Source organism: Dermacentor silvarum, unplaced genomic scaffold, assembly GCF_013339745.2.
Source record: "Dermacentor silvarum isolate Dsil-2018 unplaced genomic scaffold, BIME_Dsil_1.4 Seq13, whole genome shotgun sequence".
Lineage (NCBI taxonomy): Eukaryota > Metazoa > Arthropoda > Arachnida > Ixodida > Ixodidae > Dermacentor > Dermacentor silvarum.
Genome location: NW_023605698.1, coordinates 1 through 60,001, shown reverse-complemented (window position 1 = coordinate 60,001; position 60,001 = coordinate 1). Strand labels below are relative to the sequence as shown.

At 45.0% G+C, this 60,001-nt stretch overlaps 2 protein-coding genes across 4 annotated transcripts; one reads left to right on the top strand and one right to left on the bottom strand.

The window, feature by feature from the left end:
- Positions 1–708: 708 nt before the first annotated feature.
- On the bottom strand, positions 709–35,096 carry LOC119434563 (IQ motif and SEC7 domain-containing protein 1). Of its 3 annotated transcripts, none has more exons than XM_037701703.2 (9): positions 34,680–35,096; positions 29,757–29,933; positions 26,573–26,999; positions 19,707–19,931; positions 11,557–11,811; positions 9,818–10,210; positions 4,496–4,621; positions 1,198–1,297; positions 709–1,046 (listed from the first exon to the last, which is right to left on the bottom strand). In XM_037701703.2, the coding sequence occupies exons 1-9, from the start codon at positions 34,907–34,909 to the stop codon at positions 724–726; spliced, it is 2,256 nt and encodes a 751-aa protein (XP_037557631.1). In that variant the 5' UTR covers positions 34,910–35,096; the 3' UTR covers positions 709–723. The 3 variants fall into 3 exon arrangements, with proteins under 3 accessions (XP_037557631.1, XP_049515488.1, XP_049515487.1); XM_049659531.1 differs by lacking the exon at positions 34,680–35,096 and adding an exon at positions 33,210–33,770; XM_049659530.1 differs by lacking the exon at positions 34,680–35,096 and adding an exon at positions 32,918–33,078.
- A 167-nt stretch (positions 35,097–35,263) lies between these two features.
- LOC119434564 (WASH complex subunit 1) lies at positions 35,264–51,884 on the top strand. Its single transcript, XM_037701706.2, has 6 exons — positions 35,264–35,757; positions 36,416–36,708; positions 39,259–39,476; positions 43,988–44,261; positions 46,815–46,962; positions 50,680–51,884. Exons 1-6 carry the CDS (start codon positions 35,524–35,526, stop codon positions 50,887–50,889), a joined length of 1,377 nt encoding a protein of 458 aa, XP_037557634.1. The 5' UTR covers positions 35,264–35,523; the 3' UTR covers positions 50,890–51,884.
- Positions 51,885–60,001: the final 8,117 nt, after the last annotated feature.

Here is a 60,001-nt window from a genome sequence, read left to right as displayed (position 1 = left end):
CAATGTAAAAGCAGGCCACCACAACATTCCTCCCCCGTGTCGTTTCGTGTGTGGTGAATCAGCTTTACATTTCTAGCTGTGACAATTCTGCACACTGTCTCTGCAATGTGACCAAATGGCACGGCACATTCAATGGTGTGTTCATTCAAATGTAGGCCGATAGCTCCTTTTTTAATTCAAAAATGAATTACAAAACTCCTAGGTTGGCTTAGATTTGAGAAATTGTTAGGAACAGTTGGAGCTGGAAAAATGGCATGGAGCTAATGTCAGTGCCAAAAGACAGCACTGTAGCCATTACTATCCACTGCCACAGCCGAACAGTGCTACAGCATATTGTTAGAGCTCACTGTAACAATACAACCTTTTGACTGCAATGAATGTGTGCAGTGCGGGCACAGTCATTGCTTTTTCAGAGCTCGCTTTTGTTGAGACACTGGCATGTGGCATCAGTACATTGATAATAAATGTGATTTGCTTTTTGTGGCAGTTGTTTACTGCTATCTTGGTAGGCTTGGATTGGAGGAAATTTTTTATTTTATTTTTCTGACCTTCAGAATTTGCAGAGTTGGCTCAGAATTGAGGCCGGCCTAGATTCTATTAGATACGGTACATAGAAGAAGACAATAAAGATCATGCTAGTGCCCAAACGCATACTGTACTTTTCATGTGAATGTGAGCTCTCTGCAACATGTACAACACTGACACTGGCCATGTCTATCGCAATTATGTTCTCTGCAAACTGGATATCTGTGGAGTGGACACTTGGCACTCAAAGAGAGCATGTATGCAGAGCTGACGTTCAACAAGCAACACACACACGTGAAACTGATAACTAGGCCTACACTCAAACCTGAGATCAGGAGGCATGCAGAGCCCTACAGCCACGTTTGCGAAATCGTTGCAAACTGAATGAAGCCTGCTTGCCTCAAGAATGGACTCCCTCAGGTCGTCAACAAACTTGCACCGGTCGTGCTCATTCCGAGCATTCAGGGTCATCAATGCCCTGTCGTCCACTCGCTGGGTCAGGCTGATCCCATGCGGGTAATCTGCAGGCAAAGGGGTTAAGCACAGCTAACAAAACACTGAAGCCTTACTACGCGTCTTGGAGCAACGCCTTGCCACTTGCGGTCCACAACACGTACACAGGGGAAATGGGAGGTGCCAACTGCACAAGGTCACGCTGAAGGTTGTACTCACAGGGTGCCTCGAAAAGGGCCACGTTCATGCCGCACAGGGGCAGTGACTGTCGGAAGGCATACTGGACACTGTTTTTCTTCTTGCTGAATATTTTAGTCACCTGGGCAGAGGAGACGTCTTGTCACAGTCCTGGCTATCTTTTGCATGACCCTGCCTGCCACACGCACAACTCAAGCTATACATAGATGGTCAGTGGGAAAATAAAGCTAAACTTGCAAAACGTTAAATCACACACCGAATAAAATATGTACAGTGGAATCTTGTTGATACATACAATCTTCACAGGAACCGGAAAATAAAACGCATAATCTGAAAATCGTATTATCCGAAATACATTGCTCCTGTAAAGCACTGCTCAGTAAGACATTGCTGGGAAAAGAAAAAAAAAAAAAACGCATTTATCCCGAAAAACGTATTATGCAAATTCGTATCAAAGATTCCACAGTAAGGCTTTTATTTGCTATGGTCACATGATCTTCAAGTAATCTTGGGAGTTATTTACAGATACCAACACTAGAAAAGTTCTGCCAATTCCTACATTGTAAGCTCCGTTCTAAAAAATTCATAACCGCCCCAAGCGAAAAATTTTGGGACTTGTTATGGTCAGCTCACAGCAGGTGTGCACAGAAAAAATGCCTTTCGGGAAAATAGTGTGGTAGGATGAAGCATGACAAGTTTGAATGTGTGCTTCGCTAAGGCCTGCCCTTCATGCAATTTAAAAGAGTAAGAATCTCCAGAGCACGCTGTCTAGCAACTACAATGTTTACTTCTCACTGTGTCTTCATGGTGACAAGCAAGGAGAATCTGAAGGACCTAAAGAAAACAAAAAGGACATGTCCTATGTGTCAGTGGACAAAATTAAGCCTATTTCTTTCTGTAGACTATGCTAACCAACATTTTCTTTAAACATAACAAAGTTCTAAGAAGCAACAAAGCTTATTCATATGTTAAATTTGGCATAAGTGTAAAATCAAGCCTATTGCTTTCTGCACCACCCCCCAATGCTAACCAAAATATTTTCTTTACACATAACCAATGCCTCCTTTACTAGATGGCTGCCGCGTCACTGGCTTTCCCATTGGGGCAGCGGTTCCCTTACAATAATAATAATAATAATAATAATAATAATAATAATAATAATAATAATAATAATAATAATAATAATTTTATCCCTACTGCACTTGAGAATTAATCGTATTTAGTGAAAAACTTCACAAATGAGATATAGACAGTTTTATCGGCGAGGAGGAACATGGCCTTGAACCAGCGCGCTACGTCGTTCTCCGCCTTGCACTGGTATGTGCGGATCGCCGTTTCTCCCAGTGGTAGCTTGCAACGGTAGCGATGGTATTACAAATTAGTACGATTTTATTGTGTTCTGTCTGTGATTGCTGCGATGTCAGATGACTCAGGGTTAATGGGCTACTACTGTGCTGTATTCGGTTGCAAACATAACTTTTGGAAGCGACATGAAGTGCACCTTCAGCCATGGCAACTTCGTGGACTCCGCCACCGCGGTTACAGACAAACGTCCGCTTAGGATTGCCAGCATAAACAGAAAGGACTTGATACCGTCAGCTTCGTCACGTGTATGTTCTGGAAATTTTCTTTCCATTGAGCACACTGCGACGAACATGACACCATGATCAAAATCGGATATGAACGGAAGGCGCGTATTCGAGTCGGTCAACTAGTCGAATGGACGAAGTCAACAATTTCTTCGTGCCCGCACATTAAAGTTTATCTGTTCAAATGTGTTCCAAGATTATCATGCTTGGAAACCAAAGTTCTGGTAGAAGTTGGCCGAGGACGTATTACAGTTAAACCTGCTTATAACGAACCTCCATATAACGAATTCCTGGATATAACAAAGTTTTTCTATTTCCCGCCATGACTCCATAGAAGCACATGTATTTGAGACCTCTACGTAACGAAGTGGCAGCGGGAGACCCCCTCGAAATAACTAATTTTCCCTGCCGACAACTTAGAGATTTCGCCCCAAATTTTGTCATTTTCGCACGAGCAGCAACCGGAAGCACCTTCTCCGCCACGACGGAATGCAAAGCGGCGGCGTCACGCTTGGCGCGCTCGAATTGGCGTGCGAGTGTGCGCGAGGCGGGTCTGCATCCTTTGACCGGGCAATCTTACCGCCGCGGGCGCGACCTTTCCCCCTTCCTTCATTCAAACCTGATCCCGCCGCTTGCTGCAGCTGGCCTAGCCCGCCGAGCCGGTACTCTCCTTTTCCAGTTGACGCTGCTGAAGGAAAAAAAAACTTTTTTTTTCAACGCGCTGGCAGCGCTACTCTTTGGTTGATGAGGATGAGTGCTTCGACGAAGAAACGCAAGATATTGACTCTTCAGGACAAAATAGTTACGGAAAACGGGTGCGCGTTACAGAATCGAGTAAATATGGTAAGAGTTTCTTTTTCGAATTTTCGTGCCGAACCTGTATATAACGAAATCCTCTTTATAACGAAGTTTTTGTGGAATTTGCCAATTTCGTTATATCCAGGTTTAACTGTATTACGATTCTGAATCTCGCTGGCAAGCTGTCTGGCCGATGTTTTGCATTGCGCGCTGTATTACTTCAGAGAATAAAATAGCTGTTGCAGAGAGTAGTTTGTTAGTTTTTCAGCTTTCCTAACACAGAGCAGTGCCTGAGAAAGGGCACCTCGCTGACTTACACGAGTGCGCATATAACTGCACTCGTGAGGAAACTCGTGCAGGAAAGCTACCAAGACTTATTTCCTCAATGCTTCATTAGTTACCTTCATTGGGATGCAAGCTGGTGCGTCACACGGCATGGTACACGGAGACATGTGTGATTGTGGTCACCTGAGTGACATCTTAATAGAAGGTAAAGGCTAGACATGCAATGATAACACAATGCTCGTATATTAAGTGTTGACAACGTTCAGACTTGACTTGCTTACTATGTATTTCGATCACGGGTAGAGTTGTGGCAGTGCTTTAGGGCCTGGCCCCGTTTGATATTGCGGCTATATCGAAGCCCAACGCTTAGTAACGACACGCTAATAACTTTCCCAATCATAAAAACTTGTTCTCAGGCAAACCTCTCAGGCAAATGTGAAGAATTGCAACTCGTCGTCAGCGCACATCCGCTGTACACCTTCCAGCTTGATCCCACATACCAGCATGGCGGTGTAATACGCCGGACGATACACAGCGCTGTGATCGCAAAAATGGCAGTGCACTCGATGAAACAGTCTATAGCTGCCAACTTTTTTTGAGCAGAAGATATCAGTGAACATGTCAAAGTGCATGCCAGCCACACTCACCAGCAAAAGGTCATTGAAGAGAAACACTTCGCGCTGATGAACACCGGGGCGCTCTTTCTTATGAACATCATAGACCTCGTAGAGACGACAGTAGCACACCAGACGACGATGGGCAAGAGCCAAGTTCTGCACACAAAGCCACCACCATCCGTTGAAGCATAGCCAGAACAGTTGGGCTTGAGGACAAGTGCGACAGCTTACATACCCGCCAACCTAGCAACATGAAAATTTGAGAAACCGCTGCTGCGCAAAGATTCCACCCCCCCCCCCCCCCCAAAAAAAATGTTTTTCCACCATGTGAAACGCTTACATTACAGGCGCACGTGGTACACAATCCATACTTGTCACTTTTCCACGAAGTGACAAAGCACGGAAACTCAGTCGTGTATGATATTAGAAATACTTGCTTGTACTTTTTGGCTTCTGAAAGTGCCATCGATCGTTTCCAACTAAACTCGACGACCTGACAAGGCCAACTGAAACCTAGGAACACACGATCATTTAATGACTGGATTGCTAAAAACAAGCGAACCAGCCTGTAACGAGCCAATCTGGAAAATCCAATATGGCGGTGCCCGTCATTTACTCGCATTCATGGTAGTGCCGGCGGCCGCTACTTCGATTCAAGGTGCATGCTGGTGACTAACTGCTTCCGCGCTGCTTTCCCACATGGTTATAGTACAGAGCGTAATAGGATTGCCGTGCTGTGCTGTGGCAGCCACTCTCCGGGAGATTTGGCAGGTATGAGCTTATATACAATGAAAGGTGTTTTATATGTGACTGCATGCGTCAAGAGGCTGCGTTCCGAGCTTTTCTCTTCCAAGAGAATGTGCTACGCTTCAAATGCTGGTTTACAGAAAGAATGTGCTGCGAGATTTCCATTACTGCATACCAGTGTTGTACACGTTCCTCTAAAACGGGAAGGAAAGCTCGTTCCTCCTTCCTTCCCAATCTTGGAACGAGTTCACATTACACTTCTAACATTGGAATACGTCGTTACATTAACGTTACATTTGATTTTTAAAAATTAAAATATGGTGTTGAATAATCCCGCGGCAAAATAAAGTGAGCAATCTAAAACTCACATCAAACTACCTATATTATATGAAGTTGAACATCGCCGGTGGCAGATTATCTGGAGATAAAAAGAATCCAAAGAAATGCTCCTAAACGAATTCTTTTGCAGGCAGCACCGGACATACTCCAGATTTGTCTAACCTGCAACTTTGGTGCTCATCTAATACAAGTACAACACATACGGCACTTTCTACTTCGGTCTTCAAATGCGCAGTCAGGATACTGTGCTTCAGATCTGCAAATAGAAAGTTGCTCCCATGCACCAATATCCTCCCGAGACCCGGACACAACTTGACATAATCGCTCTTCAAGGTGGTTTTTATTGCCTACTGTTATGTCATGAACTTGAAAAACAATTTTTTAAATTTGAATACCACAGATAGATGCCAAAAGCTCCGTCTCCATGTACATGAAAAAAAAATGACTATCTCCGTTATCTCCTCATGTTAGCTGTGGTAAAAACTACATTTCATTGTTTAAACGCTGCGGTGAAGATGGAACTACGTGTAGTACATTGCCATATTGCTGCCGCGTCCAGTATTTTCACGCAATCTCGGTGACTTCGAAACACGCCTCAAAGTCTTTCGGCCGTTTGGGATGACAGAGAGGTCTAGACCAATTTATTGTCAAATTTCTTGAACGCGGATGACAAGAATATGAGTAAACCACTTCTTTAGAGTGACACATGCACCGTACTTCACACCCAGAGAGAATATTTCAAGGGAGAGAAAGAAAGGGTTAAGGAATGGGCACTTGAAGACTATAGCATCTAAATTCTGGTGCAGAATCTTGAGGTACTAGCCGCAGTTTCTTTTTCTTGTCTAACTTACAATGAATGCTCAAATTTACACTTAGGGCACCATGACTGTACTTATAGGCAGAGAAGGAATGAAGCAGTACCCCACCACCTAAGTGTTATTCTTGTCAAAAATTCCAACCCCAGACAATTTTCACTTCCTCGCACAATCTCTCTCCCTCACACACACACACACATGCACACACCATGTGCATGTATCCACACAAACAAACAAAACTCCAGCCAACCAACAAAAACAGGGACACAGCAGGATGTGTGCCTGCCCTCTGTCCACAAACCATGGAACGCCATGTAGCACATGTCTAGCTCCAACTGAAAATGTTATAGCTGACAAATGTGGCACCACTGAAAGTCACACTGCAAGTGAACCGAGTTCTGCAATCATACCAGTTGCTAAACTCCCAATAAGCCCCATGTTTCAATATGCAGAGAGTAATTGGCGAACAATGCACATTGCCTGCTGATTATTTTTTCACCCATGCACAACAAAACTAAATATCAAGTGACACTTTTGAGCACAACAATAAAATAAGACCCTGGAATACACTGTAATCAAAGCCAAATAGGCAGTACTTTCAATTGGCACCTTTTAAAGGTCTTCTCACTGGGTTTGGCCATTTTTAACAAACAAGCTTAGCATATACATTCTGCACAGCCAATCGTGTCTGCAAAGTATTACGGCACTGCGAAAACCTCTGAAATTTCAAAGCAAAGGCTGCGCTCCTTCACTCTCGAGGCAGCGAGCTGTCAGCTAAAGAACCCCCCCAAGGCCACATGCACACATTCTTCTTCGCAATGCCTGTTTCGTCATGCACCATGACCAATCATCCAATGCAGAAGGCACAATGCCACAAGAAAAGAGGTGGGGCTTTTGCTACAGTACACTGCTCGGCTCCAGTGCAGGAGAAGGCACGGAAGGAACAACACTGGGGAGAACTGCTAGAGGCAGAGACAGGGAGTGTCTCCCATTGGCAGTGACGCTCCCCTTCTGGTGGCATGATAACAAGACAGCTAATCTCCTCCAATAATGAACAGATTTGAAAAATTAGTTCGGCGGAACTCTTCCGAGACGGCACTCTACAGCTTTCAGTGTATATAACCATAATTTGCAATGGGGCCTGGTGAGGGGCCCTTTAATGTAAAGAATTCTTTGTTGTACATCAAGCACTTTGCAGTAGGCAGGCTGTTCCTGTCGTGCCTCATACCAGGCCTCTTCGATAAACAAGTTTACGTCTCCTATGGTCGGATTGAACCAGGGTCCCCTAGCAGAAGAGCCCCCAAGATTTATCCCATAGGCCACAGATGCATCTATACTTCTCTTATGCGAATGGCAACTAGTGCTTCGAGACGACTGGAGTGTCCGTGACGTTGCATAGCAACAATTTTCCTAAAAAAGCGACAGCACATGAGTACCTGGGCCCGAGAATAACCGTCAATCTTACGACTATCCTTTATGTGCGTCACATAACAAGTTGCTTAAAAAAGCAAGAGCGCACTCTTGTGGCAGCTGACACTTGAGACATCGTGACACTGCACCACCTTCGGGATTGGCCCACTTTCTCCAGACCTTCCCTTGTGGCAGCTCGAGCTTTGAGACTCAATGGGACACTTGCATTGCCTTCGAAATCAGCCATGGTTGTAAAGAAACAGGCTGTAACGCTTTTTCGATGGAGTAATACAGTCGAGCTCACTTATAACGAACCTGAGCGTCACACGGCGTCCGTTCGTTATATCCTGAAGTTCGTAGTAAGTGGACCACAGCTAAATAATAATAATAATAATAATAATAATAATAATAATAATAATAATAATAATAATAATAATAATAATAAAGTGCTAAACATTAATTTTTTTCTTTTTGCAAAAAAGTCCGTGATGCTCGTCTGTTTCTACAGTGCACATCCGATGAGGGTGGTAAAATATTTAAAGCGGAAGCATGTTCTTCGCCGAGGTGCTTGGCATAGACAAGTTGCCTGAGACCCTCGATGTAGCCCATTGCTACAGGCGCGCTTATGAGTGCCGACTCTGAAGTTTCATCGTAATCCCTTCATCCGCGTCACTCTCGGCCCGTACTTCACGAACGATGACTCGTCTGTGCACGGTTTCACAATGTCAGTGTCTTCACCAGCAGGAATAAAATCATCCCAGCCAATGTCATGGCCCCTCATGTCGGAGTTGACGACGCGCTGCCACAAATCGCTGCCGGACTGAACCTCTTCGGAAGCATCAGGCTCGCCATCAGATACTAAGTCGACGAAGCCAGCCTTGCGGAAACAGTTCTGCATGCAAGCGGGCGTCACCTCTGCCCAGGCCGCCTTCACCATCTCAACGGCTGAATACAGTTAAACTCGAAGCAGCAAGTTGGCGGCCGGGCGGTCAACAGTGATGAGCAAGCGCTCCACAATGCGGCGCCAATATGAAGCCTTAAAGGCATGTATTATGCCTAAATCAAGCGGCTGCACTTTCGAAGTCGTTTTGGGCGGCAGGAAAAGTTGAGTCACTGCCATCATGAGAAGTTAGAACGTGGTGCGCTGAGCATTTAAGCACAAATAGCACGCGCCTGCCTTGCCTCTACATGTTGCGGTCAAACCCGCCCAGCCACTCTGCAAATAAATCACGCGTCACCCATGCCTTCGCATTGTGCCTGTAGCGCAGGGGCACATAGTTCCGAAAACAACGCAGCTACCCCCGAAGCCTTGCTGCCTGGCGGGCACGGTTGCTCGGGCGGCACGGAGACAGTGCGTGTTGGCTGGGAGAGGGTGTGCCTGCGGGGTGACGGTAGCTTGCTTGAGAGGGGCACGAAACAGGTAGTTCAGCTGCGAGGAGGCTCAGGAAAACAGTCGGCGCGCACGAAGGTGTCGGAAGCCGTCGTTATATCTCGCATCACGGCACCGGGTTTACGCTGTCAGTTTGCTGTAACTGATCGGCAGAGCTCAAAGACGTTCGTTGTACGTGCGACTTTGTGCCATTGAAATAATGTATATTTTGATGGTCGCGCGAGTTTTGTTCATTTTAAGCGCAAGTTCGTCTTAAGTGGGGACGTTATATGTGGGCTCGACTGTATCGAAGCCATCTATGCAGTTGCAGTCACTGCCTTGCTGCTGTAATGACACGCCCAGTTGCTTGCATTACACAATCATGCTGGTCCATTTGGTAATACTCTGCAGAACGACAAAACGGAGTTGGATAGCCAGCTACCTGAAAAATGCTTCATACAGCGTAGATTATCACGGTGCAAGGGACCTGTATATTTTTTCTGTCAAATTAGCCATTTCAAGCCCAATTTAGTAGGCTATGGGTGATGACGAGTGTTATCTTGTCACTAGCTGGTGTGGCACGTCAGTCAAAACTCCCCACAGAAAGAAAGTACCCACGCATACCCATATCACAAAACAGAGTTCGGTAACTGGTATGAAGGATCAACCCACCGGTCGCTTTCCAACAATGGACTGCTGCACCTTGAGCACCTGGCTGACATGATCGGAACCAGGCCGGAATGGGTGCACCTTGATGCGCTCATAGATGCCTGCCAGCATGTCCCGGTCCAGGTCCCGGCCTTCGTCCACCCCTCGCAGGTTACGGACGTAGTCTTCCAGCTTCATGCGCTTGTCGGCTTTCACCGAGGGCGTGTGTAAGTCAGTGTTCAGTAGCACCACTGAGAAGGCCAGGACAAAGAGAGTATCGGGACTGGCCAGCTTGGCCACAACATCCGGGTTGCAGCGTGCGTACCGCTGGCTGAACACCTCGACTAGCCGCTCAATCTTCTGGGCCTCCCCTGGTAACAAGAAGTGGCTCTGGAAACGCCGGAGGGCCAGGTCCACCTGTGGCAATGGTCAGTACAGACAATTCCTTCACTTTAACTCATACAAAAAGATCACAGCATAAAAGCAATGCTAACCTTGCACATACACAAACTTAAAACCTAAAGAAAATATTATGGCGACAAGCAACCACGTAGACCAGTAAAGTCTCAGGCTCTCGCGGGAGAGGAAAAAAACCGACACCCGATCTCTTAGCGTAGCATTTTCAATTTGTCTCGGAACGGTAGCGCCCGTGCAGGTGCGTGCCAGCCGCTCGTGCCTCGTGCAGACGCGAGCGTCAACGTAATTATCATGCGACGCCGATGCTGCTGCCGCTACAATATAAAAGAAATCAGTATTTCCACATAATACTGTATACAGTGGAACCTCGTTAATACGATCTTCACGGTAACCGGAAAATAAAGTATCTTCCGAAAATCGTATCATCCAACATATTATCCAAACAAATTGTATTATCGGGAAAAGAAAAAGAAAAAACGTATTATCCCGAAAAACGTATTACACAGAATTGTATCAACGAGGTTTCACTGTATACTATATAATACTAAGGAAAAGCCAAGTGATACAATAGTTTTTCGTGTTAGTTATTATTACTGACTGGCATGTCAAGAACCTGAAAAACCCATAATTTTCTCAAATACCACCGCTTGGTACACAAAGCAGCATTTCAATGTACGTGGAAAGTCAGTCTCCACTAGTACATAGTAAAAGTCCCCTTTTTTACACCTATATACAAAGTGATGAAGATGCAAGAACACGCGGTGGATTACGTCCATGCTGCATCCTGGACTGCAACATCAACTCATGAAACTGAATACATACAACAAGGGCCCTTTTCCTCATACGTGACAGTACAACAAACTCGTACCAATCGGCAGTGATTTTTTTGAAGACTGGTGGCAACAATTAAACCACTGACATAAGGATCTGCTTCAAATCTGGGGTGAACCAATTTTTTAATTGGTTCTCACTTTATTTTAAAAAGATATTAAAGACAATATCCATTTTAGTGAGCAACAGATCTCAAGGGTGTCTCAGGCTCTCAAATTGCTAAGCATAAGCAGCAATGCAGAATTTGTCAAAGCTTGAAATTTTAATAATAGAGCTTTGACAAGGCAGGGATGCAAGTTACACTCGTTTTTGTTTTTATAATTTTCCCTAAATTTAATTATCTCTTAAAAAGAAAAAGTGGTTTAATCCTCACATATACAGCTGGAACAAAGAATGTTGTACTCGTGGTCTGTTACCCGTAACGCATGTGCACTTGAACATAACTTTTAACGAAACCTTCCACTACACACTTAGAAGCTTCGAGTTGCGTACTAGATGATGGCAAAGGCACTTGCCTGCATTCCGGCGAAGTCCAGCTCTTCGACAAAGCACTCAAGCACACGGGCATTGAACGGACCCTGCAGGTCACCCAGGTACTCGCCAATGCGCATCTTGCTCAGGCCCTTGCGCGAGATGAGGAATCTGGCTACGGCTCGAGGGCAGGGGTCCAGGAAGCCGCGCTCCACCAGATAACGGATGCCCTTTTCAGGCCGCTTATTGAACAGGTTCAGCCCCACCCGGTACTGGCGCTTGCGCTGCGCCTCGCTCCCCTGGGAATGAGCAGCATGAGATGGGAATTGAATCTGCTGCAACCAGATAGTGCAGGGGAGCCAGAGTTTCACTCATCAAACTTCGCCTATCAATGCTTTCTCAAGGTGAGAATACTTGTTTTATGGTTGGCAACTTAAACTGGCCCCTACAAGTAAGGAGATGCACAAATCACACAAGCCACAAACAATGTTTAAGTCAACCATTATACAGGTGGTCTGTGTTGATTCACAGCTCTGGGTCACATGGCACAATTTCTCAGGGTTCCTGACGTCTTCCCGATGACACAAACGGCGAAATTGGCAATTTCCTTTGTTATATTGAAATTCTGCCTTTTATGCAAAACAAGTACAATCACCGATAGATTTTAACAGTGAAGCTGTTTAGCTGAAGGTAGTCCGGTGGTGTACGCCCGAAATGTGAGCCGATCCTGGAGGTAGTGCAGAAAGGGTCCAAGCGCAATGGCACACACCCCTGTGAACTAGTGAAGCTGTTTAAGCTCGAGGATGGTCCGTTGAGTGTATGCCGCAAAACCTCCGCCTGGCGATGAGGTCACCATGCATCGCCTAGCAATGCTTCGCGCCAGCTGCGTAAGCCGTGAGGTCATCCCACGCGCCGCATCGCTTCGCCTTAGCTTTGCAGAGCAATGACGTCACCGCACCATGCGGAGTGGTTGCCGCGGCTGTGCAGAGGCGGAGCTAGGTCGTGACGTCACTGCGCCGACCCACGGGATATATAGCTCCGCGTCGCCGCCGCGGCCACACAAAACCCCGCCGTCTCTGCACCGAGCACATCGCCGCGAAGATGGGGCGGCCGAAAAAGAGTCACTCCCGTAGAGGAGGAAGCACAGCGCGAAAGCCGCCGCGTTGTTACTCGAGAGCGAGTGAGAAGACTTCGCTGCGATCCTGAATATCGCACCGCCAAAACGTTGGCGATTCGCAGAATATCTGGAGTTACGAGCCCATGAAACCGAGCAAAAGCGTTCCGAGCGTTCAGAAGCGTCCCGATACTTTAGTGACCCTAGTGTTTGTTGCTCCTTGGGCTGTCGATGATTCCGGGGTGATCTTGCGCAAAACCGTGACCGAGTCTTGAAGCATAACCTCGCAAAAACTTGCCTGAACCGAGATAAAGCTAAGTGAACCAGCTTCGCTGTTTGCCGTCTTCCCACCACTAGTGTGAAGCTGCCCCCATTTTTGTTTCTTAGAAAGAAGGGGCCACAAGGTTTCCCGAATTAACGGGCAAACGCAAAAATCAAATTTCAATGTGAAATTCATTTTGTTGAATTTGAGTCGGTGACGAAAGATACACAATTTCATGCAGTGCCGACATCGGTGGAACAAAGCAAAGCCAGCCACGCTTTTGCCTCTACTCTGCTCCCGCAGCCAGTCACGAAAAGAGTCACGAAAACTCACGAAACTTAGACAATCACGAAAAGAGTCGGCAGCAGGGAGCGAATGCTTCGGCCGCCTTTCGCTTCAAACACTCGCATTTCCAAAATCTCCAGTTAAATTAAAAATGAAATTCTGGGGTTTGAAGTACCAATACCATGATATGATTATAAGGCACCCCATAGTGGGAGACTATGGGTTAAATTTGACCACCTGGGGTTCTTTAATGTGCCCCCAAAGTACGATACAGCATAGACCACTTATAACGTAACCGCTTATATTGCAGGACCGGATATAATACAGTCTTTTCAGGCTCCAGTTAATTTTCCCATAGCACTATGTATACGCGTATCGCTTATAGTACAGTTGCGCGACACGAAATACCGGTTACAGTGCGGCTGCCTCGAAGTTCGGCAGTCAACCTAGACGGCAAATGCCCCCCTCAAGCCACAAATATCGTATTTACTCGAATCTAACGCGCACTTTTTTTCCGATAAAACAGGTCCAGAAATTGCGTGCGCGTTAGAATCGAGTACAACCCTAAATCTGCGTTACCATATAGCCGTCAGCATTTCAAAATGGCCGCCTCGCACGCACGTCGAGCCTAGCTACTCTCGAGCCTAGCTACCGTAGCTTCCTCCATGTGCTGCTGACACGTGCTTAGGCAATAGTCTACCGTCAGTCTTCACGTTCTGTGTCTGTTCTATCAGCATGAAGTACAAAGTTCATCATGATGCCGCATTTAAAAGGAAAGTGATCATGTGTGCGGAGATGGACGGAAATCGGGCCGCATCACGGGCGTTCGGAAAATCCGAAACTTGCGTTCGGGACTGGCACAAACAGAAGGAGAGGATTTTCGCCAGCAAAGCAATGCGTAACGGTTTCAGTGGACTGAAGCAGGACGTAATCTGCGACGATCCACTTCGGCGATACGATCGCTTTGGCCCTATCTTGAAAGCAATATGCGATGGGGAAAGTCCGCCGCGCGCCGTATTTTCGCCACTATAGGTCGCATCGAAGTGAGAGGCATGATAGCACGAAGGTCGATTCGCTCGCCGTGTTTCGTCACTCGAGCGTTTTGACAGTTCGTTTACGCGGTCAAGAAGCGAGATGTGTTCATGTTTGCTGGTGCGCGCACGACACCGTGCTTGTTAATTTATTTAGTAAGCGAATATGGAACCTAGAGCACGGTGACAGCGACGGTAGAAATGCGCCTGGAGTGTCCATTATCGCAATAAAATAGTTGTTTAGGTTATAGTGCGGTACCGCTTATAGTGCGGATATTCGCGACTCCGGCGACTTACGTTATAAGCGGTCTACACTGTACACAGGTGTTTTTGCATTTCGCCCCCATCAAAATGCAGCCGCCGCGGCTAGGATTCGATTTCGCAACCTCGGGCTTAACAGTGCAGAATCTCCAGTACTAAACAAGCGGGAGGACAGAGCACATGATGCCCATGCCTGCTCGGCAGGCCCACTTTTTGTGCACGCAGCAGATTTACGTCACACCTGGGCTCTGCAGGTCGCCTCAACCGGAGGCCACCTAGAGGCCAAGGCCTTCAGATCTAGTGTCTGAAATTGTTAATCAAGTTTTTTCCTCCTCTCTAAACAGGGCACGCAGGCCATGGCTGCTGACAGCCATGCGCAGCCACGGCGGTGCTAGAAAAGGAGACTAGGTGACAACCTGCCCCCACTTCTTCTCCCCCTTCCCTCATGCATGCTTGATCGCATAGACCACTCGAGCTAGGTCCCCCCACCCCCCCTCCTTTTTTTTGCCCGCGCAGGAAGACAAGTCATAAAGGAACCATCCTTCGCGGCTCACCCTCTAACGCTTTCACTCACACCCAAAAGATAAGTGGTGCCGGGAGCGATAATATTTTATTGCACTTGAAGTTTATACGGAACATCACGTTGCTCTGCTTCTCATAGCGTTGTGCAGCGTGCGATTTGTGAGGCGAGATAAGTTAGCAAGCAGCCATTTGTAATTCAGACAATTTGACCACCTGTGTATGGTGAAGTTTCCATTTCTTGCCTCTGTATTGCTTCGTGGCAGCAGTAAAATTTGCTTACATTAAAATCGTGTATAAACACACTTCATTATTGAGGTTCTAAATGCATTGTGTTTTATGGAAAAGAAGCTACAAAAATGTTAAATACTTCGTTATTTAGAGAATTTCGTTATACATTGAAGTTTGCTATATCGAGGTTTAACTGTACTACATTTCCTTAAGCCACACACAAAAGCATCTTAAAGGGCCCCTATCCAGGTATGGCCATTTTGAGCTGACAAGCGCAGTGCATACAATGCGTGCTAACCATCGTGTCTGCTAAGTATTACATTGCTAGGCGCCATGGAAAGAGCTGAAATTTCAAACCAAATGTCATTTGGCTTTCTCCTCGCGGGCACCACGCTCCAAGCCGGAGGGCTGAGTATAAGCACAAGTGCGCCTACGTACATGTCTATGCTGGTCACGTCGCTCATAGTGACACGCGACTTCGAGAAGTATTCAAGGCAACGTCTGTTTTGTATAATCTGTTGCTTCATTAAAGTACAGTAATCTCTCATAATAACGAAATCGCTTAACTCAAAATACTGCTTTATTCTAAATTCTTACGGTCCCGACCCAAACGCATGCATTTTAAAGCCGCATTACCCGAAGCACACAAAGAGCTTGACCCGCTTAGAGCGAAGTGGCGAGCGGAGGCATCCGCCGCCGCCAAGCGGCGGTGACCCTTTTGGAGCATGCAGTGTCAACTTAATACCGCCGACGAATTAGTCTCATGCAGGCACAGAACAGGCCACAAAAGTACAAACCCACGACCTATGACCGACTAGTTACGGGTACCAAGAGAGTAACGAGTGGCTCCCATCTGTTTACTGCAGAGCGAACGGAAGCTGTCAAATTCTATGGTGCAGCGCGCCTGAAATGTTAATCTCAGCTCGCAATCAGCATTGCTGGTGTCCCCGTGATAGAATCGACAAGAAAATGAAGTCTGCCTGACATTTTGCGATGCCAGAAAACCCGTGGTCTCTTGGATGCCGAAAAGTGGCCAAAAGACCGCGGGCTGACTTGCATCGTAGCATTCCATGGGGTGCTCTAAATAAGCAAAGTTTTACCGGCTCTAAAGAGCACTTCTGGCACTGAAACATGCCGAAAAGCACAAAAGAAGTGTCCCTCCAATTATAAGTTCCATGTTCGACGCGAGGAGCTACGTTAACAAATCGGGAAGACGACTTTGGGAAAGCCGATGTAGAAATTTGCTCGCTGCTCGCCATAAACGGCCTGCATTGCAATAAAACACCGCCCCTAGCTTCGTTGCACTTTTCACGGTGCAAATCTACCGATAACTTGCAGAAAATACAGAAAATGCAAGCGTCGCCAGCTGTGAGTCAGGCTGCCAACATGGCGGGTCAACGCAAGCTGGTGTTTCCCCCGCGATTTTCTTGAGCCAGTCATGCTCGATTTGTGCTATCCGACTTCAGACAAACGGTCGAAATGCTTGGTAGGGTCATTGAATTTTGTTCCTAGACATTTGTCAATGGGGCGGACGCGACGGTGTGCAAACACCGACACTCGAACCGTAGAATTAGCACAGTGTCGTCGACAACGGTGTACTGAAAAACTCCCCTTGGTGAAGTGCCAACTATGGTGCAGACGCGAAGTACCTATGCCTGCTGCGAAATAAGGTTAAATGCATGAGCAGCCACAGCCTCGTGCAATGCTTGGTCAAATTAGAGCAGGGGTTGCTCGTGCCCAGTAAGAACTTGAAACAATCAAAACTCACTGCCTTTTTTGCACCTGAATAAAGTTTTGCTTCACTGAATACATTGTATTTTGACTTCCTCACAGTTGTTGGCACAATTAAAGCTCAACTGCTTAGCTTTTCTCGAGTGGTCGCTTAGATCGAATTACTGCTTATAACAAAATCTTTTCGCCGTCCTGCTGACTTCTTATATCAAGGGATTAACTGTATAGAGAAATAATAAAACCTACAAACCGTTTTGTGTGTATTTGTTTTATATTGTATCAAGAGATGTACTTCCGTTTCGTCTGCTTGTTCCCATGTCGTGCAGTTGTGCGCGCAGACAACAAAACTCATTTTCTACCGTGTTCCAGCGCACGATCATGCTCTGTGATCCGCGTGGGTCTGCCTCAGTGTTCATGTAGCACTGACTTTAACTGGTAGCAGGTGTTCACGTGCACAGCGCGCATAACGACACAAACGCAACAGCTTATGCGCGACACCATCAGCGGAAGTGCACCACGCAGCAAAAAAGGAAGAGAAGAAAAAAAAGAATATATATATATATATATATATAAGGAAAGAAGACGAGGCCAGGCCGGTGATGTATGTGTCACGCGATCTTCCAGCTCCAGTATGGGACAACGAAGGGAAGGACTTTTGCTTGCGGAGGCTATATGGGGCAAGTGGAGAGAGTGTCTATGTTGGCGGTGAAGCTCACCTCCTGAAATCATAGGTTCGTGACACTGAAACATTTCTATCTCAGCTATTAATGAACCAATTTGAAAAAGTATTGCGGTAGAACACTCCCTAGAGGGCACATACCAACTTCCAGCATATAACCAAAATTTGCTACATGGCCTGGTGAGGGGCCCTTCAAAAACCTGTTTGTCATATGAAAGATGCTGCTTAAGTAATATTAAAACCTTCTCAACTTTTTAAATATTCTAGATAGCACGAGCTTACAAGTAACAAAATATTAACATAGAGATTAAAAACTGATCCAATAAAAAAAGCTTTTGTCGCCACCCAGGAGAAACACGCAGGCAGCCAGCACGTGCAAACCGATTTTCTTTAAAAAGAAAATCTTTGCCTCTTCTTTCGACTTTTCACTGCAGCTGTCGCTGTCTTGCACACCACATTGGAGGTGGTCAGAGAGTGCATATACATGGCATTGTTACAATGCCCTCTGGAGCTCCCTGGGCGTTGCCACAATACCCTCTCGACGGCTGTAATTATCTGCGACTCTCCACAAAAGCATCACAGAAACTGCAGCGCTTACTTTTGTACAAATGTGCAATAGTCCAGAGGGAAGGTAGATAGAACGGTAGAGAAGAGGTAGGGAGAGGAGGCAGAGAATGGGTAGAACCGACATAGCCACAAAACGAGCGAAAAGCCTTGCCACTCTTCGCACGCAACTCGCATATATGTGGGGAGGGCACGAGGGGGAAAGGAGATACAAGAAGGTAAGGAAACGCTACTACTAGACACTGCCAGCAGTTGCAGATATTATGGACAAATTTAAGTTTAACCTATTGAGGGTCAATGCCGTAATACACGGCATTTCGAACAAGTCCCAAATGATCAATGACGTATATTTACAGCACCGTCTGTATGTTTGAAAAACACAGATTTTTTCCATTTTTTGTTGCCCAGCAAGTGCTGCCACCCTGAGTGGATACAGGTAATTTTTTTTATTTTTTTTTTTGTGCCACAGTTTCCTGGTTTTCATTCCACTGCTTTTTTTAAAAAAGACCAGCATTTCAGCAACCACTCGTGCAACCACACGTGCACGGCGATTAGTTTCAGTTTTGTCTCGTGGGGCTGTTTCCGTTCGTTCCACTTTATCTGTTTCTAATCTCTCAAAGGGTCACTGCTAGGGGCTCACTTGTCTGTTGCTCACAGATGTGCAATTACATCTGTTCACAGGCGGGCGCTGGTATATACAAATGATGCCGCCATATACAAACGACACTGCCATGCCCCACTTTCTTTTCTCGAGACTCAGCTAGCGAAAACTGATTGCTCTTAGTTGGTGACAGAACAAAGGATTACTGCAAGTTTCAGACTCGTTTGGTTCTTCTGATGGGCGCACAACGAAAGAGTTTTCTTGTGTGCGCTCACATACATGGTTCAATTACGCTATGGTCGTGCACGCCAGTTTGCTCTGCTGCAAATGAGTCGAGCGGGCGATCCCTCCGATGCATACTACTACCTAAGTGCCGATATATTTATTTCAATGTATCTTTTTTTTTAAATTCTTATTAGTATTTATGGAAGCCCATCTGTATTCATGAATATGCAATGCATGTTTACCTACGGGAAATATTTTTTGACACTTTATGGTCACTTTAAAATGCCTAGTGGTCAAAATTAAAAACAGAGCCTGCCACTGCCGCATGCCTCATAATCAGATTGTAAGCTTGGAACGTAAAGCCCCATTATTTAATTAATTATTAGCACTTCTGCCATGATGTAACAACGCCTCAAGCAAACATGTCTCACTGTGCTCTGTGTACTATGTAGACAAACACAAGAGGTGGACGCAAGCATTGCACTAAATGCTGAAGAACTTGAGCATTCACCGTAAACATCATCGCCAATTATTGTCAATCAATGCAAACAGCACAGAAAGCATCGCTTACATCGATTTCCACAGAGCATCAGACCTGCATAATTTTTTTTTTCTTTTCTTTCTTTTGACAGTGTAAAACAACACTCAAGTTCATAAAAAACTGAACAGTAGAGGCATGTGGGCTACCAACCTTAGAGCCCAAGGAGTCCTTGGGACTACCCGGACCCTGATGTGGGTAGAGCAGAAGCACGTCGGAGGCGGGTGGTGAACACGAGTAGGCCGGGCAGTCCACACTGTCCTCACTGTTTTCTGAAATGTTGCTGAGCCGCTTGTCCTCCGGCCTAGCTGAGGGCAGCGTAGGCTGGCCACTACCATTGGCCGGGGCTGTAGCCGCTGCTGCTTGGGTTGCCGAAGCCTGGCATCAAGAAGGGAAGCACATCTCCAGTTCAACCTCAAGTCCAGCAGGCAGGTACAATGCAGCCGCTTAAAAATAAGGGTTCCTCCCGCAAGAAAAATGAACAAGAAACAATTACACCACAGCTCCCATCCCTGTTATCTGTGAGAATGCTGTGGCCATAAAGAGAAACCAAAGGGAAATATTAAATCGAGCTAGATTGAAACATTAAACTTCTGTAATAACTAATTCATCATTTGCAGCAAGAACAGAGCCTTTGCAAGCGTGAAAATGATTAACAATGGAAAACGAGAGTGGCGCCACCTGTCTAGTACTATGGTACCTCTCTGGTGTGACACATGGCGTGACATCAGGTCACCACCGGACTATAGGTCGAACCGGAATATAGGTCGACCCCTAACTAACTAATTCTAAAAATGAAAAAAAAAAAAAAAAATCTTTTTCAACGGCAAAAGTACCGAAAGACACCCTTACCTTTTAACAAATGCGACTCCGCCGGTTGCACAATGGTGACAGTATTTAGACGAGGGTCGACTTTTCGCAATGGTTTTTTGAAAAAAGTTCGACCTATATTCCAGTTTTTACGGTAGAAAAGCGGGAGGCAAGCGATTCAAGAAACGCCGCCAATGCGAGTTGAGGGAGGAGTGGCTAATTCGCAGATAGTGCCAGAGGTGGTGACGCGGAGATTACGTCACAGTCTCAGTTTTGGTGAGGCCAATTCAAATTGAGGTGCAGCAGCAGGACATTCGATGGCAGTTTTCTATGCAACACAAAGGTGTATAGTGGCACCCAGTAAACGTTGATAGACTTTGTGGGGATGCGCGACTCTCACGTATCCCCTGTTGTGGTTTTCCACGCATGGCTCCCATCTCCTGTAATCCAGCTTTGCAGAGTGGCTTTACGGCGACGGCGTATTGCGAGAGATGGCGCTAGTGTTGAGCAGCTAACGCCACCTAATGGCGGGGGTTACTTGGGCACAAAAGGGAGAAGGCGCTTCCTCTTCGGCGTGGGGTTGGCGAGCAGCACGCACAGACTCTTCGAGCGTGTGCCGGCCCACTTCGTGGGACTGTCCCGAGAAGGCTTAGGAGCACGGCACCGGAATGGACGGACACGGATCGGTGGAACTCGCCACTGTTCGCGTGATCATACACATGAACGATTGGGCGGTAGTGTTTAGCATAGGGCGAACGTTATCTAAGGAAACGAACAGGCGCACACTCTAGCTAGTGTTGCTGGGCTTGGTCGCAGTGAGTCGGACTTCCTCGATTTGTCGCGCGCCCATGTGAATGTTCTATGGGTAGTAATTCGGTTAGCGTGCATTAGTGTATGAAAGGTGCAATAAATGCCCTTTTGTTTGTTTGCACTACTGTGTTGTAGTTCCTTTGTCCGAAGAGCCCGTGTGAGACCCCACAAATTCTAGACATATAATCTAAGCTAATGACAGCTTTCTAATGAAATGTTCGGTTATACAAAAGAGAGTGTCACACTCTTGCAGTTAGCAAAAAAATGTCTCAGCCACTATGGCAAAAAGCACATGAGTATTACTTGCAGGTCCCAAGATGGCTGGGGGAAATGATGAACACTCGTGGTTGGGTAGTGGTAAGAAGTACCAAGGAGTGGTACACAAGAACCAATAAAAACAGGCATCCCCTCTATCTTGCACTAAAACAGCTGGGTAAATCCTGTTAATACTTCAAGGTCAAGTCATAAAAATGCCAGAAGAAAATTTCTTTCATCCAAATGTGCTAATTAAACCAAGAATAAGGATAATCAATGAAAAGAAAAAAATATTTAGCAGAAACATTGACAGCAATAGGTGGGCAATAGCAGGCAGAGTACTGGAAGTGAGCTTCGCGCCAAGCCACCTATGGTTTCGTGTAGAACTTGTACACAGACATTTCTCGTTAAATGTGAAACACTCGCATTTTCTCTACATTACCTGTGTGATACCAGTGCACCTGGGGATTTTGCATCGGTCTTTTTCATTTGACCAGGCTTTTAAAGAAAGCGAGTTGTGCGTTAAACTTCTTCCTTGTCCTGTTCCTGCTCTAATCCAACAAATGATGCTTGATGTCTGTCATTCAGTGTTGCCCAAAGATATTTAACCAGAAACTTTGGACTTCCCAAAAGTTAGCAATAAAAAATATTTCTCTGGTGTGTTGCTTGTAGGCAGCATTTGTCCGTAAAAGGTTAATACAGTCGACCCCGGATATATCAAACTCGAATAGAATTGCGAAGTAGTTCAATATATGAATAATTCGAAATATAAAATATGACTATCTGAAGCTTATCTGAGACCTCCGCACACCTGTCAGTTTCCCAAAATTGTAAAAAGCCGGAACTTATCAATATGCTTCCCCAAGACCATGTTGACCGCCCGAAAGTTGGCTTATTTCTTGCTCACGAACGTTGCAAGTCGACTGTGCTGCGGAATAGTTTTCACAACGCTAACCCTAAACACCCTTGTCGCCCAGACAAGACCGTGGTGTGTCTCGCGGGCGTCTATGTGCTTGTTGCACGTTTTTATTCGTGAAAAGGTAGAAATAGCAAACTAGCTGTATGAATATGCGCCAAGCCACCATCAGCGCACTTGTACTGCAAAATGTGGGTGAACGTGCTCAGCCGCGTGTCCATTACAATATGTGCCATTTAAACAGCCGATCGTCATACGTGGGCAACGAGCCAGGAAGAGTGTCGTGCCGGGTTTTGGAACCGGCTTTCTGTTGGAACCAGTCGTCCTCGCTTTTCGTTCATCCCAAAACTCCACGCGTCTCTTGCGTGCCACTCAGGCCTCCGACACCTTGCGGCCGGTATGGACTCTTCCTTCTCAGCCGTTCCCCTCCGACCCCTGTGCCGGTGACTGCTAAACCTACACATGCACTGTTTCAAAAGTGCCGTTCAGCTTTTCAGAACATTTGAGGCCATTCCCACTGACATGTAACTGCACGTATATGAATGAAACGCGTTCAGCGTGGACCTGCACAAATTACACAGCAACGAGTCTTGCGCGCCGTGACCACAATGGGTATTTCTGCAAAATATGGATGTGGCGTGCAGTAGTTTTGTTAAAATTCAAACTAACGTAAAGATCCATCCAAGTGGAAGCTGGGGTCGGACTCATTTTGGCTGCTCGCAGAATCCTAAAATGCCGTTCATGGAAAGCCTTTGTCTACAAGAAGACAAGCCACACGGCGCAGCATCTCCAGTTCGGCATTCCATGTGCGGTGCCACTCAGCAAAAATATTGAGTGTCATCCACACTTTCTTGAGGAATGCTAGCAGACCTTTCGCATTCTTGAAGCAGAGTGGCAATCTGCTCTTGCCGATAACGAACGGCCGCAGTTTGCATGAGCCATCCATATGGGCAGTGAGCTAAATTGGAGCACCCTACTCTTTTTTTTTTTTTCCATGGCATGTACTGCCTTCCAGATTCAATATTTTGTTTAACAGCAACTGTGAAAACAGTGCCCTTTCAAATTTGTCGACATTGAATATTCATCCCGACGTAAGAAGTGATTGTGTATTAGCTAGGAGAAGCGCACTTGCAGGGACACGGCATGGCGCTGCGTTCTATATATTGAATGTGTCGGAGGATGGGAGTTCGATGTACGCGCAGTACATTGGTATACCTTTGCATGTTTTCCAAGAGAATTTTACAACTGTTTGATATAGAAAATAACTCGATTTACCCAAGTTTAGGATATCTGGGATCGACTAAGATGGCATATGCAAGTGCAAGAGGCACAATGCCATACACTTGTTTTTTGTTGGCTGCAAGAGAATCATGCGTGAGGGTCACCACATTACAATTAAAACAGCAGGATTTAGTTAAATATTTGACTTCTCAATTTCGCGCTTTCTTTATTATCATGCTTGGCAGTTATGCATCGTAATGAAACACACAGCACAAGCCAAATACAAGTCTGCGGTGCGCAAATAGTGCAGTGCAGATAACGCACTGCACCATTTTCTCAGCCATCATGTTCTGTGCAGCTATTTACACTACATGCTTCACTATTCCAAAACAAATCCTGTCAAAACATTGTTTTCTAGCAAATTAGTCCTTAGACAAAGAAGACAATAAAAACGAGAACTTAGATATTTCTGTATTTCAGTTTTTGTAAATGTGAAGAGGGCACCAATTCAGAGAACTCTTGCATATGATTCACCCTCAAAAAGAAAAACTTCATAGTTTTCTCTGGCAGAATACCGACAAGTCAACTTATTACAATACCACATATAACGATTTATTGGTTATAACGATGAGTCAACTTAAGGGTATCAACTTGTGCATAAGGGCTATGAGGAAAAAAAAAAACATAGCAATATGTTATTCACCACATATTGAATATAACGACAAAAATTTTGCCTTCTGGATGGGGTTTTCCACTCAGAATAATGGGGACATTGTGTTGGTAAGTTCCCCTTAAACAACAATGTTGAGACGGGGTGAAAAGTTTGCCTATGTGAGTTCGTATCTGCCGCCATTATCGTGCAGCGTGTCCCACCCGCATGCCGATTGCGAAAGCCAAAAGCGATGGAGGGCATTGAGAGTTGGCACAGCACGCCACAAGATATTGCCAGCTGCTTTGCATCTACATCGCCCATGATCGTGACCCACACGTCCAGAGAAGAGGTGAGAAAAAAAAAAAAAAAAAAAAAGAACGAAAAGCAAACTTGCGCCCACCTTTTCTACAATCCTCTCTCTCAGCGAGCGCGGAAATGTGCGGTGGAAGCAACCCCGAAGCAGCAGACCAGCCCAGTTAGTAGAAGATGGCGCTGACAAAGCACATAACTGTCACTTAAGACGAAGCTGCAAATTTTGCAAGATTCAAATAAGTATGAGCTTGCGCAGTTGATGATATAGCCGATTCTGAAAACCAGGAGCGCAGCGCTGCGATCATGAAGGCTGGAACCAGTGGCTATGCCGATCAGGGAAAAGGCGGACTTGTGTGCCAGGACGGAACCCCCACGGGTGAAACCAACACGGTGGAAGCCACTGACATTACCGAGCTCTGGGAGCACGTCGCTACTGACGATGAAACAGGTGGAACTTATATGGAGGAGTTTCTACGCGCAGATAGTGCTGCCTCGTTCTGCAGAGATTTCTGAAGGGGCAATCACTGTCGCGACAGACTGCAGCAATGTCCAACGGTGCGACGGCGACGACAGCAGTGGCAGTGACAATGAGATTAACAATGGCTTGTCTTTGACACTGTCCTCTATGTTCGCGCAGCAGCGGGACGTGATGCACACTGTGTTTGTAAACCTGACACTCCTGTGAAAGCAAGTGCAGATTTCTGACCATTTCAGTGCACCTAACGCTTGATATGCTGTGTAGAGGGACAAATAGTTACTTTTCACGGCCTACTTTCTACAACATGTATTTCGGAACTACGAAAGCATAATGACAGCTTTCTTTCTTTTTTTTTTTTTTTTTTACAGCAGTTCAGATATAGCAATGATTGGTTATAAAGATTAAATTTTTCGTTATTGATATCATTATACGGGGACTGCACTGTACATGCTTGTGAATTCCCACACAAGTGCTGAAATGTGCAGTTACCTGCAACCAATGTTGTAGGCTGACTAACCCTCATAACATGAAGAGCCTGATAATATGCACTTGCCAAACAATTTCTTTTTAACAGTGTCATATAAACCACACATGCCAGGTTTTGTTAGCTGCCATGAATAAACAGTCACAATAGATGCCTATTGTCTTCTGAACCAGAAATTAGATCTGCAACAATTTATTCGCTGCTGACAGGCAGGACAGAAAATGAGCTACTATAGGCTGCCAGTGCTCCATTAGCTTTACTAGTGAAACAACACCCCTCTTTAACAAAAGTGAAATATGTAAGCTTTTGCAAACGCAATGTCAAGGCAATTCAGGAGATGTTAACTCAATCAGTACCATGAATATTTCACTGCTGTGAAGAATAATAGAAGTGCAGCACTTATCCCGACAGCTGGCCATATACTCAAATGCCTCTGATGTTTTAGCGAGCACACTCCTACTACTGTTATTCATGCCCATATGCACTGTTCATGATCTAGCATGAGACTCTATAATGCATATTTGGCACAACACAGATTAGTCGACCATGGTTCTACGCTGGAAAACCATTGAATGAGTGCATGCTGTCAGTTCAGCTCACATAGGCACCTAGGTCAACATTTTTCCCCATAGAAACTACCCTGCAACTGCCATGAATCTGGCAGCTATCGGACAAGACCTTTGACCTAATCTAACATTCAGGAAGCAATCACCTAAACTATTTGCGGAAGCAATCACCTAAACTATTTGCTTCAATTACTATGTACCAGAACTCAAATGGCCTGATGAAATTATGGGCAATCTGCACTTTAACACACACAGGGCAGGACTGCATGCTGGCTGAAGCACCTAATCAATCTAGCCAAAAGGCACCATAGCTATTGCATTTACCTACTGTAAAGTAGGTTATACTACTCATTCCGGTAAAGCCCACTGTTTGATGGCACCAGAAGTCAACACAAGCCTCCAGCAGAAAAACAACGCTTGTTACAACAGCATCATCAACTTTTCGCAGATCTGAGTACAGTCTGCAGTGCTATAACCAGACAAAAGCAACCTAAAAACGTAATTCCGAGACTCACCGTGCTATGCTTCCAGCTTCCAGAGTTTTCCTTTGAGCTAGCAGCAGTTGTGGTGGTGGTGCCAGGAATGGATGATGACCGTCGGGGCACCTGTGGGGGCACCCGCCTGCTGGCGGCTGCAGCCGCTGCCGCCGCTTCCGCCAAGGCCCCTTTAGTGGGTGTGCGATGGTGAGCAGACCACGGCAGGGCACCCTCGGATGAGGGCGGACTGGCACCGGAGGGAGCGAGCAGGTCCAGTGCATGGATGCGCCGCGAGAGTCGACGTTCACCCTTGGACGCACTGGCCAAGTCCAGGAAGCGCTTCTGCATGCAGTGGCTGCGGAAGGCCCGCTGGATGGTCAGTGCCGCCGTGCGCGCCCGCACGCCCCCATATTTGCGCTCCAACATCTCCACCTGCTTGTCCAAAAGGTCCTGCGACAACTCATACCTGCACACAGAAAAGTGGAAGGGGCGAGTAAAGTGCATCTCTTAAGCATGGCCTGCAAAAGCATTCAGGATACACATCGACAAGGGCGTCCGCCTTTTCGTTCTGTGCGGGAAGCAGGGGTTCTTCAGTTTGCCAGGAATGAAACAGAGGAACAGGACAACAAAGAAAGAGGAGTACGGGGGCCACAAGTTTGGAAAATACATTGTGCACAAGTGAGCTTGCATTTCTTGTCTACCTAATCCACTGTGTCAACTCCCAAAGGCAGAACATGAACTTGCTGAAGTCATTAGCTAGAAGCGGCAACCTTGCACTGCAATGAAAGTAACGTGGGTGCAGACTCAGTTTTGAGAACGCCATCTTTGAATAGGTACTGGAATACTCACATGGGTGTGTTCTTGGGGGCCTTTTACACAATAAGAGCACAAGCATGCAATCAGTGCACCTCACAGAAAGAGACTTTAATAATCAGAAATGCTGAAGAAGTAAGCCCCGCTATAGCAAGGTTTCCCACTTCAGAAGTAGGGGACTGGCATGATGTGAAAGAAACAAGAAAAAAAAAAAAAGGAAAGAAAGAAAAGAAGAAAGAAAGAAGAAAAAAATTCTCCACCTGAGAAATTTGCAGCAAGCTTCAACTGATAAAGCCTTACATGCATGTGTAGCTGTTATTGCTTTCATTCCTGTTCTTTGTCATTGCACTGAAAATAGGCTATTAGTTCAGACAGCACTAATGTTGTTCGCCTCCTCCTTTGTTCCATTTTTGTGCTGCTTATATTAAATTATCATTGAAGGGCCCCTCACCAGGTTTGGCCATTTTAAACAGACAAGCAGAGTATATACAATCCAGCCGATGATCGTGTAAGCAAAGTATTATATCCCTGTGTGTCCGTAAAAACGGCTGAAATTTCCGATGAAACGGTGTGCGCCCTTCTTCTCAAGGGAGCCCCACTCCCAGCCAGAGAGTCGAGTTCAGACGCACAAGTGCACCTATACAATTCACATTGCTGAAGTGTCACTCACTGTGACATGCGGCTATGAGAATTATTCAAGGCTACAGCAGTTACTTGTTTGATCTGTTGCTTCACTAGACAATTTAAAGTTTAGAGAAATAACAAAACCTACAAACCGAACGTCCGCGAGTCTTTGCTTTACTCTTTGCCGTACTTCTGCAGCAAGAGGGACATACTTCTGTTTTGTCTGCCTGTTCCCACATCATGCAGTCTACATGTGCAGAAAACTAAGCTATTTACAAATGTACGTACAACTGAGGGATCCATTCCAATCTATTGCAGAAGCAGCCAGACAATGCAGATGTTCTCGTGCACAGCTCGCAAAATCGTGCACAGCACAAAACAAGACAAATGCAACAGCTTGCAAACAAGACTGTCACTGGAAGTGCGCCGCGCGCCAAAAACACAAAGAGAGCGGGGGAAAAACAAAAGGGAAAGAAGACGAAAAGAAGACGGAGCTTGTTGCGTATATGTGATGTGATCTTTCGGCTCCAGTATGAGAGAATGCAGGGATTTGGGACACTTCAAATACCTTTATCTCTGCTATAAATGAAGCAATCGTGGTATACAAATTTCCACCGTATAACCATTATTTTCCATGGGGCCTTTGACCAACTAGACTACCTGCACAGCTCACTCAATTTAAAGCAACCTTCACTTCGCTCTTGCTGCGAGGTTAGGCTTTGTATGTGATCACACCTGTTCGATACAATGGTGTTATAGAGTCCAAGCTAGCCCCTGAAGATGGCCAGGTGGCCCAAGCCTAAGCAGGGGCGCGATCTTGTACGCGTTCCAAAATGGAACGGAGGCGGTCAGTTCCATCGAGCCGCACACGATTGGTCAATTCGAACCGTGACGATCAAATTGACCAATCGTGTGCGGCTCGATGGAACGGACTGCCTCCGTTCCATTTTGGAACGCGTACAAGATCGCACCCCAGAGCACTACCAAGAACACATGAAAGAGCAAAGAGCAGAAGTCTCATTCTTCATTAGGGCCCCAAGCCTTGGCTGTTACATTTATCAAGTTCAGAAACATCTGCCCAAAATAAGTTGGGAGTATAGCTCAAAACTCCCAATTTAAAGCGACATATTTACCATTAGTAAGACAAACACTGGGGTAAGGAACATGTGCTGCCATGCCATTACTCATTTACATTCATCCCTTTAGCTGTAAACATGTCCTTTACAAAATACCAACTAGGCCAAGAAGTTCACAGGCAAGGCATTCAGCCTAACATTGGATATATTGCATGCTTGGCACTGAACTGCAGAGACCAGTGGTTATGTTACCAATGTAATTTCCTATGATATCTTTCATGTCACATGGCATGACGATCACAACAAAGCACATTTACAGTGGCAAGTGTTTGCTGGTGTAGTAAATGTTTCAGCTGCCGCTTTTGTCAGTGCACTCAATTACACATTGTAAAAATTAATGCTGGCAGTACGCCCACCCATCCAGAAGTCTATTTATCCATGCACTTTCATTACTTTTGCCAACCAGTGCAAACTGGCAGTGGTATCATGTATGATCAAGAATACACTGCAGAATAAAAAAATTGAAGCTGGGAAAGTCTGAATGCATTCATCTTAAAACAAAAGTTTGTAGAAACGCTTCTGGAAGTGCTGTTTTGGCTATCCTTGCTTTTGTGATCCCATTCATTCGTTTATTTCTTTCATTTTTTCAGGAACAAAAATATGATGCATGTTATGAGACCTCCCAAAAAGATGCAGGGAACCATTCTCACTGGTTGGAGTGCAGTCGTGACCGCTTGAGAGCCTCATCGTCGAGGCGCCGCAGTGGGGGTGCTTTGCGGGGCGGTGTGCTGCCACGGTTGGGGAGGCCCCCCTGGTCAGCCCCATCGACCCCATCCTCAGGCCGAGCCTGCTTCTGGGGAGGACCTGGCCGCAGCTCAGGCGGCTGGCTGCAACACCGCAGCACAAATTAAAGAAAATTGTTACTCCAAAAAGCCAAGACATGGACATCGCCAGTAAAAAGGCAATGAAAAAAGCAGCCGTGAACGAGAGAGTTGACACAAAACCACCTAATTTGCCTTTGAGCAGTACAGTAAAAAATACAATAAAGAATCAGTAGAAATGTCCACACTGGATTGTAATATCCAGTAAAATACAACCAATTATGGCCCAACTATTTATAGTGTGCAAAAGCAACAGGCACAAAAGGAGTAAGACGAGCACAAGCACCAACTTCCAATGAAATTTCATTACTAAGAAAAGTTTGATCATGGAACATCAACTAGCTCCATCTCTCACATTGCTAAACTAAGTATGGATCAGCTAAGTGAAAGCACTAACTGATTCTGCATAGGTGAGCGGCATTCACACGCATTATGTGACAATCGTTAGCATCAGTGCGCTTATTCAACCAGATTCATTAGCTTGGCCCCTAAGGACAGTTTTCTTTGTCTGAGCATACAGTACAAAGGTACTAGAAGGTTCAAAAGACTGACTAACACAGTTGAGAGGCATTGCCATTGAGCTTCACTAAGACAAGGGCAGGGATGGTGCAGATAACTAAACAAAGCAAAGGTGATGCAAATACACAATCAGACAGTATTTACAGCTAGTCATACGCTGGAATGCACATGGTGTTTCATGGTATGTACAAGTCGCTTGATCACATGGAGTGGATAGCTTGTCAACAATCATGTGATTACATAGTGACCACAATGCTTCCACCTTCGCCTCATGGAAAAGTGACCCAGATCCCCTGATAGCACTGCTTATCTATACTTCACCCAATACCATTAATAGGATGAAAGGGAACAAGCCATCAGTTTACGATTAAGCCTCACTGACACGAATGCACTGATACTTGAAAACTGTTCAGAAGTGTTGTATCAGTATTCCCTTCATATTTAGGGGTTCAGTAAAACTCAGATTTGACACGTGCCTTCTTGGTAGTCATCTTGTAGAATATGTAGTGAGAGACTTGCATGAGTTGGATATTTCATGCTGTAAAGCACAAAACCGCAGTGCAAGAAAAATACAGTGCCGAGATGTTTACTCCCGCAACCCCTTTTGTAGATCTAAGCCGAGATTCTGTTAACACCATTGCTGCCCTAAGAATAAAGACAAAAGCACACAGGCTTCTCAAGTTCTTGCACCATCCACACCTTGAAGAATATGTTTTATAAAGGAGTAAGTTCCTTAAAAAAATACTGGTCCTTACAAAAGCTGGCCACAGTTCGAGCCTCCTAATAACAAGGGTCATTATGTGGCACAACTGTAAACAATGTACATCACCACATGCCCAATTACTGGCAGCAAGATCTTGTTCACCCCATGTGAACATAAACGTGTACATCCATTAAAATATTTCCATTTCAATAGAAAGACCATACTATCACAAACTATAATAAGGAGATCATCTGTGGCGGCTCCCACTGTATTGGAGAAAATAAGTAACAAAGAACGCACAGCACTGTAAGGGGTAAGAAAGCAGTTGTCAACAGAACCAGTTGACAGGAAGGAATGTTTGCATACTCAGTTTGATTTGCCCTTACTCTGAAAACATGTTTTAACTGGTGCTAGCCTAGTAAAGTGCAGATGCTGACGAAATTTAAGCAGTAAAATATTTCAACGATATGCTTTTTGCTACTTTGCACAATTAAACAGGAGTATACTTATGAAAATAAGAAAACAGGGCAGGTTTGAAATAGGTACCACCAAACCCATTACAAAAACCTTAACATCGTCCCTTTAAAAAGCATTGGTGCACTAATACAAGATCCTGTGGTCAGATGATACATTAAACTATTTCTAATGCAACAAATAGGCATTTAAAGAGGGCTACAAAGGGGTCCAAATCAGCAATTCTCTGGATGCAACAATGGTGCACTTGCAGCGAGACTTCTGCAAAAGCCAAAACAAAACATGCAAACTGAGTGTGCGTGTGTTTGGGGAGAATTTGCAAGTACAGTGACATAGTGGTTGTCAGTCCCAAGTTTCATTTTTGATGCTCATTTTTTCGCATCAAGAATACACAAATTACAAGGGAGCAACAATACAGGCAGTTAAGACATTGAACATTTTGTGGGAACTGCAAACCTTAAATTATTTGGTGTGCATTTCTAAATGCACCTATTTACAACTATCCACAAAGGAATGAACAATTTTAGTGTGCAGTCTCGGCTAACATAATTTTGTATGCCGCATCACTGCATGCAAGTTGGTGTTGGGTGTCAGCACCAGCATGAGAGATCAAGCCCAACTGTCACGAACACGAGTTCATACACTGTGTTTATTAATAACTTCCCACTTGCAGCACTACTGTAAATGAGACATACCTAATGAATAATAAGGTGCTAATGTATCGATGGTTCTCGTCCACCTCTTAACTAGCAAATACCTCAATGCAATGAAAAACCTGCGGCACGGTCCGCCAACATGTTCAATAACGCGCTACTAAACGAAATTGCCTTAGTTTTATTTTAGACACGTAAACAGAGAAGACGAGAATGAGGGCACTTGAAATGCATCAATGAGCACAAACAAGTGCAGCCATGCATGCAGTTTTACACTGCCTGGAGTGCACCGACGGGTTTCGGAGTTGCAAAACTGCCAATGGAGAGACCTTTTCACTCAGCAACGATCGATGAGAGCGGTAAACCGTAAGTGCCCGAGTATGCGTAAATAGTGCGACATATATCAACTCTAGCCCAACGCAAGCGTTGTGCGTGTACTACAAGGAAGGCAGTTATGTCTCTCCTTCGCCGCTTGGCACACGGAGCGCGACGTTGGCCGAGATCAGCAGTTTCGTTTTATCTCGGACCGGTTGTTGGTTAATATGCGGCGCGTTCCCTTTTCAATGGCGCGTCGTACGTGTCCGACCACTGGACAGGCCGGAGCGCGTCAGGGTCCGAGCTCCCCCCTATGGGCGGCTCACCGGTCGACCGCGGGATAGCGGCGGAAGGACGGGCGGTCGCGGCAGACCCGCAGCGCCGAGCCGGGCCCCGCCAGGCCCGCCTGGAGGGCCAGGCAGCGCCACAGCAACAGCAGCTCGTCGCAGCGGCTCGCGGGGGGCATCCACATTGCGAGGGCGGCCACATGGCGCGCACGGGCCCGCGCACCCGCCACGCGCCACCGCAAACCACGACCGCCGAGCTGGCCGACGGCCGTTTCCTCCCGACTAGGAGCGCGCAATGGCGACCGCGATCTGGGTCAGGCGGCCAGCCTACCTGTGCTGGGTGACGCGCAGCACGGCGCGGCCGTACGGGCTGAACGGGTGCAGGAATGCCCGCGGACCACGGTCCCGAGTGAACACGGCCTCCTGACAGACGAGCGGGGGCTCGCCGACGCCGAACATGACGGCCGCCCACCGCTGCTCCCGCTGTCGCTGCACCACCACCAGCCGCCGTCGTTCGGGGTCCGCGTCCTTGGCGTTCGCAGCGCCCTCTGCGCTCCGCGACGCCCGAGGCGGTGCGCCCGCGGCTACGCCTGGCAGCTCCCGGCTACGGACGACCACCACCGCGGGGGGCGCCCGTCCACCCAGGCAAGAACGCACGAGCAAAGCGTCGTGCGACAGGCCGCGATCTCCATTGCCAAACTCCACCGAGCGCCGCGGCCGAGCACACCGCGGCCACCCACACGCGCGCGAGACCCGTTATTCGGGGGAGCCGTTATTGCGCGGCGTCTCAGTTTGACGTCTTGTTCCGAGCGGCGGCGACGCTTTGAGGAAAACGCGTGCGGCGCGGCCGGTCGGATAAATGAAAGCGCTCCCCTCTCCTCTGCCCTCTCCGAGCCTTGAAGCGCGCCCGCCGCCGCAGGACAGCTGTCGCGTGCCGCCGGCCACTCCTCCTCGCCGCCGTCGCAACATGCACCTGCTCTCGGACAGCTGCATGCCGTCAACAGCGGTCTCCTTGGTGGCGGCGGCGTCACGCCACCACCTCCCGAAAAACGCCCAGGGGGCAGTCGCTCACGATTTAAACAGTCCAACAGGTATAAGCAGACACACATTGGCCGGTAATCCAAAAGGTTTCGCAGGACATCGTCAAATCGCTCGCGTCAGCTTAGCAGCGCGACATGATGCGCTTCTCCACCTACTCTGCGCATATCAGATGACACCCTCGCCGAGCAGCTGCTGCGCCGTCGCGCATTGCATTCCTTTCTCATGTCTATTGGAAATGACGTACAAAGCGTACCCAACCATGCAGCCATTCAGCACAAACGTCCATTCGCGACACGGTCGTTTCCAAACGTGGAATTTGCTCACCTTCGGCGTACGGCAACGCAAAAACCAAGCGTAATGCGATTAGGAGACGGCTTCGTGAGCATTCAAGATTCAATTAGGAGCGGTTTCCTTTCACAAGTGGTGATAGCAAGGCACCAATCAGATTTATTTTTGTTTTCGCAGGTTTTAAACAGTGCGAGGGCATGCACACTGGACTAAACTTCTACTAGCATTTCAACCTATAAACTATAAAAAATGTATAATCGTAAACATATACGAAACTCTTAGGCCTACGGTGTAGGTCAGGTAAACAGTACTTTCCATGCACATGCCTTTTTCCACCTCGGGCATGCATGCCAAGTCGCGCCTGCTACACGATCATTTGCTGGCCTAGAGCTCGTAAAAATGTAGGAACGATTGCAACCGTAATTCGCAACAGCACGACTGTTGAGAGACGATATTTGATAAATAATTTCACCTTTCATTCTCGAGCGGCTCCAGGTCGGAGTATCCAAGCTGCGTACAAATGTCGTTTATGTCGCATAACAACGCTGCTTTTTCCTGCTGAAGTAAGCACACTCTGTTCTGCAACTCCTGTATCCTCAAACAATCGGCCTCGATGAGCTTGTCTTTCTCCGCTGCGCTCTCTTGGAGCTTGCGCAGACGGTCAACAAGGTCTGGTTGTGGACAGCTCACACCTTCGGTCATAGTGAAAAACGAAGAGCGGCCCCATCACTTCCTTGGCAGAGTCATGATGCGAACATCACACACACACAAATTAACCCGCGGCGCGTAGCCGCTCCACTGAGTTCACGAGTCAAATGAACTCGCGTACAACCGTACGACGAATCAACTACATTCGCGCAATCAGCTATGCGATCTGCATCAGACATGTATCCGTTCTGTCAGTTTCGTATTCAAAAGTTTAGTATTACTGCATCTACAAAATAAATAATTACGCATGATTTTGTTTGTTTTAGTTGTTAATATGGTAAGAACGTGAGATAGATAAGTTGTCAACTTATTACGAACAAGTCACGTGGCCTATTTTGGGAGGGCGGGGAGGTTTGGGAGGTTCGTGGTGCGTGCTCAGAGGAGGACGATCATCATGTGATTGCCTGGCTTTGCGTGCTTGAAACTAGCTCGGTAGTGTGGTGTAGTGGGTGTAGTCGGCTGCTGATAGGTGTGTGCAGTTTACATGCAGAGCCTTAAAATATCAGCTGCTCTTTTTGGAACCGTGGGGCTGCGTTTATTCGTACATCAGCAGTGTTTCCGTTGGCTGACCCAAGAGTTTCGGCTGTCGTCCCGGCGTGTTTCACAGCATGAAGTTTCAGCCTTACGAAGCACGTTTAATACCGTCGGACCTTCGTCACGATGAGTGCATTCTACAAGTGGCGGACAGTCTCGATCACCTCAGCAGAGTCGCCAACACAATTCTGGACGGTTTGCAGGAACGATTGAATGAATACAAGGGCCGCCTCCAGAACATTCAGAATCGTGCAGACTTGGCAAGAGCCAAAATTTCGGTCATACGTGGCAGCAGCAAAGCCACAAAGGTGATAAATTGATGGGGCCCTTATTGATAGTAGTTTTGGAGCTTCCTTTTTCCACTGGGTTTTGCAACCCTCTGCTTCGATAATTCGAAGTAAAAACGTCAATATGATAAGTTAATGAGCTCATATCTCAGGCTGTACCGTCACAATAATGTAAATTACAAGTGAATAAGCTTATCTGGTAATGCTAAAGTTTGTTTACGAGCAGAAGTTTTCTGCAGGGCTCTTAAAATATACTTTAGCACTAATATAGGTGTTCACAAACCCATCATTTGAAACGAGGCAAATGAAACTTCGTTTGGGCTTTTGTATTTGTGTCCTAGCACTGGTGCTAGCAAATGCCACTGTAAATTGATGTCTTTGTACTGGCACTAAACCAAAGCTCATGTTGATATGCTGTTTGGTGGATGGACATTGACTTTGTTTTGTAGGCTTTTGAAGTTTGCATAGCTGATGTTTGCAACCTTAAACAATCGTAATAAACTATGTAGCCATATGTCCTTGATGCAGTTATTTCTCCACTTTGTGTAGTTTGTATATGCCATCATCTGTGCCGATATTCCTTCTCCTTATCTAACACCTGAAGCTTGAGCATCATTGTGCAGTCCTCTTGTTGCACTGTATGTACTGTAAATGTTCATGTTCCTGTTGTATTTGTCAGGTTTTCTCCAGTTACAAGTATCCTGCAAATGATCCAGAACCTGCCCAAGAGCTGCTAGCTTCTTTACCAGCTGTGCCACTCCAGCCAACTCACTTGCGAGTGCGAAGTCAACACTTGGCCCCCGATGAGCGACTTCTCAAGGAGAAATTGCAGTTCTTCAACGTCCGTCCACCTGCCAAGGCTAACTCGACTGCCACGAAGCCTGCCTGGCAGGATGAGGAAGGCCTTGGCAGGTTGCCAGAAAGCACAGAGAGCATTGGGAGCTTGCTTTTGTTCAACACTGGAGAAAACCCGTAAGGAATATTCAATATAGTAGTTGCCATTTGTGCTGCTTTGCATAGGAATGGCATGAGCAGTGGGCTTGGTATCGTCTGTATTGTGCATCGGGAGTACTTATGCATATTTTCGAAGTTGTGAAAACTGTCACACACTTCTCAAATGTAATAAAATCCCATTTAGCAAGTATGAAGTTTAGAAAACAGATATTTTGATTCTATACTAAGGTTGTCTAGCAATGCCAGACCGAGCGTCACTGACATTATCGTGACATCATGACACTGAGCTAAATTTACTGACGTCATAAGGCTAGGTATGAAGATGTTGCTATTAAAAAATGTTAAAAGATTGCTGCGCACATTTCTTAATGCTGCGCTCACATGGTGCAGCTGCAACGATCACGGGAATGAAGCAAGCCAGTGTGTCATGATGCATTCACTTCCTGTGTACCGAAAGCAAAGCTGGTTCACATAAACAAGTATCATAGTAAATTATTTATGTTGCTCTGGTACTAACAAGCACTTTTTCTATGGTTTGGAGTGATTGGATGTTCATTTAGCGTATTAAAAAAATGACATGTCGAAAATGCCCTGTCAGTATTACCCCTCTCTTGCGCTAGCCGATTCCAACATGCGCCTGCAAATTTCCTAGAATTTTTGTATACATTGCTTTAATATTTTTTCTCTTACTCAAGACTTCTCTATCTACCTTGAGTACTCCTTTACTGCTCTTGATAGACTGCAAAAGCCACTTCACTGAAATTTGTTAATAGCTACAAATTATGACAAGCAGAGTTCAGAATTTTCTTTTACTTGAACTGATGCAGAGCCCTCTCCTTGATGCATCTCTTGCACTAATTATTTTGATACTGGAAAGAGGGAAAGTTACATTGCATTACATGTTATGCCTCTTTACATTGCATGTGCCACTCAACATTTGCGCGAGGTGATGAAGCAGTGGAAGCAACACACAGAAGCAGTATAGGTCAGATGTGTTGCAAACTAGTTGACTTGCACAAGCAGCGAATTCTTCCTGTTGACTTTGTATTGACGTCATGGTGACTTTCCGCACACATTTCAAAGTGAATGTGTCAATTTTGAAAAGTGACTGTGTCTTACACTGTCTTATGGCCACATTAGTGTACATTGGATGGCCTCACCAGAATCTAGTAAACATTGTTACAAGTGGAGGATAGTACTAAGACTGTTATCATTGTGCTTGTGCCTTTTAATTTTTACTGCAAGAACTGTTGTCACATGTGCTCCCATTTGCAAACTGCAAAGCATGTTAACTGAGAAAAAAAAGCATTCAATTGCTGTGTGGCATGCCCATGCTATGCAACCACATATAAAAGCAAAATCACAAACTAGTGCCGTGCTAATACACTTATATGTTGAAAGAAAACTGCCATCGGCCTGACCATAGCTAGAGACCTAAGCGACCAATGTTGGTGTGAAGCATTGGAATTAGTTCCTTTTTAGTATTCTGTTAGTCATGTCAATGGAAACTTTTACACACATATAATTTACTCCACCATTTGGATTTGCACAGCAGTTATTGAAATAATGCACAGTATTTAGCTGATGAATGCACCTGTGTACTCCCCCGCTTTTAAAGTGAGCAAACAGTTGCATTCAACTTGCTTTCTACTTTATAGCTGACAGCAGTGCCGTGGCCTACTTGTGCTGAATCAGTCTGCATGAGCTCTGCATTACCTCTTTCACAAGTGCAGGGAATATATTGAACACATCTTAAATGAAGCCTGCACTTTATAAAATGTCTGGATGCTGCAGTTGCACTTCCTGGATGAGTTCATTAAGCCCAAGTGAATTGAATCATGTTTACATCAAAATAAAGACAACTGCCATAAATTGAAGTACACCCGCCATCAGACTTCACCCGAACAATGATGACATATCTACAGCAGCTTAACTTTAACAACACAGGCATTAAGGAGCAAACTTCCAAGAGTTTTTGAAGGAAGACACATTAAGCTAGCACAGTCACTCCAAACAAATCCCCACCACTTTCTGCAACTGAAACAAAGGCATTGAAGGCAGGTTTGGGTTAAGAATGCCAGTGAGTGTATTTCTCATCGGAACAGTCTACCCCCAAGTACTCTGTGCACTTCCTTTAGCTGAGAAGTAGGCAAGAAATTACAGTATCAAGGAAGCGAGGTTGGGAGATGAAAAATTGTCACATACCCATTGTGGTTGCTTAGTGGCTTTGGCGTTGCGCTCCTAAGCACAAGGTCACGGGATGAAATCCTGGCCGCGGCGGCTGCATTTCGATGGGGGCAAAATGCAAAACTGCCTGTGTGCTGTGCATTGGGTGCACGTTAAAGAACCCCAGGTGGTCTAACTTTATCCGGAGTCCCCCACAATGGTGCACCTCATACTCGGATCATGGTTTTGGCACGTAAAACCCGGTAACCTAATTATTTTTTCAATTATCTCAACTTCACTTTAATAGGTGCTTGCTAAAACGAGTACTATTGACTTCGATGAGTTTTCAGTGCTTCTGCAATCAGTGCCAGAAAACCCTGGATGTCATGCTTATGTCTCCAGGTACACAAGGTATGTACAGCAAGACCCCTTGGGTGGAGCTAAGCGAACAGCAGCTCGGACTGAAGAGGCACCCACAGGGCCAGGGCTCCTTGGGGCAGCTCCAGCTTCCATGAGTGGCACAGGACAACGTGGGGCACCGCAGGAGGGCTTCCTGTACAGCCCAGGCATGGGCCAGGTACCACAAATGGATGCACCAGCTGCCCTTCCTCATTTGCCAGGTGAGGGCATTGGGGATGTCTATGCTTTGCCATATCCTGTCGCAGTAGATCAAGAACCATCCAAATGGGCAGGCTTAGCTACCAGTGCATTCACCTGCTGTGGTTGCTTAGTGGCTATGGTGTTAAGTTGCTGTGCATAAGGTCATGGGGTCAAATGCCGGCCACGGCGACCGCTTTTCGATGTGGGCAAAATGCGAAAACACCCGTGTACTTAGATTTAGGTGCATGTTAAAGAACCCCAGGTGTTCATAATTAATCCGGAGTCTCCCACTACGGCGTGCCTCATTATCAGATGGTGGTTTTGGCACGTAAAACCCCATAATATAATTTAAAATTTTCTCTAAGTAGTGTACATGCGTGAAGTCATAAATGCCACCAATTAATTTAACTACACATCGGGCCTATCGGCATCGGGCCTACACATCGGGTTTAACACATCGGGCCTATCCAGAGCCTGTTTGTGCATATTGTTACCTTGGTGTTCAAATGCCATTGCATGTTTTTGGTTTCTATTTCAAGAACTTCGATCTGGAAAATTTTATGCAGCAGAGCTAACTCTTAACAGCGAAGCTGTTTAAGCCGGCCGTAACTTTTGAGGCCCCAAAGAGCTTTGCGGGTGTTAGCGTTGGGGCATGCTAGAGTGAAGAGTTTTAGAATAGGGCTTTGCGTTTGCGAATAGCGTCTTGTGCTTGCAGCACCACTAGAGTGTCAAAGAAAAACTATTATAAATATTAAAATAGGATATACCATTTTATGATGGGAAGAGTAATTGACTTTCGTGGTTTTACATTTAATTACAATTGAGAGGTTATTGTATTAGCACCAAGCGATTTGTTGCGCCTAATTTTGAGTAACCAACTTGACGTGCCTTCACCAGCCAAGCTAATCCACGGTAGGCCTGCGAGCCATGAATTAATTCCGTAAATCGAATTCGGAATCAGCAGCGTCTAATGAATTAATCTTCATTACACACTTTAGTTAGAGAAAGCGATAACCGCAGTCACTTCTCCTAGCTCACGAACTTCACGCGTTACCACGAATCAAGCCGAGTTTGGTACTCTGAGAGCCAACGCTTCGATGGGTGCCGCCATGTTAGTTGACACAAAGCTTTTGTGCCTGCTTTTGAGGCTCCCGCTAAATCTGTGAAATAGCGTGCTCGACGCAAAAACCAAACGCAGTTAGCCCCAAAATGTTTGGGGCCCCTATTCTAAAACTCTCTAATGATGGCTCTAGAATACCATCCTACATGTATATCTAAGTTAAACCAAGTTAAGACCTAGCAGCAACCAAGTTCATACCTAGCAGCCAGTAAGCTCCGCTGTGTTTACTAAGCATTTTAGCTTCCGAACAAATTGTTACACTTCTGTGAGAGCAAGCAGCGGCGACTGCAGTATGAGAGCCTTTGAGATCAGAATTTTGCAGACAACTTGGACAGCAGCAAGCCACTATCTTGGAGACCTTGCAAAACTGCCGCACCTGCCGTTAGAAGTCTGAAAATGGTAGATAAAAGACAAATGCCTGTGCATTGCTTCCATGCATTGCTTCCATGTCTGTGCATGTGCCAGCAGTACATTGCTGGCACATTGTACCATGGCATGCCCAGTCACAAAACACAGCCACTCCTTCATTTTGCATGCCATGGGTTTGCATTGCATGATGTAACTGGAAGCACTTAAGTGCAGTTTAGACACCACCAATTGACCTGCAGTGATTCCTCGGCAACACTAAACTTCAGTGACCCATGATGCAACGAAAACATCAAAAAAAAAAAATTATGCAGAGCACATTCCTGATGTCTGTCCATGTAAGTAGAGCTTTCTTAATTTTTGAGAACAATGAATTGAAACATAACACTTGGTATGTACAATGTACGGGTCTCTTTATTTACAGATAACAGTTCTGTGGCGCCACAGTATGATGAGTGATTTACTGCGAATTCCCCCAGCCATCATGGTGAACCTTGCAGAGTGAAATGAAGTTTTAATTCAGCATTAAAATGTGTTAATCACAAGACATGATGTGCTTGACCTTGTAGAAATGTGCCACAGTATGATGAGAGATGCGCAGTGAATTTCAGTGATTAACACGTCCCGTAACTCGGCTAGAAGCTAGAAACTCTGCTAGAATCCATCAGCTAAAAGTCAAAGCCATATGAAACCAACAGATAAGGAAGCGAAGGAAAGCATAAGCGAAGGTATCTGTTGTTTTTAATTGAAGTGTAGAAATGATAAGGTAAAGGGAAATGAAAGTGTATGAAAAAAAGAGCAACGTGCCACCGTTGGGAGCCACCGAAGTTTTGTGGGTTCAGCCCCCACCCGTATTTGTTCAGAAGTTGTTCCCACCGCTCCCACCGAAGCTCACATGAAGTTCTCACCAAACAGCTCCCACCGAAGCTGTTCTGAAGTAGTTTTTGTAGCGTTAGCTACACTGGCCTAGCCAAGCCCGTTTCGCGCGGCACATCAAGAGCCATGCTGCGCATGCGCAAGGGTCAGTGATGTCACACGGCATGCGCACCGGAGCCACCGGAGCCGGCACCTCTCGCGCACTCCGCCGCCGCCGCGCGCGGATCACCGGCGCCGGTCTGCGCATTCCAGAGGAGTGACGTCGTAGCCGTGGTAGACGCACTGGCGCCGGCGCGCGCTCGCTGTGCAGTCGCCGTCTGACACTGCGCTGGAGCCGCTGCGCTTCTGACTGGCGTTTGCCAGTGTCGTATAGCCATGGAGAAGGAGAGCGCAAATGCTGCTCAACAGCGCAGAAGAACGGAGAAGCTTGACTCATAAGAATAATCTTAAGAATAAGCTAAGAATAATCAGCTGAACCTTTGCTAACGCTACGTATATCCTGGCATAGCCGAGCTAAGCCACTGCAACTTTTTTTCGTCCACTTTCATTTTCCTTTACCTTATGATTTTTATGCTTCAATTAAAAACAGATAATTTCGCGTATGCTTTCCTTGGCTTCATTTTCTGTTGGCTTCATATGGTTGTGACTAATGTGTCGCACATAAGTTGTGCCAAAATGAAAACTATGCAAGTGCCATGAACTCGAGAGAACTAAGGTAATGTTTGCTGTCGCATTTGTACCGTGTATCGCCCGTGTACCGTGCATTGGGTGCACATTAAAGAACCTCCAGGTGGTCAAAATTATTCCGGAGTCCATCACTACATGCCTCACAATCAGATCATGGTTTCAACATGTAACACCCCATTTTTTATTTTACCTCATACTTGACAAAATAAACTAACAAAAGAGCTTTTGTTCTTTACGTTGTGCTGTTTTAGTAGAAACACTTTTGATCTTAAGTATATGTGACATGGGCTCAATATTCACTGATTTGATTTAGATTAGGTGATTGAACTGCTACTGGTGATTGAACTGCAAATAAAATTGCAACTTTAATGATATGACTTATTGACTTTAGCAATTATACTTTCACCTAATCCGTAAATGTCTACTCTAAAACCCTGGATAGATACCACACCTGTCAGCTTTGTTTAGCGATGTGTTTGCCGTATGTACTTGGTGATTTTGTTCAACAACATTAAAAAGGCATTGTCGTGTATGATGTGAATGTAGCCTACCATTGAAAAAGTGGGGCTCTTTATCTAAATTTACCACCTGTCGTACAAGTCGGAACAAAGCAATCTGACAGCTACTTGCTATGTTTTGTTCTGGCCACAAAAGTGCCTAGACTGACCCAGTGATTTTGGACAGGGTAACGAGGCAGCTATCAGCACAAAATGCTTTATGGAATGACCAGATATGGCATATATAGTGGTTAGGTCTAGATGTAGATGTGTTATAGATGTGGGGGCTGTACAAGGTGCTGGTTTCACCCAAAATGCATGCTGATGCCCATTTGTTTTGTGAAGTTCAGTCACTTTATAAAGCTTAGTTTTTTTTCAATGTAGACGGTTTTGCAGTATATTGGACAAAGGTGGAGACAGAGCAACACACAGACACTGTCCTTGTCTACTACGCTGATGAACCAACTCGCCAAGATAAAGCTACTTCTGTTCATCCCATGCTAGTGAGCTGTTCTTGTGACACTGCAGCTAGTAAAATGGCTCCTTGTGCCTGAGCAGGTGTGAATGGAAGCAAGTGATGATGCCTACAACAAAGGGAGGCCTTGTCCTTACTGCAGCTGAGCAAGATATGATAGTATGCCAACTATGTTTCTTTAAACTTCTTCTGCGAGAGGCACAAAGTGTAAATGCTACATCTCCATCACTGAATTAAACCTGGCTGCATAACCATTGCTTAGTGGCTATAGTGTTACTATGAGGGCACGGGTTTGATTCCCGACCACCACAGATGCATTCTGACGGGGGTGGAATACAAAAACACTTGTGCGCTTAGATTCAGATGCATCTTAAAAGAACCCCAGGAGGTCGAAATTATTTCCCACTATGGCATCTCCCACAGCCTGTGTGTTGCTTTGGGACATTAAACCTCACATATTAATTCGAATGACATTGCTTGCTCAAGACCTTGTGGATTCCACCTCTGCAGGCATAGCTGATGACCTGTCCTATTCGGAAGACTTGGGGCCGTCTATTGCACCATCGTGGCTTCCAGAACTGCCTGAAGTGCCGGCTGATAGCTTCGTGGATGTTCCACCGCCCCTCCCTGAAGTGGATGCCACTGGCCTACCTCCCCTGGGTACCACTTCTGAGCCAGTGGTGGAGTGTCCACCTCCCCTGGAGCCAGATGAAGTGCCAGAGGTGCAATCCGAGGAGGCTGTGCCCAGTCAAGATACCGCGAGTGTGCTAGAATCAAGTACCAGGTAAGTGTCTGACTCCACATAGGGCTATCTGGTGCAGGGGCATGAATAAAAATTAACCGACATTGTTGCCTCTTTCACATTTTATATGTGATACTAGTCGGGCACAGAAAATGTACTATCAGTGCCAATAGTTTACAGGATGCGGGTTTCACAGTAAAGCTATTGTTTTTACACAGTCTCGGCATGCGGAGTACAACTGGACACTGCATAATGTTGTTCTCCTGAAGAAGCATGGAGTGGAATCTGAAATCTTGCCTAGCCTGCACGGACATCCGGCAAATAGCATAAAATCCATCTCTCATGAATTTCTTCTTAGTGCATAGTACTTACTTATAAAAACAGTGACTGCTGTTGTGAAGTCGAGATGATCCATCTCAACGTAACCCAACTCCAACAAAGCTTTAAAGATGGTTCCTAGCCACTTTGATGTCCCATCATCAACAATTCGCTCTCGTCTCACCAAATACCTGTGTCATTCATCTTACTGGATAGCCACTATAGCACGGCCTGTTATGCTTCAGTGGCTGATGCAGGGCTCTTAAGTTTTAAACCCTTCAAGTGCCAGGGGTTTCGAGCATTTCCAGCTGCTGTCTGAAGATTTTCCAAAATGCATCAAATTCAATTTCTGTCTAAGTAACACATTAGCAAAGTTTAGATTCTTATGGTATAATAATTATTGGCAGTATGTTGCTGAACCTTTACAAAGTTTTTGGATGTGACTATTCATACAGAAATGAATCATTAGGCAAATTTCAATCATGATAGGGCCTCTTCGTTGCTATCATAATCACTCGAAAACACCACGTCTTTATCTATATTGGAACCGTGCAAAGAAGCTCCTGAACATATGCATCATTCAAAAACTGTGCGAACTTTTTGCACCGGTCTGCTATGTCAAAAAACAAGAAATGTGAGCTTGGAGGTAGGTGTGAGAAACAGGCAGTAGCGCACCCAGGATCTCTGCCAGGGGGGGGTGGGGTGACAGTTTGCCAATACCATCTAAACAGCACTAATTTCGATTTCTTCACGGGAAATTGTAAAAAAAATTGGGCTTTTTGCGAGTGTGCAGACGATTGCGTGTCTTACATCTTAGTTGCAGTACTCAAATGCATAAGGAAAGAAAAGGGGTTAAACAAAAGGGGGGGTTAAGTCGGCCTCAGGGGGGGGGGTTACAACCCCCGAATCCCCCCCCCCCCGTCGGTGCGCCACTGGAAACAGGTACTAATAGATACAGTCGACTTCCGTTAATTGGACCCTGATGGGACCGGAGAAATTAATTGAATTATCCGGCAGGTCGAATTAAACGAAATCCAGAATTAATGCCATTACACACTGCTAATTCATTTAGCTGTATTTGTCCGATTCTAACACGCACCCGAATTAAATGTGCGCCCACTTTCTGTGCATCCAAAGTAAAAAAACTAATGTAGAAATGACATTAAACTCCTAAACAAAGTAGGAATCTAATGTGCACCTGATTTTTTAGCAAAGAAAAATGGCCAGGAGTTTAATATGTCTTGCACAACGGCGACCGGTTTTCTAAAGTCAACTTTGCCGCAATACATTTTTGTGGTGCGGTAAAGCATATAAACGCTGCAAAGGCGGTTTTTGGTATCGTGTCCGATTGCACCACCCAGGCAATTTTCGGCCCAATTTTCTTGGAAAAATAAAAAAAAGGCACATGTTAGAATTGGGTAAATACCGTAATCAGACGTTGTGAGTTACATTTATTGCTTGAAAATCTTCCTAGGGCTGGCTGAAAATAGGCATTTTCGACTGGAGATGACGTGTGTTCAATGCTTTCCCTGTCTCCTAAGCTCCGCCGAGACTGAGGGGTCACTATAGAGATCAGGTGAATGCATGCTGAACGGTCAGTTTTGAATTATCCGGTGAAGGCCAATTTTAGGATCGATATAATGAAAGTCTGGTCCGATAGAAATGTATGGGTGCCAGCTGGGATCAGATTAATGGAAAAATAAAATTAACCGGAGTTGAATTAACGGAAGTCTACTGTACAAAACGGATAAGCTTTATCGCACCACCTGTCATACAGTACAAACCAAAGCAGCCACACAATTTCGCTCCAGTATATATGAAGTTTTTCATTCGCAAATTATATTGGGGAAAGGCAAAGGAGTGAGTTTAAATTGACACTGCTTTATTTGGGCTCAGCAAGCTGTGTGCTGAGGCACCCAGATGAGTTAACTCAGGCATGGCACTTAAGGGTTAAAGCCCAACATAATTATGGTTGTAGGTGTCAAGGTGTTATATGTATATAGTCCTGTCATATGCAGTTGTCTCTGCTGTTCACCATGTTGAGGGAACACCAACTAGCTCAGCTTTGAACTTGTGGAGCTTTGTATGCTCCATCTACAAAGGAAATTTTATCACTCTGTGTCTGGCGCAGCATAGCCGTAGCCGCTTTTGCTCCTATAAATCCAATTTAACTAACTTTTACACCGAAATGATTGAATCCCAAAGCTTTTGAGGAGTTGAGCACATGTGTGAAGCAAGTCATGGCGCCGATCTGATTGACAGCTCACTGCCTTGCAGGTCAAGCAATGCAGAACCACGTGCAGAGTTGTCGGTGCCCGTGACCGAAGATGGCAGTGCCCGCGCCAGCCTGCTGGAGTCCATTCGACAGGCCGGCGGCAAGGCAGGCCTCAAGAGTGTGCGTCGTCCACAGCAGCAGCGCAAGCAGGTGGAGCATGCCCTATGTTTGTATTATAGTGGCCTGCGTGAATGTGGCACCGCGTTGATTGAGTGTTTTTTACCTTCTCCTTTAGTTTCTTACACAAAGCATGCATTGTGCAATATTCAGAATGGTACTAGATATATAGTTCAAGTCATTTCAATCTGTTATTATTTTATAGGAACGCATAGACACCACACAAAAGAGAGAAAAAAAAAAATAGGCCAGCGATTGTCTCCTGAAAATGACACCATGCTCATCAGTTTGAAGTGGAGTAATGAAGGAGGGGAATGAGAGAAGAAAGGCACAGCAAAATGCTGTGCCTTTCTTCGTCAAAATCGCACATGACAGAGGAGGGTCACTACCGATGTTAGTCGGGTCAACCCTGTAGTTGAAAAGAGCAATTTTAATTTAATATGGCTGGCCACAAAGCATTTGGAATGTGAAAGAAAGCCAGGTTTAAACCCCACACATGTTCTTTGTAACTACTTAGAACGCAAAGCAGTGCAACATAGTGGAACTACAGCAGCAGTATGGGATAGATGACGGCACGACTTTTGAGAAGTACAGTATAGACCACTTATGACGTAACCGCTTGTGCAGGACCAGATATAGTGCGGTCTTTTCAGACTCCCGTTAATTTTTCCATAGCACTCATGTATACACGTATCGCTTATAGCGCAGTTGCGGGAAATGAAATACCGGTTACAGTGCGGCTGCCTGGGAGTACGGAAGTCAGCAGAGACGGCGAACGCTCCCCTCAAACGGGCACCCCAAGGAGTGCTCGAGGAAGAAAGAGAGACGAAGTGGAGAAGAAGGGCACGTGGTGCAAACGAACAGCCAGTGAGGCTGAAACCAGAATCTTGAGTGCGAGTCGTGAAATATCACGGCGCGCATAGCGAGCGAGGGCCACGAAACTGCCAAGGCCGGCCAGCGCTCGCTTCACGATAATGGCAGTAAATGAAACTTCAAGGAGCGGGCGGCGCCGGCACGGCACGGAGAAGGGCACACGCAGAGACCGTGAGGGAGGAGGGCTGCAGGGAAGCGGATTTCGCCTCGGCAACTCCGCCGCTTCGGTGGCTCCCCTCGCCCTCCCTCGAACCTCCCTCACTTTCAACTGTCACCGTGCGTGCCCGCCGCCGTTGAGGGCTCTCCTAAGCTTTTACTCTATGGCGGTGCCGGCGCAATGCCGGTCGGAGGCGCCGCCGCGTGATTTGGTTCGAATTAACAAGATTCGACGGTAAATTGAATGCAAACGTTCTAGCCGCATTCCTCGACTGTCGCATACGCGTGGCGGCTCGGTGCACATGTTTTGCATATGTGCGGGCCTTGAAAATTGTTGCTTTGGTTATAGTGCGGTACCGCTTATAGTGCGGATATTCGCGACTCCGGCGACTTACGTTATAAGCGGTCTACTCTGTAACTCCTCACAATCATATATGCATAAATACAGTATACTGTTATGTTATGTACAGACGATGCAAAAGACTTTCAAAGTTTTAAGTGATAAAACGCTAGTGCTCTTTAAATTAGCATCGTGATATTGCAGCATCTGTAAGCCTACTTGCTTTTACAGAAAAATCTGTGTGTGGTTCCGTGTCAGAGACTGGGCTGTGGCAGGCATCTGCCACTGGTTGTTCTGAAAAGGGGAATATACACAAGACCCCCATATGTGGCTTGCACAATTTGAAAGGCAGCAGGTGTATCCAATGTTGTGAAAAAGGTCTATAGGAATGTGTTGCCATGTAAACTTGTTAGAACAAGCTACTAATCAAAGCTGCGATTTTCTTTTTCCATAATAAAGAACTCAAAAAAGTAATTATCGAATTCAATTGTTTCTTGCAGTTTATTGCTGTATTTTGCTTGTTCCTCTATGACATACCACAAAATTAAATGCTATCTGCTTTGCCTTTTAGGCAAAGCTGCGAGTATTGGGAAACAATTAACACATGTTCAGGTGACACACAAGATTTCCCTTCATTGCCACAGAAAGTAATCTTCATGTGTGTCCTGCTGGGGAGAAATGTTGATTACTTGAGGTTTTGAGTTCAAAATGCTCCAAGCAGCAAGGACACTTAAGTATCTCTACAAATACAGGTTAATTGAGCTGTGATGAAATACTAGTGCATTAAACGCGTGCACTGGCTAGCTGGGTTTTTTTTTTGTAGACACAGTCACTGTCTGCACACCACATGGGACTAATTTTGCATCCATTGTATGTTCTGCTGCGCTGGCCTTACTTAGCATCAAGGAGTATTAGTCGAATCTTAGTCTTCATTATATCCTATATTCGTTACTATAAAGCAGATATTCATTAAAAACTGATATCGACAAGAAGCATTTTAGATTTACTTTGTTATACCTGATAATTTGTTATATCTGATAATTTGTTGTATCAATGTTTGCTATAGCGAGATTTGACAAATTGTTTGTTGATGGCGGTCATGTGCCCTGGTGTGTTCACAGGGAAATTCCACTTTCACCCCTTCCTCTTCTTTCAGGTCATTATTCAGTTCTGGTAATGCAGTCCTGTGTTTTCACACATTGTCTTTTCATTTGAAAGCGTCATATAAGAGGTAAAATGGCTTCAGAACCTTCAGACCATGCCATAACATACCTGTTATTGGAAGCTGGAGTGATTTGTATAGTTAACCACAAAGGTTTATAAAAGTACTTGTCCCATGCAGCCTTGTATTCAGATTTTCAGCCTGTACTATTATATGCGAACAACATAGTGCGCAGTTTTACTGGCTACGGTCAGAAACAGCTCAGAAATTCAGCATTTTCTTAGGTCCTGTGGTCCGTAACGTTTGGCAGTTGGATGTGCGTGCAAGTGCTCATTGTGCTACGTTTAGTACATTTAATGCTGCACTACAATGATTAATATGCAGTTGCACTGGTAAAAACTGTTTACATTGCCTTTGGTTTGTAAAATGAACTGAAATACAGGTAGCTGTGGAGATACTAACCATTATAATGTGCAATTAGGGAAGCAATAGCTTGCACAGAACCACTTAGCTAGCTCAGAGTTTTGGAGAAAATGACAAATTTCGCCACACAGTATAAGAATATTGGTTTCTAAGTGTAGGGGATATCAGTATAACTACCAGAAGCAGTCACTAGTAAGACTGCTAGTAGGCCGACTGAAGCAGGTGGGCTTCCCCTGTGTGGTTGTCAAATCATGGCCTCTAAAACTTTCATATTTTCAAACTCTTTTATCGCCTGAATTTTTTTTCATTTTTACCTAGAGAAAAGCATCTTAATTGCTCTTGTATGTGGGGTTATAACATTTTTAGGTTAGCTTCCCACCATTTAATACTGTAGGGTGAAATTTGTAAGCTTCTTATGAAAAATGGAAATGGGCATCTAGTGCCACTAATGAAGAGAATGCTGCGTTTTTTCTCACTGTATGTCCTTTGACATAGAAGGCAAACTGTTTTGCATCTTATTGCTGCATATAAAAAAGTTTACATTGAAAAGAGTCAGAAATTTGTGCTTATGAATGGAGGCAGCTGTAAAAGTTTCTAGGAGAGTTCAGCCTCCGTAAGCAGCTGCATGTGAAAGATGACGACGTGACAACTTGTTTTTAATGGACAATTACATGTGATGTTGGAAACCACCTTTGTCTCGCTTAAGGGTCCCATGCCGATTTAGGAGTTCATAACTGGTTTATCATGAAATTGCAAAAACCATCTAGATGAGTTTAACTGAAATTTCCTTTTGTAGGTGGCGCCACCTGGTGGGGATCTCATGTCAGACCTGAAGAGCAAGCTGCAGCTGCGGCGCAGAGGTATCTCGGGTGAGACAGATCATACAAGCAGGCCCACAGCTGAAGTCACATCACCTTTGGACAGAGTGCTTGAGATGATCCCACCTCCGAAGGTGGAGTCTGAAGAAGCCAGCACCACCGACACAGAGTGGAATGACTCTGACTAAACAACACTCCTGCTTCCACCACACCTGCATATTTTGCATTACTTGTCTGGAGGCATTCCAAAGTAGCACACCAACCTTTTATTTCTTTCCTCTCCTTTTTGTATTGAGCTTAACAAATGAATTTGCATTGATTGGTACTGTTTTATTCAAGTTATTTACGGTAGTCTACAGTAATCACCTGGAAGGATCCGAAACTGCTGCTGCTATTGAGAGCGGATTTAAATGGGTGCAGTTTTTACTCTGGCAAAGCTGCTGGAAGATGTCATCCCGTAGAAAGGCTACTATACTGAAGGTTAATGCATAAAGCTTAGCCTTGTTGGTTGCTTTAGTTGTGCGGCCTAATTATAGTGCTAAAGATCAAACATATCTATTTCATATTGTATTCCGTTTTTAGCACTATAAGCATGCCTTACAGCTAAGCTGGAGGAACTGCTTGCATGTGTTTGGCTCGTGCAATTAATTAGCGAAATTGCCGATTCAGGAGCTCACAACTAGGATTGTCTGCCAGAGTTTGCTATAGCCACATGGAACTTATCAAAACTGATTATGCTGATAAGTGTAAACTTGAGTTGCTGTTTGTGCTTTATACAAGTAAGCTGCTGGCTTATACTCGGCTATAGAAGCCAGTTCTCTCGCTGCTGTTACAGCACTGAAAAATGTTAGGTTCAGTTAGAGTACAGAGAACCACCTGGTGCAATTCTTTTCTTCTAGAGACATGACTTTCACTACAGTAATTCTTTGTAGTTTGAATTGGCTTGACCCTATTTTGCTGCCATAATAAACTAAACATCGAGTGCGTGAGGAAAAAGCAAGCAAGGCTCATATACTTTTCTATAATTTCTGATGGAAATTAGAAGTGCCTAGTGCATCAAAACCAAAGCTGCCTTTCGCATACAGCCTGGTTTGGTCACTTTTCCTGTCGGAATTTTGTTATGTCTGCTGTTTCACGTGCATTTCATACTGTCATTTGACTGAATTAAACTGCAGTCCTTACATTCTTGTCCCTTTGTCTTCATCAGTACTCTGGCTGCTTAGCACGAGGTTGGGGGATCAAATCCCGGCCACGGCGGCCACATTTCGATAAGGGCGAACTGCGAAAATACCCGTGTAGTTAAACCTCGCTATAATGAAATTCTCGATATGACGAAGTATTTTACTTTACATAACCAGTTGTTCATAGAATTTAGAATCTCAATATAACTCCTTCAGGCACGAAATAAATCTGGCTTTGAAAAAAAACTATCTTAACATCATTTTGGACTCTCCATGCTTCAGTAAAAGTCATGAAAAGATGGAAACATACATTTTATGTTTTCATAGTTTTCCATGGTGTCCACATTTGTCGACAGAGTGCCTTAACCCGCAAAAAAAATGTTGCACTGTACTTTCTATTTCTAGTTCGCTTAGCCAAGTAAGTGGGGCAAAACATTTTTCCTGTGATTCTTCCTTGATTATCTGAACATTGGCAACCTAATTTCTGTGGTAAAGATGAAAGCAATCATTCTGAGCCGACAGGCACAAAAACACGTGGCATTTTAGGAAGCGAATTCGGCTCTTCGCTACGCATCCCTCACGGCGGAAACGCTGTGCATTTGGTGTGCACACGTGCTCCGGCAAGTGATGGTACCTGTCATACCTGATGGCAGCAGTCGGCAGTGACTGTGGTGTGGCCTTCTTGACAACGGGTTTAGAGTTGTCATTACTTGGCCTACCGTGCTTTTTTGGAGCATTCCTGTTGCAAGTGATCGGGCTGTTTGAAATGTCTGTTTGGAACACCATCATGTCCATGGTGTTAAGCTTGTCAGCGCTTGCATCCCTGAGGTACTCTAACCAGCTGTTGCAAAGTGCAAAACACAGAAATGCACCAAGTCATGCCTCACGCATTCATCATTCGAGAGATCTGCATCGGATATGTTTCCATTTTAAAGCGATAGCGTTAAGGGCCCCGTGTCGCAGAAAATCCGGCGTCGGTGTGGATCTCGGCATCTGTGCCAGAAAAAATGATCTCCAACCACCCCGACCGCGCAGGCCCTCTGCGTGGTGCAAGATTTTGGTGAACAAAAATTGAATTTCTCGCAGTGAAATCCGTCGGGTTAAGTACAACTTAACCACAACTTATAACAATGGTGGCGTCGGACTGTTATTTGAATTTACGAGAAAACATAATTCTGTTACGAGGAAACGCACACAAACTCCTTTTGCCAGCATTTCTACCCAAGGAGGTTGGAAAAAGCTCGGGTATGCTACTTTCGAAAATCTTATCCACATGGTGCTCGCATCCTCTACGGCAGATAAAATTGGGACTTGGCCGGCCTAATGCGTTTTCGACAAGCGCGCGCGTCGGGGCAATAGCAAACAATTAATAAAATAATAAAAAAAGGTGCTAGGGCCTTCACATTTTAATATAAGACGACATATTGCCCTTGGAAAAACGTCTACCGAGCAATGCATTTCTGTTTAAAAGTAAAGCAGACTTTAAGGGGATCGGTGTAAGCTTGGTCTTTGTAAGCTGGCTTTCCCACGTTCTGTGTTGTGGTAAAGCCCACTGAAGGAAAAATGCGATGCGAACGGGGCCCGATAATGCTATCGCGTTCCACTCTTAAAGGTGAAGCTTAAGCGTCCTCCAATTTTTTAATTTTCACTGAAAGTTCGTTGACAGTCTGATCATTGGACTTCCTTCTCTCTGCTGCATGCTTAGAAATGCCCGAGAAAAAATAAGAGGTTGTGATTATTTCAGCCAAAGAGTGTCGTGCTATAAAAGTCAGCTCGCTCGGAAAGGCGGCTTTGAGGCACCCTGTCCACAAACGTGGACACTAATTTTCGGTAGTTACGTGCGGCACTCTTACACTAGGTACTCCAAAAAAAGATAGTATTTGACATACACGGGAAATTGCTTTTTACAAATACAAATTGCTTTTGGGTGTTCTACCACCGCAGCCTTGGCCTAGTGGTAGAACGCCCGCCTCGGCTGCGGGAGGCTGTGGGTTCGATTCCCACCGCCGCCGGGCACCCACTGGTTCAAAAGGGTACAAGCATACCCCGCCCTGGCGTTCGGCTTCCTTCAGGGGTTATACGCTTGGGAAAGGATCCTGCGCCTTGAATTCCCGTCGAAACCAACGTGAGCACGGAAAAAAAGTGGTGTCTGGGCCGCTCCCATGGCTGTCATTTCCCATGTGGCGCCCCAAGCACCTATTGAGGTGGGGGCACCTTCGGGTTGAGGTCAAACACCCCTTTCCAAGCGTTCAGGTCCCATAATGGCCGAGCACCATTATGATTAATGAGCATTATGAGCATTACAGACGGCCTTGTAGACGAGCATCCGCCGCGGCTGTGGGAGGCAAGTGCTGCCACCGGGTACCTACCGGTAAAATAGGTACAAGCGCGCTCCCGGCCTGGTGCTCGGCCATTATGGGACCTGAACGCTTGGAAAGGGGTGTTTGACCTCAACCCGAAGGTGCCCCCACACCGAGGTACTTATATTGTAACACCGAGGTACTTATATTCATTCACCTCCGTAAGAGGTTTGGATGCTAGGCTATAGGTAAATGATAATTTATTAATTTTTCTAGTGATCTTCATAAATACTGTTTTATCAATGTTAAGCTGCATATCCCAGCGTGCACACCAAGCTAGTATGTCTTGAAGGTTAGAGTTTAGAGTAACTTGATCTTGTTGGCAGGTGATTTCATTAAAGAGCAGACAGTCATCAGCAAATAGTTTTATTTGTACGGGCTGAGTAACAGTGTCTACAATGTCATTAATATATATGTTAAATAATTATGGTCCAAGAATACTACCCTGGGGAACACCAGAAGTGACCGGAAGGATACTGGAAGAACAATTATCAACTACTACGAATTGCGTACGGTTGGAAAGATAAGCACGAATACAATTTACGAGATGTGAAGGAATGTTGAGATGTTCAAGTTTTTCTATTAGCTTTGCGTGCGATACAAGATCAAATGCTTTCCTGAAGTCCAAAAATTTGATGTCTGTTTGCCCTGATTTGTGGACAGTGCTAGCAAGACTGTGAATTACAGTGGTTAATTGGGTTACAGTGGATAGGCCCTTTCAAAACATGCTACATAGGAGATAGAATGGCTCTATCATCGAGAAAATTATTGATTTCAGAAGCAATAATGTGTTCTAAAAGTTTGCAACAAGATGAGGTTAGTGATATGGGGCGGTAGTTTGCCACTAGTGATGGATCGCCTTTCTTTAGTATCGGAACAATACGAGCAGAAAGCCAGTCGTTAGGAAGCACAGACGATGAAAGGGATGCATGAAAGATAATAACAAGAAAGCGAGATAGCATTTCGGCGTACCTGTGAAGAAGCACGTTTGGTAGGTTATCAGGCCCTGGAGACGATTTTGCTGGTGAGGGAGTGACTTTGTTGAAGCTTAGTGGGCCTTCCTAATTTGGTGGCACCTTGACTTGTATAGCCCCACTAGCTATATATATATATATATATATATATATATTTTTTTTTTTTTTTTTTTTGCCGGTGTCAGGTGCCACTCCATGCCTGAAAATGTAGTGGACTGGAGGAGAATTCGAACTTACAACTTCAGCTTACTATACTTAAAAAAACACCGTGCAGAATGTTACACGTCTAGGTATACAACACCATAATCCTCCTACTTCACTGCAGGATGACCCTAAATAAATGGTCATTGACACATCATGCGGCACAAACGCCATGAACTGTCCATTCTTACTCTACATCCGTTATTAATGCACAAATTAATGCGCAAATTACGCGTTCAAGACTACAAGAAGATTCGTGCTTATTTAGAAGTACTTCCACGCACTAAATGAAACTCAAATGCTGCCGTCTTCTAGGTACATGTGCGAGACACGCACAGCCTTAGACATACCCTTACATAATACATCGAAGAGAAAAGAAATCTGTAGAGTATACCATTACTAAAAGCGATCCGCACTGCCCGTTTCTAAGGCGCGGTACTCTCTACGTGCGTGCGGGAGCAACCATCCGATGATTTCTAAAATCAGCTGAAGTAGACTGCAAAATAACCAGTATATAACCTGATACAGCGTTATTTTCAGAACTCGCGAAATCTGAAAAGAAAGTCTTTGTTTAACGGAAACTCATGCGAACTATCTGCATATCTCTGCGAAAAAAACCACTGACGCTATCCTTTCTCGAGCGTTCAACTATCAAGTTTTCCTGAAAGCAAACATCAAATTAACTCGAAAATTTATCTGCCTCTACCATGATCAGAAGAGACCAACACTGCCCTCTGCCTAACAGAATGTTCCTAAAACTCAAAGTTGTTCCAAAGTATCCTCAGAGAAATGAATAATAATGAATGCAACTTACCAAACATGCCTCGAAAAAAAAAGAGCACTACTGTCAAACAAAACGCGACTTGTCACAAACTCGCGCAGAAGCGTCGCTCATCAACTGGCGCAACTTGTGCGTGACCTTCCACACTATATGCAGTTGATCAGCACAGAAGCAGCAGCGGTCGCTGGCCGTGCGGCGCCCCTTAATTGGCGTGTCGCTGTCTCGAAACTATACCACACCGTAAGACCATAACATTTTTTTTTGTTATGGTTCGATTAACAAAAACTGTCCTTGAAAATTGAAAAACGTTATGTAACATCCGAGACTAGTGATTATTTCAATGGGACCTTCACTGCTCTATATAGCACGGAGAACCGTACAGCACCAAAACGTGGATGCAGTGCTTGTGTTTTGTATTAGTGGTGAGGCTTTGCAGAGTCTGCAAGAGGTGATGTTTTTATTAAAACATCTTTCTCTGTGAAGATTTGTATGTATTTTAGTGTGACCTGAACATTCTTGCTACATTATTTTGCAGCAGTGAGGTTCAACTACATTTAAACATGCAAATGTGCGCTTCTTTCTTTTGCAAGTAAAGCAGCACTGCACAGCATTTTAGCACGTTAAAAATGGCATGCTTACATGCATGAAAGTTTAGACAACACAGTCGTGTTCCTGTAACATCAGCAAGAGAGAATAAGTGATTTGTCAACAATGTTGCTATCATGATGGTCAGTGTGCTTCTGCATAGATCTGTTTTTATCTGCATGCACTATCACGGTTAAAATATTTTACCCTTAAAAATCTGTCTAAAAATGCCCAGTACCATCGATAGCTGGCCCTTCCAGTTTTGAGGAGGAGTGTTGCTGGCAATGGCGTGTCTGAAATTTTTTTGTTAATTGATGGAGGGTGACAACAGAATTCACTGTAGAGTTAAGTTGTTAGAATGTGCCTACATATACGCTGTCTTCAGAACTGCTAGCAATGGCTTCACCTCTGCACCTCCTTTAAAGTATGTCATGTGCTACGAGCTGAAATCATCTGAATGCACCACTTATTAACATGAAGTGCATGACACAACACTGTCGGAACTCTTAGGCTAGTTGTTCAGCAAGATTTTTATCTGCGGAGCATAATTACTGCCTTGCCATTGAAACAGTAAAGCCTCTGGTCAGACCACTAAAGGACGTGGGGAACATTACACAGTGCCATACTTTCACATTCCATTTCTCCACTGCTAATACTTTCGCAGTGGTGCTGTTTTGAATATGCAAGCCCGATGATGGAATGCTGAAAAAAGTAATGAATAAATTGTGTCTTTTCACATAACCACCCTGCCTGGCATTGTCTAGTCCTGCTTTTCTACACAGTCGGATAACTTTATTTCACAGGGCACTTTTTGTATAATACTGGACTTATACTGAACGTATTCAATAAAAAGTGGGGGTTACTCGTTCACCTCCTCGTTGAACACTGAAGAACCCACATGGGTTCACTGCCGGAAGGCATTTTGTGAATGTGCAAAGGAAGCAAAGCAGTTTGGCGAGAAAGTGCAGCACACAATAAAAAAAGCATGCAAGTAAACCTACTATATAACAAAATGATCACTGATGGCATTTTTCTTAGATGGAATAAGGAAGAAGGTTTGGCATCCTAAGCAGGTTGCACCGAACTAGCTCTTTAGGAAATCTGTACTTAAAACAAAAATGCCTTATGCACAAACATTGCTACTAAACGTCACTGAGCTCGGGGAATGAAGAAGCTGACCAGTTGCCTAGCATCTACTGGTAGTTTCAGCCTACACAACTTGGACTATTCCACATTGAAGAACACATATAGGTTCACTGATTACAACATCATGCAGCTACACAGGCAAAAGACTGCATGAAATAAAAAAAAAAAAACAATATAGTTAAGTGAGAAAAGCACACTTCAATTTCATATGGACAACATACACATCTGTATTCTTTCACCCTTTCAGTGTCACTGACATACCGGTATGTTCTCATGTTTCTGTCCCATGTCACCAAAGTCAGATAGGAATGCAAGGGCCATACCAAAAGAGCATTTGTCATTATCCGTGTGATTTTCTCCCTTTTGCATAACCAAAAATAAACCATTGTGTTCATTTTACAATATCCGAGAAAGAAAGACCAATGCTGGATGTTGCTTCACCTCTGAAAAAAACCGACACTCAAAAAGTTAATAGTTCAGTCTCACAGTAAGCAGGTCTTTGTATACTCCCATGTTGCAGTAGTGGCTGTTACAACACGTCAAATGGCAGCTGGTGCTCAAATGAAACCAAACTCATAGTTACTTGGGTTAGCAAAACCACATTGAAAGTTTATTCCCTAGCTATATTTTTACTTCGACCATTTTACTCTTGAAAGTGGGACACCTCAGCGCAAGTTTTCCATGGGGAAGAAAAGCGAAATAACTTTGTTAAAGGTAGATGCAGTTAATCCACATTGCTTTTCTGGAACTGCAAATATGCATTAAGCAAGTCAGTGTGATATACTGCAATTTATTGTAATTTATTGGAAGCAGTAGACTATAAGTCCAATAAAACTGTGCAAATAGGCTTTACCACACAAATGGCAACCACAAAAATGACCATGCTTGTATTCAAGGCCAGATACAAAGAAAATCTGCCCTTCCTGCTCTTGCACAAAGGGAATGAGTCGAGACTTGCATGCCGACAGTAAGAACAGGGAAGGGCAAACACCTTCCCTGCTTTACACACCTTAAAGCTGTATGGAGAATGCCTTCGAAGCTCTGCATTTCATATATATTCAATTTTAGGTATGTTTTGCATAACAGTCACCATTGCTGCTACAACCAACACCAATATACTTCCTGGTATTTCAATGTGATAGCATATATCTGGCTACTAGAGTGTGTTACCATGTTTGCCTGAACAAAACATTTCATGCAGCCAATGTTTTCCTTATAGACTGACCCTCTCTTTATGTAGATGCTTTCACAACACACTGGACATGAATCTTCTCCTGTGGTGAAAAACCCTCTAAAGATCATTCATATAAATGAAAATGAAATTGGCTCATTTGCGACAGCTTGACAAAACATGTAGTTTCAGGTTTACTTCAATCACCATGCACTTGAGAACCAGTCTAGTTCAAATTTAAGCAATTTGATTGTCTGAATGTTGGTACATGCTGAAGTGTTCAACGTTAATGCTGAACAGGCCTATTTTTTATGGGGCCTTCATTATTACCGATATTCTAGCATTAGTTTTAATGTTTCCTTACCATCTGCGCCGTATATCACCTCTGAAGAGACTTATTGCTAGATGTTAAAAAATCCCGCAAAGCAGATTCCATACACTTTGATTGCATCGAAGTGTATTCAATGTTGCCATCTAAATGTAAAATTGTAGATAAGTAGGGCACCTAGACTGCACTGCAGGAGTAGAAAATCTATGAAGTCACCATTTCTTGTGTCTGCATCTGCAGGTTTCACAGCCTTCTCATGCCTAAATATAAGAAAACCACTTGCAATTGAATTCTTTATTAATAAAGTAGCCTTTTTACATTGACTTTTTAGGCACCTATAGTGGTGGACCCTCAATTCTTTAAAAAGCACAGGCCTGTAATCTAGGCTATTAATAGATCTGTCAATTATGTGCGTAGCAGTTTCCCCGACAGTGTCACCCATGTTATTCACTCTTACTTTCCCTCCTCCACCAGTGCAGAGTAGCTAGACAGAGGAATGTGCCTAAGGCAGAACTCCCTGCCTTTCTTATCAAGCCTCTCTCTAGGCACCTAGTTGAAACTTCCGACTATTGG

Bases quoted from the DNA above. Each gene is read 5' to 3' on its own strand.
- LOC119434564 (XM_037701706.2), top strand. From the start codon at position 35,524: ATGAAGTTTCAGCCTTACGAAGCACGTTTAATACCGTCGGACCTTCGT. The intron at 35,758-36,415 runs GTGATAAATTGA...TGTATTTGTCAG, and splicing joins GCAGCAGCAAAGCCACAAAG to GTTTTCTCCAGTTACAAGTA. The intron at 36,709-39,258 runs GTAAGGAATATT...TTATGTCTCCAG, and splicing joins TTCAACACTGGAGAAAACCC to GTACACAAGGTATGTACAGC.
- LOC119434563 (XM_037701703.2), bottom strand. From the start codon at position 34,909: ATGACCGAAGGTGTGAGCTGTCCACAACCAGACCTTGTTGACCGTCTG. The intron at 4,622-9,817 runs GTGGGTTGATCC...CTTTGTGTGCAG, and splicing joins CCATTGTTGGAAAGCGACCG to AACTTGGCTCTTGCCCATCG. The intron at 1,047-1,197 runs GTGAGTACAACC...CTTTGCCTGCAG, and splicing joins GGCCCTTTTCGAGGCACCCT to ATTACCCGCATGGGATCAGC.